The sequence below is a fragment of the Mobula hypostoma genome, chromosome 2, assembly GCF_963921235.1.
Source record: "Mobula hypostoma chromosome 2, sMobHyp1.1, whole genome shotgun sequence".
NCBI lineage: Eukaryota > Metazoa > Chordata > Chondrichthyes > Myliobatiformes > Myliobatidae > Mobula > Mobula hypostoma.
In genome coordinates, this window is record NC_086098.1 from 155244800 (window position 1) to 155311044 (window position 66245).

Here is a 66245-nt window from a genome sequence, read left to right on the forward strand (position 1 = left end):
TTCACCTTCCGTAAGTAAGCGCGAGTGTGAATGGTCGAAACTAACCTGAACAACCCAATGAACAGCAGCTACATGCCGACTGTGTGGCATTGATTGGTCAACAGGGTTTCCAGCGGCGCAATGAATAGTGAGATATTCTGGAATCTGTCACATGATTGGTCGTGTCAAAGAACCCAATGACAGGGGTACAGCGTAGGTGTCAGCGAATAGAAGCCGGCTCCCTGCATGCCCGGCTGTAGCGCTGGTTCCGGTGGGTCGTGGCGGCGTACAGGCAGTGTTTACCTGTGCAGGAGAACGGCGGAGGAATTGCTGGAAGAGATCACAGGAGAAACCAGTTAGCCACGTATTGTCTCGTCAGAGGCTGGGTAGAAGGAAGCATGGTAAGGTGGCCGGGGTGAGCAAGGTGGGGACCCGGTGTTGTATGGGGGAGGGGAAGGTTGGGGTGGTATGTGAAGAGATTGCACAGTCATTGTAGAACGTGAGAGACCCCCTTCGGCATTTAGACATTCCCCGCTGAACCTTTTTATAATCTCTGGGATTTGGGAATGTACTAAATGCGTCCGAGAACTGACAGGGACTTTGCATTAAAGAATTACAAGCCACCTCCATTGCTAGTCGAGAAAAGGGTTCGTGTTGTCAAACAACCAGGTGATTGCCTACTTTTTTTTAAAGTTATCTGATTTCTATTACAATTGATGTCATTTTGTGTCGGAGCCATTTCTAATCTTAGTGAGTGTAAAGATAACATCTGAGCTGCTAAGCCTCTCTTCACTGGCTAGTGGGTAGGTAGGGAAGTGGACTCAAATGAGTAAATCTATCTGCTGAGCAGGGCTCCAAGTGGTATTGTGAGATGGCCCTTAATATGATTGTCATGGTCATTAGGAAGAATATTTAACCCACTCCATTACTGTCTGGTGTTCTGAATCTCAGGTTTTAAACCTGTAATCAACGCCAAAGTTGAGTTTATTGTCTCGCGTACGTCCATGTATATACAGGTGTAATGAAAAATTTAGTCATAGTGATACTTTATTGATCCCGAGGGAAATTGATTTTCGTTACAGTTGCCCCAACCAAGAATAGAGTATAGATATAGCAGTAATATAAATATAGAGTATATCCCATATTTTGTGGGAACATTACAGGTGCATAGCATTGTATATATCAGTGGACAGTAATTGGAGATGATTATAATTAAAAAATGCTGCTCTTCCCTCCATGTTTGGGCAGTGGAATTTTGCTATTGACATTTCTTGAATACTGCAGTATATAAGGTTAGAAATTGCTTTACTATGTCAGTCTCTGATATTAAACATTATTGGGTGGCCTTGTGTATATAGGATTTTGTGAATAAGAATTTGTTATTTCTTTCTCCCTGTGAGAATAGATGAGCCTTCTTACTCTTTGACCTCATACTAAGATTTTACTTCCTCAGTCTGCATTGCCCTCACCAGAGGAAATGTACTAATGACTCCCTAGTTTCACCCTGAAAGTTAATTACAAATGAGTACACACAAAGAAATGATAAAGCTTGAATGTATGACTTGCTGTCAGTTTATGAGACCACCTGGTAATGTTGAGGAAGCTTAGGAAGTGGAATGGAATCTGAAGGCTCCTATTCCCTTCCTGGAGTTCATTCAATGTAACTAGAGAAAAAGACTGATATGAATGCTAATAGAGCCTTCTGATAAAATACAATTTGAAAGTATGTTATATTTTATTCCAACTTTAAGCAAACCCATAAAAGATTTTGTTTTCTCAGTCTGATGCAGTTATATTTTTCCTGAGACTTTCTTTTCGTAATTCTCATTTCTTCTCAATGTAGTTTGCCTTCAATATGTTTGACCAAGCAATTCCGCAAGCATTTCGGAATCGGTTCTCAACGCAGTACCGCTGCTACTCTGTCTCAATGTTTGCAGGCAGTGATCGATCGGATGTAGAGAAGGGAGGAAAAAGTAAGTGGTTGGAATTTTACCTACTTTCCCATTGTCTAGTTGCTTTGTTAACAGGCAGGCAAGCAAAGTCTACTTTTCAGAAAGTTTTGATTTCGGCACTCTGGAATTTTTATATTTATTGAATTTATTTTCTCTGAAGTTTTGTATTTCTGTATTGGAAAGTTCCATCTGAACTATTAATCAACTGAACTGCTGCACAGCCATCATCCAAACCAACATTTAGCATCTGTGTGAGGCTATTACAATCTGACAGCTAGAAGAACTGCTGCCTGGGTTCATTCCTAATCTCCAGTGCTGTCTTTAAGTTCTCCTGTGGCAGCCTGAATGATAAGTGGCTATGTAGGTTAATTGCTTGTTGTAAATTGCCTCTACTGTGTACATCAGTAATAGAATCTTGGTGGGGGAATTCGCTCAGAATTATAGGAAAAATTGTTGAGAAAAGGGATTGCTTTGCAAGTTGACATAGACTTGATAGGCTGAATGGCCTCCTGATCATATGGAAATCCATCTGCTTCTGCTCAAATTATTTTTGGTAGATCTTTGTAAACTCTGGATTGCTTTATGTTGCATTCCTGCTCACGAAGAAGGGGCTCAGGGTTGTCAATGGTTCTTTCACTTTGTCTTTGAATTCCCACAATCTTTGCTCCATTGGACAATATTCCAGAGCTGAAGAGGTACTGTAGAGATATCCTAGAACAAGTTCAAATGTTTGTAGATACTGGGAATGATGAGAACTTTCTAAATTTGTTAATTATTGTAAAACTCTTCTCATCAACGTGAAATATACTTTACATTGAAAGGAAAATATGCTGCTGTTGCATGCCAGGTAGAATAATTTGTTTTCTCTGCACTTGGAATAGTCTATTCTTGATGTCAGCAGACCAGCCAACAGCTGTTGGACATTAACAGAATGGGAAGTTGCCAACTTCTTGGCACAGTTGAAGGGTTTTCTGACCTATTTTGCGGATTACAGTGCTCTTGCATGCTGTGTAAGAAGCAGTCTACTTCAAAGCCTTGACATGGGAAAAGAGTATGAGTTTTTCTATTTTAGTATGAAGACACCCAATATTTTCTATTTTACTAATTTACATTGTATTTGGTGTTTCTTCTTGCACAGTAATAATGCCACCGTCTGCCCTGGATCAACTGAGTAAGTACCTGAATCTGTATGCATCCTTGTACCACTGTTAAACAATACAGTTTTCTGTCCAGCATTTAGTGCTAGTGACACGTCATCTTTCCACATGCTTAATATTGAATATTTAAAAGTATAAAGTGGTATTTTTGAAACAAAAAACCTGTTGGGAGAACTCGAGACCCTGCATCGGGACAGAAAGTGCAGACAGAAGATTGGCTTTGTGTAAAAGTGAGAAGGGGGAGTGAGACAGAGGCTGGTAGTTGATGGATGGAGCCAGATAAGGGAGGAATGCTGGGCAGATGGAATCAAGAGATGGAGGGGATAGGAAAAGTGAACAAAGGGAACAGAAACCCAGGTAGATGGCAAATGGAACAAAGTGGGGCGAGGGTCATGAGTCTGGATAGTGAGGGGTTTTGGGGTAATATGAATGACAGGAGAGAACCTAGATGGCCTGGTGGGAGTGGGAAAGAAACACAAAGGATGTAGTGTCCATGAAACTGCAAAAATTAATGTTAATTTTTATTGGGTTGTAGGCTTCCCAAGCAAAATATGAGGTGCTGTCTTTGACTTTATAATTTTCAGTTCCTGTGGTTTATTAGCAGTGCTCAATAGGTTTTATGGTCATATCCCTATTCCTGAAATATATCTTCCTCTTGTTTTTCCTTTTATGGCTGGACTGAAATAATATTTTATTTTTATTGGCAGGTCGACTGAACATCACATACCCAATGCTCTTTAAACTTACTAACAGGAAAACTGACCGAATTACGCATTGTGGTGTTTTGGAATTTGTGGCTGAGGAAGGAATCTGTTACCTGCCTCACTGGGTGAGTGCATGTTGTTGCGGAATGTGACTGCAGGGAGAATTAATCAGATTGATTTATAACGTGTACATTGAAACACGCAGTGAAATGCGTCATTTGCATTAACGTCCATCAAACATTGAGGATGTACCAAGGCAGCCTGCAAGTGCCTCCACAGGTTTTGGTGCCAATATAGCATGTTTGACAGAGCAACACAGAACACAATAAGCACAACAAAACACGCTCCTTTCCGCTCTCCCACCCGCCCTCTCACCCATGCATACGGACAGTCCAACTCTAGGGCAGGCTTCCGGGCCTTCAGTCACCAGCTTCAGCCATCGGTCTAAGACTTCTGAACCTCTGATCAACTCCTGGACCTCGATTCTTTGCGTTGACCCTGGTCTAGCTGATGGTGGAACAAGGAATTCCAGGATCAAACGCTTGAGTGTAACAACTGACCTTTATGCCTCTTACTCGTATGAATATCCACCAACCTGAGACATCCCTTTATCACCATCAAATCACGGTATCATCATAGCTTTCAAATGAGCTCTATGCAGCTCCAGAGGAGTTAATAAATCATTTGAATTAAGGCAATGTACATTGTTAAACTCTTTATATAAATTTACAAAATATTTTAAAGTTTCATTATTCTTCCCCACATTGGCCCTTTGGATAAAAGATTAAAATCCAGTAACACATTACTTTTAAATATTCTGTGTTGCTGTCAAGAAGCAGTTGCTGTTGGTATTAAGATCAACAATGTTCCCTCAGCTCGTGGTACCAGACTAGATAAATGGTTTGTTTTTCTTATTGGTGACTACTGTTGTGCAAAGTTGTCAAATGTTTCCACTGTAGCAAGGTCCATAGAATATTTTGCATAAAGTGAAGACTTTTTTAAAAGTGGGTAAGTAAAGGCATCCGTTAGTCTTGCGAGACCATGGATCTGTGCCTGGAAAGTCTTCACTCTCCAGGGCGCAGGCCTGGGCAGGGTTGTATGGAAGTTGCCCATGCTGCAAGTCTCCCCTCTCCATGACACCAATGTTGTCCAAGGGAAGGGCATTAGGACCCATACAGCTTGGCACCAGTGTCGTCGCAGAGCAATGTATGATTAAGTGCCTTGCTCAAGGACACAACACGTTCCCTTGGCTGGGTCTCGAACTCACAACCTTCAGGTTGCTAGTCCAATGTGTTAACCACTTGGCCATGTGCCCTCACAATGTTTCAGAAATTAGTTCCTGCCACTCTGGCAAATGCCTGGAAATGATAGTGTTTAAAATCAATACTCCATACCTTAGACTGATCTTCATGGTGAAGCCTGACATTTTAATTGAAGGAGTAGCCTCAGATCTGAAGTTTTCTGGCCTGGGGATGGTTTAAAAAGGGGGGCATGGTTGCGTAGTGGTTAGAGCAGTGCCAGTAATCATTGATGGGGGTTCAATTCCTGCTACTGTCTGTACTTCCTCCCCATGACTGTGTGGGTTTCCTCTGGGTGATCTGGTTTCCTCCCACATTCCAACGATGTACATTTAGGATTAGTGAATGAGTGTGGAGATATTTGCAGACTCAATCCTCTGAGTGTTGCTTGTTGACACAAATAGTGCATTTCACTGTTTCATGTACATGTGACAAAGTTAATCTTTAAAAAAGACTAAGGGAACTGTTGGATGGTGTACCAGTTATGAAGTGACACTTATTAAACCAGAGCTTATTCAACAGTGATGTTGAATTGACTTCCATTCCCTAGAGCAGCAGTTTCCAACCTGGGGTTCACGGACAGCTTGCATATTGCTACTGGGTGCATGGCATAAAAAAAGATTGCCAACCCTGAGCGAGAGAATGGGAAACTGAGAATGACTTACTTAAAATAAATTGGGAAAATACTGAGAAGCTCTTGTGGGCACCGCCAGCAAAAGCTGGATTAAATGCTGTTGAAAGGGAGCTGCAGCCTTGAATTATTGAAGTCTTTTTGGTGATCCGTCCGTTGTTGGGAAATTCCAGAATAAATGATGGAAGATGTATTTCTAAATTGAGATTGTAAGTGACTTACTGGGCATTGTGCAAATGATGGTGGCATTGAGTGCCTGTTGCCCTTGTCCTTGTGGGTGATAGATCATCAATTAGGGAAGTCCTCAAAGAAACGAGAGGAAGTGTAAGGTTAAAAAAATCAGAGCAGAATCATTCGGGATTTAAATCAGGAACGAATGTTTTGCAGACAAATTTGTGCAAACCTGTACTGAAAAGACAATGTTAAGTAAAACAAATGTTTAAAAACTGAGGTTAATTGTTTCAATTATGTGGTTAGAATGTGAATGAAGACAAGGATGTAGAGTTAGAAATGGGTAGATTGAAAAAAAGAGCCAATTCATATGGGGCTGTTATGCATATCCACTGCTATCTTAAGTTGGCCAAACTAGTGCGTAAATCTCTCAAACACTCTGGGTGCAGCAAATATTTTTGTTAACTTGAATGGTTATGCTAAGTATGTAAAGCATCTGTCTAATTGGTTGGATTGGTAGATGTTGCACCAAGAGTTCAGCTGAACAATGTCCATTTACCACTGTCTCTGGTGATTTAACCCATATTGTCCCCATCTCTAGATGATGCAGAACTTGCTTCTGGAGGAAGGGGGCCTGGTCCAGGTAGAGAGTGTGAACCTCATGGTTGCCACTTATTCCAAATTTCAACCGCAGGCTCCAGATTTCCTGGATATCACCAATCCCAAAGCTGTGTATCCTTCTGTTCAGTACTGTTTCTATTCAATGATTGCAATTTGAATACTGAAGGTGCATCTTCCAGAACTGAATTTTGCTCAAATTAATATTTTAAAGTAAAATTTTACTACTTCATGGAGATTAGGTGGTTTCTAAATGAGGAGTGTATGACCTGATGTCATAAGTTGACTTTATTGAATCAGAATCAGTTTTATTATTAAATTTTGTTGGTTTGCAGCACTGCAAAGCTTGATGACTATGTTTGAGAAGTTTGAAGAGGTACATGGATGGTAGGGGTATGGAGGGCTGTGGTCAGGGTGCAGGTTGATGGGAGCAGGCAGTTTAAATGGTTCGGCATGGACTAGAGAGGCCGAGGGGACGGGTTCTGTTCTGTACCTTTCTATGAACATTATGAAGTGTTATAAGCCAGAGTAGTGTATACTTATCTGGTCACCATTCTATAGGAAGGATGTGTTTACACTGGAGAGGATACAGAGAAGACCCAATGGGATGTTGTCTAGAAGTGGAGCATTTTAGTTGAGGTGTATGACTAGATGAGACGTGATAGTTTCTGTGGAGCAGAGGAGGCTGAAGGGTCTGAAATTTGAGAGGTATATAGAAACATAGAAACATAGAAAATAGGTGCAGGAGTAGGCCATTCGGCCCTTCGAGCCTGCACCGCCATTTATTATGATCATGGCTGATCATCCAACTCAGAACCCAGCCTTCCCTCCATACCCCCTGACCCCTGTAGCCACAAGGGCCATATCTAACTTCCTTTTAAACATAGCTAATGAACTGGCCTCAACAGTTTGCTGTGGCAGAGAATTCCACAGATTCACCACTCTCTGTGTGAAGAAGTTTTTCCTAACCTCGGTCCTAAAAGGCTTCCCCTCTATCCTCAAACTGTGACCCCTCGTTCTAGACCTCCCCAACATCGGGAACAATCTTCCTGCATCTAGCCTGTCCAATCCCTTTAGGATCTTATACGTTTCAATCAGATCCCCCCTCAATCTTCTAAATTCCAACGAGTACAAGCCCAGTTCATCCAGTCTTTCTTCATATGAAAGACCTGCCATCCCAGGAATCAATCTGGTGAACCTTCTTTGTACTCCCTCTATGGCAAAGATGTCTTTCCTCAGATTAGGGGACCAAAACTGCACACAATACTCCAGGTGTGGTCTCACCAAGGCCTTGTACAACTGCAGTAGTACCTCCCTGCTCCTGTACTCGAATCCTCTCGCTATAAATGCCAGCATACCGTTCGCCTTTTTCACCGCCTGCTGTACCTGCATGCCCACTTTCAATGACTGGTGTATAATGACACCCAGGTCTCGTTGCACCTCCCCTTTTCCTAATGGGAATCCTCTTCCCTTCCCCACCCCGCACTCCATAGAAGTAACTAAAACTAGAGGGCTTAACTTTAGGGTAAGGGATCAGTAGTTTAGAGAGGATCCGAGGAAAAAGAGTAGCTGGAACTTGGAATGCACTGCTGAGGGAGTGTTGGAGGTCGTGACTTGTATCTAGAGAAAAAGTTAGATTATCAAGGCATAAACAGCTGCTGATTAAATAAAATTAGTTTGATTGGTCAAGAATTGAGTTTTGTGTCAAAGGCATGCCTTGTAAGGCATGAAAATGCCTGACGCAGGCCTCTAATAGTCTGAGTAGATGTTCCCCTCCCTCACCCGAGTTTTGTGTCAAAGATCCTTCCATGGAGCTATCTGTGAGATTACCTTTTTTTTTTACATTATCTCAAAGCTGTCAATGAGTTCAGTGCTGGAAGCATTTGCTGATAAATGTTCAGCTGTGTGCTCCTGCAGTTGGTGTCCTCTCCTTAATGTTCAACTCAGATTAGAAAACGCCCTGAGGAACTTCGCCTGCTTGACCACTGGTGACGTCATCGCCATCAACTACAATGAGAAGGTGAGTGGTCAGTGGTCCATGGGCAGGGATTTTCATTAACACTGATACTTCTACTGTCTGATAAATACACAGCTTCAAGTTAGAGTTTCTCCTCGTTCATGGCTCTGCACTGTTGATAGAAGATGCGGAGAAAGGACCTGTAGTGATCAATTTGATCCAAAAGTTTTAAAATTGGACTGAAGATTTAGACGGCCAGAAATAGCGTTTAAAGATTTCAATTCTACTTGAACTCTAACACAGTCGTGTACACTGGGCATACTGCAGAAAACTTTAGAGTTACCTCATTAGAACGTTTCCTGCCACAGTCATATCTTGGTTTTGGTGTATATATGTCATATTGCTAACACTCGTCTAAAATAGTCAGGAAGACGACTGACTGTAGAGTGAAAGTTGATGATCCGGTTCAAACTGTCTTTTCCCCACAGGCCTGAACAACGTGTCTCAACGTGTGCAATGTATTAAGTCACTCAGATACATCCATTAAACAAACTCAATGTATTATATCAGACTGCGTGAATCTAAGATGCTGTGCTTTGGCCAGCCTGTACACAAAGAAAAAGTTTCTTTTGAAGAGTTTCTGTGTTTCAGATCTATGAGCTCCGGGTCATGGAAACTAAACCAGACAAAGCTGTTTCTATCATCGAGTGTGACATGAACGTAAGTTTCATTCTGTCTTGAAGTTTTGTGAATATATTTTAATAGCGTACAGTAGGGAGATTGTGGTTGCCTGTTCTAGCAATATGCTGTTGTCTCACCAGGTGCCCTGCAGAAGTCTTCAAGGTGACAATCATAGTGCAGTTGCATTGTTAACTTGCATTAGATGGTCAAGAATTCAAATCCCATATATGCCATAGAGCAAACAAGAGAAAATCTGCAGATGTGGGAAACCCGAGCGACACACACAAAATGCTGGAAGAACTCAGCAGTCCTGCCGAAGGGTTTCGGCCTGAAACATTGTACTTTTTTCCATCGATGCTGCCTGGCCTTCTGAGTTCCTCCAGCAGTGTGTGTGGGTGTGTATGTAATTGTTCTTTGTTTTTCCAGTGCTGCGTTACCAGATGTGTTGCCTTTCAATTGCTTAGTAAATTAAGATTCGCTCCATTTTCTCAAGTAGTCTTAAGATATCAATGGGACTATTTGAAGAAAAGCAAGGGAGTTATTTTTTTATAGCCAGCCATTATCCTTGCACCACCATGGACTTTTCACATCACTGCTAGCTTTTGTGTGCAAGTGAATTACCAGCATTTTTTGACGTAATTTTTGAAAACATTGTTGCCTTTGAAAGCCGTGGAGATGTTATAATAGACACCACCAAAATACGTTGCTTATCTCTCAACCGTTCTAACTTGCTCAGAGTGGGTGAGGAGGAGGGAGTCAAAATTCAATGGACCAAGGGCCAGCTTCACAATACAGTCAGTGGCCTCTATTAGGTACACCTGTACTCAAGATCTCATTAATGCACTTATCTAATCAGCCAGTCATGTGGCAGCAACTCAATGCATTAGAAGCTTGTGGATATGGTCAAGAGACTTTTGTTATTCAGACCAAACATCAGAATGGGGAAGAAATGTAGCTCTTACTGTGGAATGATTGTTGGTGACGGACAGGGTGTTTGAGTATTTCAGATTTCCTGGAGTTTTTGTTCACAACCGTCTCTATAGTTTACAGACAATTGTGAAAAACAATAAAAAAAAGCATTAACTGCAGTGATGTTTTGTTAATGAGAGAGATCAGATGAGAATGGCCGGACTGGTTCAAGCTGACAGAAAGATGACTAACTCAAATAACCATGCATTACAACAGAAGAGCATCTCTGAACGCCCAACGCATTGAATGACTGACAACAGCAGAAGACCATGAACTTATACTGGGTGGCCACATTATTAGGTACAGGGTGTAAGGAGAACCTTTCTGATATCTAGAACTATGACCATTCAGGAATTAGAGGCCCCAGAAGATGATCATTTTCCACTAGTTTCTTAAAGGCATTGACTTTAGATGCAAGTCTCCATTATTCCTGTATGATTCCTGGTGGTTAGTCTGAGTGACAAGCGACCAAACATGATTAAGACTAACTGCCTTCGCGTCATGACTATACATGAGATTTCTCTGGGAATTTTTTTTTGCCTCTTCAAAATCCATGGTGCAGAGGCACGTTGTGGGACATACAATGTCAATTATCTCCACGGCTGAGATGAGCAATCTCTGTACCCACTGGCGACCTACTAGTGTCTCCTGGTCTCTTTAACTGCTCCATGCTGGCAATGTGCTGTTCAATTGCCTGCAGGCCCTTCCAGCCGTGGGTGATGAGCAAATAGTGTCACAGATTCCCAGTTGTCTACTTTAAACATGAATCTGGACCATCTGCTTATCTACTATTTCTCTTTGTCCAATGTTGTCTGAGCTCATGGTTTATATTTTCTCTTTATGTAGGTAGATTTTGATGCCCCATTGGGTTACAAAGAGCCTGAAAGGCATTACCAGCCTGAAGACACCTCGGTATGGAATGCACTAACTAATTCTTAGATAGTCTGTTATGGACGATATAGAAGGGTGTATCAGTCAGATATGAAAAGGGTTTTAATGTAACTTTTACCCTTTTTTATGGCTCTCAGAAACGTGTGTTTTGCAAATGAATAATTGAGTACAAAACTTTAGGTTGATACCTCTCTGGGAGGTGTTGCTTTGTGGATAAATCATTATGTCTGGGGACCTATCAGCTTTCCTGATGCTTTTTTGAAAAAAAAGGCACTATTCCAAAAAAAGTGCAGAGAAGAGTTTCATATTGTGTAGCCCCACATAAAGTTATCTTTTCCTTTACAACCTGGTTTTCGTATTCAGACTTGCTTGTCACATGTACATCGGAGCGCATGGTGAAATGTGTTGGTTGCACGGACAACCAATGCAACCTAGGTTGTGTGCTGTGCGCAACCCACAAGCGTAGCCACACAATCTGGCACCAACAATGTTCAGCAGAACAACGTGGAACACAACAAACAACAGAACAGCAACAGCAAAACTATCCCCTTCCTTTCCTCCCTCCCTGCCATACACACATGCAGGCCTCCAGCCTCCATTTTCCAGGCTTTCATTTGTTTTTTACCTTGTTTTCATTTTGTTAAGTGATCTTTTAAAACCAGCTAACTAGAATTCAAAGCTGAAACAAAATTCCTGTAATAAAAAAGATAGATAAAGCTTATTGATCACTTAGGGTTTTTGATTACTTACTGCTATGGAAGTAATGTGATTAAAAAATAAAGACATTTAGATCTTGATTCATCTCCTGTACTGTATTACAATCATTTAATAGCAGCATAACTTTAACATGCCTGTTTTGTTTTTGACACTATTTCCATTGTTTGATATTATATGGATAATCTTGTTTCTAGGATCTTGAAGCTGATCATACTGCCTTTGTGCCAATTGACTTGGGGTTCCGGGTAAGTAGAAAATGTAACACTGTGTTCTGTAATGGAATAGCTGGGAATTCTAGTTTTGTTGTAAAGCACTCTGCTAAGCTGGGTGCTTTTCTGTTTACAGTGCCTATATGATATGTTTTGAGCATCAAACGTAGATCTTGTTCTACCCTTGCCATTACATACATATGAATTTGGAGCAGAAATGGACCATTCTGGCTGGCAAAGCAGGTAGAGCATAAGACGCTTGATCTGCAGGTCGCATAGGGTGTAACTTTCTTTGGGTGACAATGCTAGTAGAGCCACTACCTCACAATGCCAGAGAACTGGGTACTGTCTGTGAGGGTCCCAAAGACCTGCGGATTGATAGGTTAATTTCCCCTGGTGTAGATGAGCGATATAATTTTGGGCTGATGCAGAGTCGACAAGAATGTTGGGAGAACAAAACAAAGTGGGATTAATGTTGGAATAGTGATTTTTTAAAAAAAAAAATTATATAAACAAAGAGATGGTCAATGGTCAGAGGCCAAGTGTAAACTAGATGCATCTTGTATTCCATTTGGGTGGCCTGCAGCCCAATCGAATGAACACTGAATTTCCAGTTTCTCAGAACCCAGTCCCCACTTGTTGCTTTCCCATTCCCATCAGTCCAGCCAGGGTTTCTGTATATATTTACCTTTTCCATCGCCACCCCCTACCTGGATCCACCTAACATTTACTAGCTCCTGTCCTAACTGTCCCCGCAAATAAGTACCAACTCTTTTTACTCCTCCCCCCCCCGTACTGATGCAAAGTCTCAACCCAAATTGCTGAAGCATCTCTTTTGCCCCAAACTGATGCTGCTCAACTGCTGAGTTCTTCCAGTAATTATTTCATAGAAATGGATACACTTTTGACCAGTTATGTTAATATGTAGATTCTCGTCCCCACTCCTGACTCTGTACCCAATCCTGACGGTAGGGAGGCTAACAAGTTTTGGAATATCATCATTATGCGCCCATGTCGTATGATGTAGGTGATCATGGTCCTCCATCTGTCCTTAATTTGAGAAGTTCTAATAAGCTCTTCAAAACTTTTGCTTGCCATCCCTTGATCTAACTCACGAATGTAATATGCCGTTGACCACAACCTTTTCTTCCATCAAATTTTCATGTCACTGCAAGCTGTTCGAGCTTCTCCTTCCTCAGTACATGTCCCAAAACTCCCAGTAGTTGTTTCCTGATTTGATTACAACTGTATAAACTTCAATTGACTGACAAACTCACTCACTGCACTCCCATCGGCGAAGAAGCTATGTAGCATCCATACCAAGACTACCAGACCCAAAAACGGTTACCTCCCCCATGCTGTCAGGCTGAGTAATACCTCCATCCGTTAACCCCACCCACCCCCACCACTACAACCACATCAGCCACTCAGCACCCTTCATCCCCCCCCAACCCTATGCACTGCCACTTTAAGCTTACGCTCCACATTTCATGCCTACACTGACACAGTCATCATCCAACTGTTTTCATCTGCCCTGCTGCTACCTAGAATAGTTCCTCTTGCCAAGAATCATTTGTCACTATCACTACCTGTCCGTCACCTTGTAACAAATACTCCTGCATCTAGTGTCACTTTGCGAATATACGGCCACACTCAACAGTTACTTGTACATGGCCTTTGTTGGATTGCTTTTATATGTATTATGTTTTTATGCTTACTTTTTAATGCTGCATCGGATCTGGATTAGCAATCATTTTGTTCTCCTTTACACTCGTACTGAAGAATGACGAGAAACAACCTTGAATCTTAAAATAAAATTATCAAAATCCTCAATGAAAAGCAGAATGTTAATATTTTGCTGAACTGGTAAAGCGTCCCTTGTTTCTCCTGAATTTGCTGGTCGTGTCTGATGTCACTTCGATCCAATTTTAAAACCGGACAACAGATTTGATGAGAATTAACAGGCTCATACAGTTACACATTGCCTTGGTTTTGTCTTCTCAGCCATTTACTGGTGCTGGCAACCGACTAGATGGAAAAAAGAAAGGAGTTGATCCCAGTCCAGCACAAATCAACCCTGAAGATATTAAAAGGTGAACGTCTGAAAACAAACTGGGGTTGCACATGATCAACTGCTGGATGTTTGTCATGGATGGCCGTCCATGTTATTTTCATGAATGTACCAAAGTAATCATTCTCCATCTTTTGAGTCCTTCTGGTGTCAGGATCCACTCCACTGACTTGAGTTTTCATCTATTTTTTTTTGTGTCCATTCATTCTATCACTGCAAGCATGTTTTGTTAGGACTTTTAATAGTGATCAGAGATGGTGATATGATCAAGGGGTAAAGAGGGGACAAAGCATCTTACAGGGAAAGATGGCCCATATATATTCCATTCATTGTATAAGACATTGGCCTTGGCAGAAGTTTCTCCAGAAGTCAGATATAATTTTACCAGTTGATTTGTTGGGGAAAAAATGGCGTGGTGATAGTAGTACTGATGTTTATTCATGGCTTTGATCAGATGCTAAACTAGTTTATTTTCACATTGCATCACCAATTTTTTTTTTGAAAACTTCATAATTGTTAGATATTCATCATCATAAGACCATGAAAAATTGGAGGGGCTCAGATAAGAGGAGAAAGATTAAAAATATTTCCTGATTAATCAAGAAAAAGTAGGGCTCATTTCAACATGAAGGCAATTATGATGATCTTCCCTTTCTTGTTGCTTTATGTACCCAGTGTGTTTGAGATGGGTGGATAACCTATTATCAACCCATTACTGATGCAGCCATTGACTTTTGGAGAACTAGGATTGAGAAATTTGAGCTAAAGATATTCTGTCTTTCACATTTTGCTGTGCGTTGATTTTTTTCTGTGCATGGGTTGTAATTGAAATTTTGAAATACAGTACTAAAAGATAATGCAAATGTACTATATATCAGAACTTGCATTCCAAGTGATATTTTCATTCCTGCACTGAAAGCTGATGAAATTTTTGTGGAGTATTGATGCTAATACAGTGTAGGGAATGACTGCATGCTAGATAGGTTGCTGATGTTGCAAAGACAAAGGAGCTGGTTATAGACTACAGGAGGAATGAAGACAGACTCACCCCTAATGACCTCAATGGATCTGGAGTTGAGAGGGTGAACAGCTTTAAGTTCCTCGGCGTACACATCACTGAGGATCTCACATGGGGTGTACATACTGGCTGTGTGGTGAAAAGGGCACAACATCGTTTGGTATGGGCCTCCCAAATCCTAAGAACTTTCTATAGAGGCAAGACTGAGAGCATCCTGACTGCCTCATATGGGAACTATACTTCCCTCAGTCACAGGACTCAGGACAGCCCAGCGCATCTGGAGATGTGAACTTCCCGTTATTCGGGACATTTACAAAGACAGGTGTGTAAAAAGGGCCCAAAGGATCATTGGGGACCTGAGTCACCCCAACCACAAACTGTTCCAGCTGCTACCATTCGGGAAACAGTACCGAAGCATGAAAGCCAGAGCCAACAGTCTCCGGTTCAGCTTCTTCCACCAGGCCATCAGACTGCTTAATTCATGCTGATACAGCTGTATGTCTGTTATATTGACTGTCCTGTTGTACATACTATTTATTATTACAAATATTACAAATTACTATAACTTGCACATTTAGACGGGGACGTAACATAAAGATTTTTACTCCTTATGTATATGAAGGATGTAAGTAATAGTCAATTCAATTCAATTAACCATAATGCTACAAGACATAGGAGCAGAATTAGTCCATTTGCCCACTGAACTTATTTATTTGTCTTAGTGTAATGAAAATGCACAATGTTGGATATAGTCAGCTGGGAGGTGAATGAGAAATGATTAACAGTGCAGTTCAATGACCCTTTGGCAGGTGATCAGTTCTTGCAGTTTGTTGGTGTCTACAACAGTGCCTAATTATACTTTGTGTCCATGTATTTACAGTCCAAATATTTAAAAGGTGCTTAAGATTTTGTGTTCATAATTGCAGGACTGTGTCAGCTGTAACTGCAGACTAACTTTTATTTTTGCCATTGATCAAACAGAGGAATTCCAAACTATGAGTTCAAAATAGGAAAAATTACTTTCATCCGGAATTCACGGCCACAGCCAAAGCAAGTAGAAGAGGTGAGTGAATGTTGTATGTAAATAATCAATGTGTTGGTTTGTAATGGTTCTGTTTCTAAATGTTTAACAATGGAGCTGCTCTTGCTAATAGGAGGTGCACTTGATGTCAGCCTTTGTGCTTATGCTGGAAATCGGAGTGGATTTTAAAATGATATTGATCATGTATTCTATCAGAATTCTTTCTACTGAACTGAGCCACACAGTGTCATTGGGACTGGGTTTGCTGGGTCACCTTGGCTGAACAGCTTCACTTGTATGCCCTGTGAAATCTGATATCAAGAAGGGGAATGGTGCTGCTGTGAAATATGAACTCAGGCATTCATTCTGCAAATGGAGTACCTTCGTGACAGGTGTAGAATTAGGTTGTTCGTTTATGTTCTTTGGCTTCCCTGACCTTGTGTAAAGTAAATGCATTAACACGGCTGTAGTTCTGAATTCTATGTCTGAAAGTTCAGCTAGTTGTTCAATATTATGAAGTCCACGTGCTGGGTACCAGGCAAGTGGAATGGGAGGGTAAAAACCTTGAAACTCAAGATGTGGCTGAGCCAGGGTGTTGAGGTGGAGTAGTTTTTGCTAAACCTGACTTGACAGTAATTGATGTGTAATTCTGTCAAACATTATAAGAAAGAAAGATGTGGCAAAGCTATTTGTCCTCTCACAAAGGTTATGTTATTCAATAAAATCATAGATGATCTGTTGCTTTAACACCACTTTCATGTAATAATCCCCACACGCTGTGAAGAGTTGCTCTCTCAAACAGCTAATGGATGTTTTAAAGCTGAAAGATTAGTGCTGGGTTTTGAGATGTTTGCCAGGCAAGGAAACTTAAATCCGATCCAATTTAAATGCAAGGTCATTTTAATTCCCTGATCATTGGTGCAGCCAAGTAGACGGAGGGCAGGGTGGTTTTCCACACGGAGAGTTAATTGGGGGAAAAAGTTGGTTGAGTCACAGTAAGAGGTGATGTGGATTGGATCTTGTTATAGGAAGATTGATAGCAAGAGGATTGGACATATCCTATGTAGCTCATCAAACACACTGCTATATTTGTAAATTTGGTGGCCAGAATTCCTCCTTGCACAAGTAGTCCTGTGAAAGTATTTAACTTTTGGCTCTGGCCTTTCACCTCCTTCAGCTGCTGGATTTTTTTGAGATCCTAAAAACCCAGTGTAGGTGCAGATGGAGGTGGACGGCAACCTGGCCCATGGCCTGAGCAGAGCTTGTCATAAAGCTTCTCACCTACTTTTACACCAAGTGTACAAGTTGGGACAAGGTTAACCATTATAATAATGAGCTGTCGGATGTTTATTTCAACTTTCCACCCATCCTAGTGGATTCAGATTACTGCTTGTCTGCAGATTGAGGCCAACCACTTCAATTCACACACAAATATGATTGGTAGAAAAAGACTAGGTTTTCACCGAGCAGCATTAACCTCATGCAATGAAACAAGAAATTCTAAAAAGACCGGGCAGTTCTAGTGGAGAGTAACAGAGACTGGAAATTGAGCTCTGTTTACTTTTACAGTCATCACAGATACTGTCTGATCTTTTTCAATATTTAAAGCATTTGCTGTATTTTGTTTAAGATTTCCAGCATTTGCAGTAATATCAATGTGTTTGTAATCAGCACTGTTTTGCCATTTATTCATATGAAAACTCTGCAAATTGTACATGAATATATGAAATTTTTCAATTCAGACTTGAAGATTAAAACTTTAGAAAGTAAAGTTTTATTAAATTGATGTAATGGAAGAATTAACAATTGTGAGAGTTCACTGCTTTCTGTAGATCCTGTCTATAAGTTGTCTATGAGAACTTGTACAGTTTTAACTGAGTTTATTAAACAAGAACATTGCACAATATCTTCACTCATCACAGCAGTTGACCTGTTGATTGCTAATTCTTCCTGTAATTACTTGGATTGCTTTAAAGCAGTCGTGGGCCACGCTCCAATGTTGCAATCTTGTGCACTATTTCACTTTGGGAAATGCTTAGCTTTGACTGTGAAGCAAGGCTGAATTGTGCTAAATCTTCACAATCATTTGTATTTGTGCAGGACTCTGGGCCCAGCAGGTTCATTGCGTTCTCTGGAGAAGGACAGTCTTTGCGCAAGAAAGGAAGGAAGCCTTAACCTGCTGAGAACTGTAATGGCAGAAGAACGGCCTTTTCCATTTGAGGAAGTGGCAAGAGTTCACAGGAGCTGGAAAAGACTGATTCACTACGTATTTTTAACAAAATCATTCATGGTTCTCTAATGGAATCCTTTGCACTATCTCTCTTACAGACTGGCTTTCACTCTTGTGTGTCTAGCTTTAATGGACAATTGATTTTGACTGAAGTGACTGGTTTAAGAATGGAATTCTGCACAGCAGGCCATTGCTGACTATCTTTAGGTGTGTTTACAAATGTTACTTTGTATGTATATAACCTTCCTTTAGTAAACCAGTTTTCTGACATTTCAGGATTGCTAGTCTTGTGATTCCATGCAACTAGTTGTCCTATTTAGCTAGCAGTCATTTAATTTACTGTAGTCTCAGTTTATAACTCTACAGTTGAGCATTAATCAAGTTAAAATATAAGCACAAGCTCAGGGAAAAGCCAAGTATGCAAAACTAAGGCCAAAGTCTTATGCAGAAACTGAAGAGAAAAGGGCAGTAATGTTCTCCAAGTAAAGTTGTTGCTTCAAGGATGGTGAATTTCAAGTTCTGATTATTGAAAAGTTTAAAGCTTAGGAAGATCACTTTTATTAAGTTGATGTAATGGAAGAATTAATACTTGTGTTACTGAATCGAGGCTGTGCAGTTAATATTTCCCATGTTCCGTTTATCATAATGTGGGACTATCAAGAGGAAGAGGATACTTCCAAGAAATGAAATGTCCAACAAGCTATTTGCTGTGTTGTTGAATTTAAAATGTTTATTTTTTGAGTATTCATTCAATGTGCATATGAATGCAAAAATTTTGGAATTCAGTATGTTCAACCCAAAGAATCTGCTTCATTTGGGCTGTATTCTGATCATTCTTTTACATTCACCTTTTCCTCTCTGAATTTAATGTCTATTCAATTTGCACTAATTCCTTCCACTAAATATGACTTTGGTAAGAAGAGTTTGCCTGTAGCATTAGCATCAAATTTCCCATCTCTTCTCCCCACTGTTCTATTATCTAATCAGATTTCTGTTTTTATATAAAAAAAATTCACTAATATTTTCACAGGGCTTTATTGACCTTCATTCAGTTGAAGCTCTAGGGAATAAATATTTAATGGATTAAAAAAAATGAAAGGAAACCGAAGACACTGGAATTTGGAACAAAAAATATGCTGGAAGAATTTGAGGGGTGCTGTGGAGGCAAAAAGTTAGGTCAACGTATTGGGTCAGGATCCAGCATCAGGACTGAGACAAAGTTAGGTTTGCCGATCTGTACTAACGTAAAATGGGGTAGGACAGTGGTTCTTTAAAACAAGATAGTTGAGGGAGGGGATGGATGATATGCAGATTGTTGGGGGGAGGATGGTAAGGGGGATGGGAAACGTGAATCAAGGGAGAAGAAAACCAGCTGGCCTGTATGAGTTAGTGGGAGGATAAAGATTATTATCTCTTCACTAATTTCTCTGGAATTTCTGTTAAAAATGCAAAAGGACAGTGTCTGGGCATCAACTTTACATTAATTTGGCTTTCTGCAGTTCTTTGAAACCTTGCATAATCACCGGTTCCTTTTGCTACATTTGTGTGCACATTGCTTCAAAATATAGATTCTGACCTTGAGTTGTTACTCCCTTCCCTGCCCATTGTTATTGATCTGCACTGCATTCAATTCAGCACAAATAAACCCTGTGACTCAACATGATGCAATGTTGAGGATGGGACAGGGAGTGTTATCTGGCGGAAATAGCACCAAAGCACATCAGGATTTGCTCCATCTTCTGTTGCTTGTACAATCAATGTATAAGGTGATGGTGCTGTGTGTTTCATTAAGTTGAGAGTGTTTAGAAATCGTGCACAAATGTCAGCTGACACTGCAATATTTGTTCATTGCATCATAGCAAGTTCATCGTGGCCTGGGACTGGACGTGGAAAATATTTGAGGTTGGTACCAGAGACAATGGATGAAAGTATTATGGAAAGATTGGAGAAGCTGTTGTTATCAAAGTCAAAGTGAATTTATTATTGAAATGCATATAAGTCACCATATACTACCTTGAGATTCATATTCTTGCAAGGGTTTATGGGAAAATAAAGAAATGCAATAGAATTTATGAAAACTATACATTAAGACTGACCTCATTCAAATGGATTTAAAATTTCCAGCTGTAGTTTTGCCAATTGACAGGCAAACACAGATTTCCAACCACTGAAGATCGTTTTTTTTTTAATTCAGTTGTTTTGACTGTACACTAAAGGTTCTCTCCCTAAACACGTGCAACCATCAAATGTTTCTCCAGAGGGATTACTTAAATATGATTGCACACTCCAGTCGATGGTTTAATTAATCTCCCTGGACAGGCGCGCAAAATGGGGCCAGAGGGATTTGGGTGCACATGAATCATAGATTTGTACAGCAGAGAAGTGGCCCTTTCGGACTATCTTGTCCTCATGTTGCCTGTCTGAGGTCTGTATCCTTCTACTCCTTTCGTATCTAGATATTGTATCTGCCACTACCATATTCTTTGGCAGCTCATTCCAGATAACCACACCATCCACGTGGAAAAACTTGCCCTTCTGAATCCTTTCAAATTTTTCCCCCCTCTGTAAATCTCTGTTCTGGTACCATTCTTCCCTGCACTGAGGAAAAAATCCATCTATCCTACCTGTGCTGCTCATAACTCTATAGAGTAATCCATCAGTGTCCTGGGTGATGGCCTTGTATGAATAAGAATTATTTCAGAAAGGTACCATCGAGGAAACCTCGAGGAGAAAACTGTGTCAAATTGGAGACCTCAGCAAGTCAGCTTATTTGAATATCTAGTTGATAAATACTTCCCTCCATTTTCTTCCAATAATTTTGTGATGATTATGTCCTGAGCAATAGTGACTACATCTCAAACAAACAAAAACTGGAGCACCTTAGGATGAAAGGAAACTTAATAGAGGCTGGCCTGTTAGCCCACTACAACCGTGATGTCCACCAATACTAATTGCACTTGCCTGCATTAACTTTTATTGTTCTGTGCCTTATTCATTTAAATACCTAATCACCTGCCTCTGTTATTGTTCCCTCTCTTTCTTCACCACCACTACTACCTGCTCTTTCTGGAGACCGACACCCCCCCCCCACCAACTCCTTTAAACTATGTCCTCCAGTTTTAAACTTTCCTACCCTGGGAAAGCCAAAACACATGATGAATGAACCATAGGAAACTGATTTTGCCTCTCATGATGTTGAGTGCTGTATCTCCATCTTGCCTCTCATCTCCATTTGCTCCAGTGAAAACAATCACAATCTATTCAGTCTCTCTTTACAGCTCAAACCCTCTAATCCAGGCAACATCATTGGAAATCTTTTCTGTACCCTCATTAGCTTAATCACATCCTTCCTGTAGCCCAACGGACATTTTGTAAAACACTATCTACTCTATGACTTGGCCAAAGAAGGCAAGAGTGTTCTACTCTGCTCTCACAATCCTGTCTACTTTGTTGCCACCTCAATGAAACAATGCAATTGTGCCCTGAAGTCTCACTATTCAACAGCACTACCCAGGGTCCTGTCATTCGCTGTGTATGTCCTACCTTGGTTTAATTTCCTAAACTGTGTGATTCAGTCTTGTTTGAGTGAAATTCCATTGACCATTCCCTTTGCTACTTTCCCAATTGATCTATATCTTCTACAAACCTTAGACAGGGTCCACTTTACCACCAGCTTGGTATCATCTGCAGATTTATTAATCATGTCATCTACATTCACATCCCAATCATTAATGTGTATGACAAAGAACAGTAGATCCAACACCAATCCCTGCTGCACATCACAGGTCATGGGCCTCCTCGCTGGAAAACAATCCAGCACTTCCACCCTCTGATTCTTACCACCAAGTCAATTTTGTATCCATTTGGCTTGCTCACCCTGGAGTCTGTGTTTTAACCTCCTAGACCAGATTACATGTGGAACCTTGCTCAAGTCTATGCACACAACGTCAATGTTCTGCCCTGGTCAATCCTTTTGGTCACCTCTCAAAAAAAAACAACCAAATTTATAAGACTTTATTTCCCTCGCACTTAGCTTTGTTGGCTACCCCTAACCAACCACTGCCTTTCCAAATGCAAATAAATTCTAACTCTGAGAATCCTTTCCCTTGATCAAAGCTTCGCTTCTCCCTGCTCCCCTTCTTAAATGAAGGCACGACGTGAGCTATCCAACAGTTTCCCGGTACAGTATATCAGGTCAACTGCGGTTAACAGTAGAAAGTGAATTGTTTTCAGTATTTTAATTTGATGTTTACAGTAAGTATATGGTTTTGTTAAATTTTAATTCCTGCCCACGGACGTGTGTCCAGACGTAAGAAAGTCGAAATGAGTTTTGCAAATCGTTGAACCTCTGGCGTAACTTGTTGGTTAAACCAGGAAGCAGCTAGATCTATCAATGCCATTCTTCCCCCAACTCCCTCTGCCCAAACGGGACCACCAGATTCTATACCTCGAGTAGAAGAGGGCTCTTTTCATGCTTCAACGGGAGGAGAGCACTTGTCAGCATAGATCTTACAAAGCATGTCTTAGGTTGATCGAGCTGGAGCTTTTCTCTTTGGAACGATGGAGGAAGAGAGGTGACGATAAAGGTGTACAAGATGATAAAATAGAGAAATCGAGTGGATAACCAGAGGCTTTTTCCCAGGGGGGAGATGGCTCAGGTGATTGGAGGAAAATCTGGGGGGGGGGGTGATGTCAGATATCTACGGAGCGGTGGGTGCACGGAATGCACTGCTGGGTTGGTGGTGGTGGATGCAGATGTATTTGGCACATTTAAGGAACTTTTAGATAAACACATAGATGACAGAAAAGAAGAGGACTGTGTATGGTTAGATTGATCCTAGAGCAGGTTAAAAGATCGTCACAACATCGTGGGCCGAAGGACCTGTACTTGGCCATAGTGTTCTATGTCCAGCTGGACTTTCAACTGAGCCAAGGTTGCTACGTGCATTCAGAGTGGGAGGTTATCTTTTCCTATGAGCTGGAGGGGAAGCACCTTGCAAGCCGACTGATATCGAATGGGCTTCGCCATTGTCCCGTGATCGCAGTGGTTAGAGAGATCAGGTTCGGCTTGGTCCAGCTCTTGTGCTCCGTGTTGTTCAAGAGGCCAGGGCAATCGGTCCTGTGAAGATTCCCTCCCTTTCACTAAATTTAATTCCCAACGGCTTCCGACTGACATCCTTGCATCAAGCATGTATCCGCAGTAACAGGAAAACATTCGGTGATGCAACAGTCTGTGTTCAGCAAGGGTTCTAAACAGCACGTGGTCATCGACACATTTCAGTGTGCGGATGTTGACAAGGCCAAAGCAGTGGACGGAAAAGGGACCGGACCGGACCGGTCGGACTCAGATGACCTTTTAATGGCAACATCTTGTGGTCAAATAATTTCGATTGCAAACAGTGTGAGAACGTCTGAGGTCGAACCCCTGTTGCCGCCGGAGCTTGGCTGGGCATGGATTCTCCACCCGATGTAGTAGACAGTTCACAAGAGTGGATTGACGTGTTAGGTGCGCGCAATATGCGAGGCAATCATTAACAACAGGTAGAGGTTAGATCAAACTAATGTGATTAATTCACCATTGCAGGGAATGGGTTGCTAATGAAGAAGATTCTAAAATGTGGCGACGCGCAGCTCGACAGGCCGGGAATTGGCGAGGATGTGAAGATCTGGGTGAAGATAATGCAGGAAAACGGAGAGGTCATACTGGGCCGACAGAAAATGTCATTCACTATAAATAGCAGGGATGTCATTAAGGTGGGTGAGTGGAAGGCCGCTGACACACAGCAAGCCGCCACCTGACCTAAGCAACTGCAGTTACCATAGACCATAAGACAAAGAAGCAGAATTGGGCGATCTGGCCGTCGAATCTGCACCGCCGTTCGATCATGGCTGATTTGTTTTCCCTTTCAACGCCGCACCGTTGAAAATCACAGTGGCATGTGTGTTTATCTCCCTCTCTATCTCTCTACCTGCGGTGCACTTTCTCGGTAGTTGCAACACTAAATTCTGCACTATTTTCCCTTACACACTTATGTAGGACATGATCAGTCCGCATGAACCAACACCAATACCACACACAAACAGTGAGTCAGGCATCTGGGCAAAATCTCAATAGAGTACACACAAATATGCAGCTTGCAAAGTGAACATTTAAAGCTAGAATTCGAATCTGTGTAATTTCAACTTATGTGGAATTAACAAGCCAACTTTAAAACTGAGAGTTTAAATACATAGATGTCACAGCTATTATTCACCCCTGTGTGAAATTAAAATGCCTGCAAATCACAGCTGGAATGTGCAGCACAGTGCAATTTGTGCTCTCTTCAACTCATACCCATCTGTTTTCAATTCAGTGACAAATTTCATGGACATTTCTACTGTCATGGTATGGTATCCCATCAGCGCAATCTTACACAGAGCTGTAATTTATCTAAATATAAATGCATGTGTGTAATTCCCATGTCCATAAATTAAACATGCTCCTTATCAAATTTTGAAGAATTTCCATTTGTGAAAAAATTGAACTGCAAATATTTCACAATTGTGTACAACCCACAATTGTCTGCAAAATGTGTTTGGAGTTCTCTGTCAAAAATATGCACCGAATTAGACAGAATTGCATTGTGTTTTCTATATAAACAATTCACTGGTGTGAACAGTGAATAGATTGTGTATGTTTTCAATTACTCTCTTCGAATTTGTGCAGCAAATTTATGAGGATAATTTAACAATTTGATAAAGGCATAAATTAGGATCTAAATGATTACTGTTTATTATAATTAGTTTGCTGTTTGGGTATGGTTAGAGGCATGGCTGATATTGGAACTACACTACAGCTAGGATTTTACCTGTCCCATAGCCTTTGTTGCATCCAGTGCCTCAGCTTCTTTGTTATCACACGATTTCTCTTGACACAGTAACTTTCAGAATCTTCTTTGCTTTCTAAGGCCCTGGAGATCTGTGTGCCCCTGATGTGCATACATGAAACAGCTCTGATTCTCACCGACTCCACCTTCTGTTCTGGAAGAGCATCCAGGTAATGGTTCCTTTATCAATTAACCAACTGCAGCTTCTACTGAACTACCAGCAACTGGGAATCAATATGAACTTATAGGTTCAGATGGAGTCACCAAGGAAGATAAAACTTATCAATGTGGCCTGAAATCTGGAATTGAATTCGATGTAGTTATGGCCACAGTTTATTTGAATATTAGTAGATCTCCTGTAGATCATTATTTGGATCTTGAAGCTCTAACCCAAAGATTTCCTCTCCAGCCAAAGCTGCTGGAAATCTGCAATTAAACATAAAATTATGGAGATACACAACACTTTAGGCTGCATTTTCTGTTTTTTTTTGTTCTTTTTAAGGATGGTGCACATCTGTAATCCCAGAATTAGAGCTGCTGAAGTCAGAGGAGAGTTTTAACTCTTTGTAAGATACAGGTTTCAGACTGTTCTGTTTTTGATTTAGAAAACCCTGTCTTGTGAGGTTGACTGTAACAGGCACAGGATCTATTTCACGTCTTAGGCAAAGAAAATATTCGATTTGATCCTAAGCGTACATGTGCAGTTGTTTACATGTGTTTGTTCAATCCACATTTTCCCTAGTTTTAAGTGCTTTGTTCAACTTAGGCCTTCCTACTTTCTCTTATTCCTCTGAAATGTCCTCTTTTCTTGATGCAAAGGAGGGCTATCAAAATCTTAGGCTTAATGTTGTTAGGTAGAAGAATTTGCCATGATTAAATGGGGCAGTGGGCTTAGTTGGCAGGCTGTTGCTTGGGTGCATTCTCCTCCTATTTTGTATGCTGTCAGACATCCCACCTCTCTCGGAAGTTCCAGGAGTCTCCTGCATATTGATAGCGGCTCCCTGAAACCCACAAATTATATACAATATCCTGGAAATCGATTTTTTTGAGAGCGAGCGAGGGAGCGGGGTGGTGGGGGGAGGGAGAAACAGAGAGAGAGAGACACACACACACACACACGTAGCGAGAGAGTGACAGAGCGAGCATCCTGATTGGTCTCTCTTTGTGCTAAGTAGACCTTTCAGTTTTCTCTGTGGGCGGGCTTTACAGTCGACTGCTCTCTCTCTTTCATTGTCCATCAGTTCAGTTTAGTGTTCTGCAGTGCCATGGCAGAGTGTTCCAAAATGAGAAAATATAAAACGTACTGCACCCCAGATTACACTAAAGTGTACCCCTGCCTAATAGGGGTCAAAATAATGACAGTGTTGCTCACTGCACTGTTTGCAACAGTGACTTTTCTATTGCCCGTGGTGGGTTAAATGACTATAAAAGACATGTTGAGGTGAGCATAGCTAACGTTATTTAAACAAGCTCTGCCAGTTGATGAAGCTGCTTTTGGTGCTGCCAAATTCTAATTGTGATGTAGAAAGGGCATTCAGCATAGTGCGTCACATTAAGACTGAATTCAGAAGTCAGCTGTCTCACAAAACACTTGTGAATCTGATGTCTTGCAAAATTAACAAATTCATTGACACAGACTGCTATGAGGTCGAGACTTCTGGCAAAATGCTCAAATCTGCCAAGCAAGCCACATCACAGTATGATGAAAGTTTGCAAAAGAAATAGAAAAGCTATTTGCATTAGCATTGAAACTGCCAACAAAATACTCAACAAGGAAAAAATATATAAATAGTTTCAATATGTGATCAAATAAATTGTTGTGTTCTTTCATAATTAAATGTCCTGTATACATACACCCTTGGAGGTCCACCGGGGGGGGGGGGACAGGATATGGGGTTGCGGGGGGCAGGGGTGGTGGTGCTACCTCCCAAAAATGAATTTTTGCAGGGTGGGATGTCTGTGCTGTAGATAATAACAAAAGGGGAAAAGGGGAGTTGGTGATGGTGAATAATGTGATAGGATACAGGAACACAATAAATTTCACATCGTTTAAGTCAGTGTAATAAATCTGATTCTGACAATGAAAGGGGACAGGACTAATGGGAATTGCATGAACCTGATGTGCCGAATGGCCCTTTTGTATTGTTAAAAATATATGATAGATTCATAGAGTTCACTCCAGAAAATATATGTACTTTAACCGAAGTGTTGTAAATGTTTGAAAGGATAACCTCTAAACAAAAACAGAGCCTGCTGAACCGCAGGAAGGTAGAAGGCAACAGGACAGGCAACATCTGTGGAAAGAGAAGCAGAGTTAATGTTTCAGGTCAATGACCATTCATTAGTGTTTTGAAAAGTTAAAAATAAAACTAATTTTAAGATGTGGTGAATGGGGAACAGGGAGGAGGGAACAGAAATAGTGAACTATGATTGGATGGAGAGCAGCTGATGGTGTGATTAAGTGGCTAAAGGACAATGATAGTGGAAGGTGAAGAAGAATGGAGTAGGAATTAATGATTAGGAACATGTTTATAAGGTGAGTCAAAGACAAGAAGTAGAACTGTTTTCTAAAATTACCTGAAAGAAAGGACTGTGACTGTTGGAATATGAAATGCAGATGGCATAAATGCTAATTATCTGAAAGTATTGAGTACTGAAGGCAGTGAGATGCTCAATTTGTTTATGCTGATCTTTGTTGAAACCACATAAGAGGCCAAAGGCAGGGATCAGAATGAGATGAAGAATTTGTTGCAAATAGCATTTGGGTAATAGTACAAAAGTTCCCTACAGAAAAATGTAATAGGTGATAAAGAAATTACTTTGAATTTTGATTAAGTGAATTACTGGACTTATGTAACCAACCTGGACATAATATTTGTAATTCAAATACCCCTAGATTGTTGTTGGCTTCCTCTGGCTGTTTTATTCTCTTCACACCTGCTCTTACTTCCCGTTCTTTCTGACTGAGTATGGTGGATATGTAGTTATGCTAATAAATTGATAATTCAGACAGCATAAGTTCCCATTTCTTGAATTAAAGCTGACAAAATATCAAAATGAAAACTTCCCTCAATTAAAGTGAAATTATTAGAGTTATGAAAAAAGTTCACAATAATTAGTAGTGGATGAAATCTGTTGTTTTTACATGGTCTGATCTATGCATAGTTTCCCCTCCTGCCTTTATCAAACTGTTGCCAGTGAATCAAAAAGGCAGCTGACCACCATATTCTCCGTGCACTAAGGATAAGAAAAATAATGGCCTTACTAGCGATGCTCAAATTCCTAGACTTTTTTCTAAATATAAAGAACTGCCTGCATCCATTATGGAAACAGATCTGGAAGTATGTTTCAAAGGTGTACAATTTAAACAGTTTATCCATATTCCTGGTGGTGCCAATTTTTTGCTGTTAATAGTAAAAACCAATTTTGCAGTTTTTATGCTTCTCTATTGTCTTTTCAGGGATGTTTTAATTCACACCTCAAAAAGAGTAACTGTACATACTTTGTGAAAACGTTTCCCTTCCTGTTTGCAGACTCCAGCTGATAACTCAAAACAGGAGAGTATTCATAATATCCTCACTAAGTTTTATTGACCTGAGGCAGTTGTGTTTGTCTTTAAAGGTGAATTCTCTGTGTACTGATTACTTTGTATCTGTTTTGCTTTTAGAAGTCAAACACTGAAGAATTTAGAAAGGCTATTAAATTGCACTTCATGCAATTGACACCCATTGGGAAGTCTATATTCTGCTGCTTTCGAAGAATGCTTATCCATGAATTTACTGTGTGCCACAGTACATAGGATCTAGAAACATTCACCACAAAAAACTTGAGATTCTTGCCGATGCTGGAAATCCAGATCAACACACAGAAAATGCTGGAGGGATTCAACAGGTCAGGCAGCATCGATGGAGAGGAATAAACAGATGATGTTTTGGGCCAAGATCTGATGAAAGTTCTTGGCCTGAAATGTTGACTGTTTATTCCTTTCCGTAGATGTTGCTTGATCTACTGATTTCCTCCAGCATCTTATGTGTGTTATATTCAATGTTCCCTCTATTTTTTTTACATTGCACGGGACAACCATTGCTCTGAGCAGGAAATTTTAAACTGCTTGAAAACTGCGCGACACTTTAAATGTTAAAAAAATTCCAGCTGTGCAGCAATGAAGGCTATGTGCATGGGAGCATTTCAGTTATTGTGTGGCCATGCACCTGTGCAGCTTAGAGGCTATATTCACAACACAACTCTCTTGTGATCCTGACCCTTTATGAGTGCTCGATGGTGATATTGACCTATTTATGGGCATCATATCCATAGATAAAGCAAGATTTGGTTAGATGAACCAGTTAGTTATGTGTCTTTACAGGGTTAAAGGGTGGCACAGTGGCATAGCTAGCAGAGCTACTGCTGGGCAACACCAGAGATCTGGATTCAATCCTGATTTTGGAAGTTGTCGAAGTTCTCCCCGTGACAGAACAGTGAGCTTCGTGCCACATCCCAAAGATGTGCAGGTTTTTTAAGGGGGATTTGTGGGGGATTTGTATAGGATTAGTCAGAGTCAGTGGCTAATGATTGGCACTGGCTCGGCGGTCCAACGGGGCTGTATTCATGCTGACTCACTCAATGACCACAACAATTTACAATCATGTGTTTAATGGTTCAGCAGTGAAGCATCAGAAGTGAAACCAGGGAGCAGAGTCCTCCTCGAGGTCGAACTCTTGTCATTCAGTAGAACTTGTCTGGAGGTTACACCGAAAGCGGAACAGTTACAAATGATTAGGGAAAAGCGGGAGGAAGGCAACCAATACTTCCAGAGTAAGAACTATAAGATGGCAATCCTCTGCTACACCGGTGCTTTGGCAATCATAGATACAAGCACCAAAGGTATTGAATAATTTTTCTGGAATAATTATATTTTTGATTGGAAATATTCATTATCTTCAATGTTTATAAGGAAATATTTCTTTAATATTAAGTTTTCTGTTAATGTTAAGTGAACAAGTTATCCTGAGCCTGGGAAGTTACACACTCTAAACACCACCTTCATGAGAAGACACAGAAGTAGAAGCAAGAATAGACAAAGCCTCTCAAGGCAGCTCTATTATTTTGTAAAGTCATGGCCAATCCTGATCTTTGAGTCTATATTTTCTCCTTATCATGTCACATCTCGATTCCTTTATCGATCCTGATATTGAACACACCCAGTGACTGAGTCTTCACAGCTCACTTGGACAGAGAGTTACACGGAGTCACCACGCTCTAAACATCAGAACACAAGAAAACAGGAGGAGGAGATAGTCAACCCTTCAAGTTGCATGCCATTCATTATGATCACGGCTCTTCTGTCCCCACCTTATCTCCTCTTCTGTGCTAGTTCCCACAGAATTCAATTTCCTGATATTTCAAAAAATTATCTACTTCCTCTTTAAATGCTGCCAATGATGGAGCCTCCATAGCCAGGGATTCATTATTTCTGTAAGAAGTAGTTCCAATGCACCTCAGTTTTAAATGACCAGCCTGTTATATATGTCTCCTTGTTCTATATTCCACCACTAGTGTAATAATCTCAGACCTGCCCTTTCATACCCCACCTTTCCAGGACCTTGACATTTCAACCACCTCTTCCTCTTTCGAAACAAAATAATGTATGCAGATCCAATTTTTTTTGTCACTTGTAATAGGGTGACCCTCTCATCCCAAGAAATATTTCAGTCCTTAAAGGATGGCCCTTCATCCTGTGTCAATGCTCCTCAGCTCCAGGTTCTACGGCCTCTCAGTGTCATGTGATTAGGCTCAAAGGTCCTATTCTGCATTATATCGCAATAAAGAAAGAAAGAACTTTTATTTTCCATCATATAGGATTAATCTCCCCTTCTTCCAATTTTCAGGTGAATGCCTGCAAAAAATGACTCTCAACGTAGTAAGTGGTGACATGTGGTGAGAATAAAGTTACATTGACTTTGACTTTTTCAGATATCCACCTTTCAGTCTTGGTCTGATGGCAGTAATGCCAGGTGTTTTGTGGTGCGGGTCACTAAACAGAAACATGTAGACTGAAGCAGCATTACTTCACTGTCCAAGGTGCTGATTTACTGATGAAAGCAATCTGAGTGCTTTCTATATGTCAAATTTGAATATATGTTTTTCCATTTATCTCACAATAACACCTTACGGTTTGTGGGATCTCACAGTGTACAAAATAGACTGGCACGATTTCTGTACTGCAATATTGACAGCAATAAGTGGCAATAATGTGTTTATAATGAGATTGTGAATACGTTTCAACAGAAGTCACTAACTCACAGCCCTTAGATCCCTGCCTAGAGCCTTTGCCTGTACAAGTGCACAAATTTCTTGAGGTGGTTGAGGGACAAGTGGGTACTGATTAAAATGCCATGGTAGTATCACATTTAGCATAACACTATTACAGCTTGGGGTGTTGGAGTTTGGAGTTCAATTCTGGCATTATCTGTCAGAAATTTGAGATATTCTTCCTGTGTGCATATGGGTTTCCTCCCCCATGCCAAAGACATACCAATTAGTAGGTTAATTGGCTGGAAGGGCCTGTTCTGAGCTGTATTTCTAAATAAAATAAATAAATAATCCTCAGTCCCTGTACCACTGGCAATGCCATGCCTCTGTTGCTATCAGGCTAACGTTTGTCTGTGTCACCTTCTAAACCAATTGCTCCACTGAACTCCCTACTGAACTCTCGTCTTCTGCCTCAGTGAATTCTAACTTGCTCAAAGCCCAGTGAGTCTCCTTCTTTCCCACACAACTGGGCATCTGTCGTCATTCTCCCCGGTCTCCCTTGGCTATCAAATGAAACTCCAAGCTATTTGTCCCCCCTCATATCTATAGTCACCTCCATCCAAATTTCCTTGTTGTGCTCCATTCTTCAGCTTTAGAATTAAATCAGGATTATTATCACTGAAATACAGTATGTTGTTTATGCAATACATGAAATATACTACAAATTACAGTAAGATATATAAGCAGCACAAACAGAACATAAATAGGGAGGGAGTGTTCATGGGTTCATTGTCCATTCAGAAATCTGATGGAGTGGAAGAAACTGTTCCTAAAACATCAAGTGTGTGTCTTCAGACTCCTCTCTGATGACAGTAATGAGAAGAGGGCATATACTAGGTGGTGGAGGTCCCTAATGGTGAATGCCTGCTTTCGAAGATGCCCTCGATGCTGTGGAGCCGAGTGCCCACGATGGATCTGTCTGAGTTTACAACCCTCTGCAGCTTTTTCCGATCCTGTGCAGTGGCCCCTCCATACCAGAGGTGATGGGACCTGTCAGAATGCTCTCTGCAGTACTATATCTATACAAACTTGCTAGCATCTTTGGTGACATACCAAATTACCTCAAACTCCTAATGAAATATACCCGTTGGCATGTCTTCATATTTGCATCAAAATGTTGGGCCTAGGATAGATATTTAGAGAACTTTAAACTACTCACCCTTTCCACTGCTGACTCCTTAAATAAAGACTGGTGTGTGTTCCCTTGAATTCCACCTCTTGAAGTCCACAATCAATTCCTTATCTTACTGACATTAAGTGCAAGTTATGACATAAACTTCTGTTTCCTCTTTGTTACTGCTTTGAACCTTGTTGACTTGGTGCCTCCCACTCTCAACCCAATTTGGTTAACCTTCCTATTCTCCTTCTTCTCCTACTGGTATTAGTTTTCATGATGCCTGGCAGCACAGCTTCATGTTAAATATGCATCATAATTGTAAGCCATTGTTTTAATTGGTTTCCAGTCCATCAGTGGGCCTCAAATCCTCTGGAAGTGATACAGTGAGTCACAAGAAATCTTAGTGAAGTTAACTTGCTTGTTTCAATTTAAAAGAGGACTGTTGCCCCTTCTGATCTATGCTAGTGCCTATCAGAGCAATTCTGTTGACCCCATTCCCTCTCTCAATTACCCAAGGCTTATTTCCCCTTATATGCCCTTCTTTGCTTCTCACCTACATGATGGTAATGTTAACGTGCCAATGCATATTTGGGTTGTGGGAGAAAACCAGAGCACCCAGAAGAATCCACAGAGTCACACGAAAAAGAACAATATGCAAACTCTGAGGTCAACATCGAGCCCAGAACATTGACGCTGTGCAACTTGTAGCACTTGCCTGGACCTTTGTAACTATTTTTCATTACCCTTTGAAACTGGCTGACATTGAGGAGATTGGGTTAATGTCATGTGGTTGATTTCAGGGCAGTCTGATGGCTGCACACAGCTGTGCTGGATAAGTCATTTAATGCTGCCTTGATGTTCCAGATGTCCTCAACCATGAAGACAAGAAAAGTCTTCTTGATGAAAAGGTGAAATGCTACAGTAATATTGCAGCCTGCCACCTGAACACAGGACAGCTGGAGGAGGCTTTTACCTGCTGTGATATCGTCTTGCAGCACCAGCCTCAGCATTGCAAAGCCTTGTTCAGGAAGGGCAAGGTATGCAAGGACGTAATGTGAAATCGCCAGGCAGGTAGTTTTTCTTAAGCCAAGTTACAACCACTGGCAAGTGTCAAAGGAGCCTTCATGTATTTGCTTTGTTATTCCTTTGATGGAGTTGGGGGGGTGGGGATGGAGTAGGAGAGGGATTTATCTACACAGTATATGAGGGTCTTCTATAAGCAATTATAAGACCCTTGGAAAACCATTGCAAATGGATCAAGCAGCTTCTTGCACATTATGTCCAGGAAATACGTTGATGTCCCATAAATTTGAGTTACAGTGACCCAGTATGCTGTAGTCCTAGGTTGGGGACTCAGTGAAGTTCAGGGATGGGATGGTGGGAATAATTTCTCATGCGTTTCTGAGTGCTCATTTGAAAGAGTTTCAATGTACAATAACTTCTGATCCTGCCTCTATTAAGGATCACTTTCTTTGTAGATGTTGTTTTGCATCTACAGAAAGTGGTGGATACAGCCCAGTCCATTACAGGCAAAGTCCTACCGCCATTATCTGCATTTACAAGGAGGCTGCCACAAGAAAGCAGCATCCATTACCAAGGACGCCCACCACCCAGGCCACACTGTTCTTGCTTCTGCCATGGGATAGATGTATGAAGCCTTCAGTCCCACGTCACCAGGTGCTGGGACAATTATTATCCTACAACCATCAAGTTTCTGGAGCCAGTGTGGATAAATTCACTGACCTCAACTCTGAACTGATTCTGCAACCTGCACACTCAGTTTCAAGGACCCTGCAACTCACGTTTTATAAAAAGTATTCACCTTTTCCCATTGGAAGTTTTCATGTTTTACAACATTAAAGTCACAGTGGATTTAATTTGGCTTTGTTGACACTGATCAACAGAAAAAGACTCTTTCGTGTCAAAGTGAAAACAGATCTCTACAAAGTGATCTAAATAATTATAAATATAAACCACAAAATAATTGACTGCATAAGTATTCATCCCCTTCAAATCAGTATTTAGTAGATGTACCTTTAGCAGCAATTACATCCTTGAGTCTGTGTGGATAGGTCTCTATCAGCTTTGTACATCTGGACACTGCAATTTTCCCCCATTCTTCTTTACAAAATTGCTCAAGCTCTGTCAGATTGCATGGGGATTGTGAGTGAACAGCCCTTTTCAAGTCCAGCCACAAATTCTCAACTGGATTGAGGTCTGGATTCTGACTTGGCCACTCCAGGACATTAACTCTGTTGTTTTAAAGCCATTCCTGTGTAGCTTTGGCTTTATGCTTGGGGTCATTGTCTTGCTGGAAAACAAATCTTTTCCCAAGTCACAGTTCACTTGCAGACTGCATCAGGTTTTTCTCCAGAATTTCCCTGTATTTTGCTGCATTAATTTTACCCTCTACCTTCACAGGCCTTCCAGGGCCCACTGCAGTGAAGCATCTCCACAGCATGATGCAGCCACCACCATGCTTCATAGTAGGGATGGTGTATTTTTGATTATGTGCAGTGTTTGGCTTATGTCTAACATAACGTTTAGTCTGATGGCCTAAAAGCTCAATTTTGGTTTCATCGTACCATAGAATCTTCTTCCAGCTGACTTCAGAGTATCCCACATGCTTTTTGGCAAACTCTAGCCGAGATTTCATGTGATTTTTTTCAACAGTGGCTTTCTCTTTGCCATTCTCCCATAAAGCTGTGACTGGTGAAGCACCCGGGCAGCAGTTGTTGTATGTGCAGTCTGTCCCATCTCAGCCACTGCAGCTTGTAACTCCTCCAGAGTTGTAATAGGTCTCTTGGTGGCCTCCCTCACTAGTCCCCTTCTTGCACAGTCTCTCAGTTTTTGAGGGCAGCCTGCTCTAGGCAGATTACCTAATTTACATAGGTGGTGCGCAGGTGGAACAGGTCAAAAGCTTTAAGTTCCTCAGGGTCAATATCACAAATGACCTGACTTGGTCCAACCAAGCAGAGTTCACTGCCAAGAAGGCCCACCAGCACCTTCACTTCCTGAGAAAACTAAAGAAATTTGGCCTGTCCCCTAAAACCCTCACTAATTTTTATAGATGCACTGTAGATAGCATTCTTCTAGGGTGCATCACAACCCGGTATAGAAGTTGTCTTGTCCAAGACTGGAAGAAGCTGCAGAAGATCGCGAACACGGCGCAGCTCATCACACAAACCAATCTTCCGTCCTTGGACTCACTTTACACCACATGCTGTCAGAGCAGTGCTGCCAGGATAATCAAGGATATGACCCACCCAGCCAACACACTTTTCATCCCCCTTTCCTCCGGGAGAAGGTTCAGGAGCTTGAAGACTCGTACGGCCAGATTTGGGAACAGCTTCTTTCCAACTGTGATAAGACTGCTGAACGGATCCTGACCCGGATCTGGGCCGTACCCTCCAAATATCCGGACCTGCCTCTTGGTTTTCTTGCACTACCTTACTTCCCATTTTTCTATTTTCTATTTATGATTTATAATTTAAATTTTTAATATTTACTATCAATTTGTAATCCAGGGAGCGGGAAGTGCAAAATCAAATATCGCTGTGATGATTGTACATTCTAGTATCAATTGTTTGGTGACAATAAAGTATAAAGTATTTACAGCTGTGCAATATTCTTTCCATTTCTTGATGATTCACTCAACTGTACTCCAAGGGATATTCAGTGACTTGGAAATTTTCTTGTATCCATCTCCTGACTTGTGCTTTTCAATAATCTTTTCTGAGTTGCTCGGAGTGTTCTTCTGTCTGCAGGGTGTAGTTTTTGCCAGGATACTGGCTCACCAGCAGTTGGATCTTTTAGATGCAGGTGCATTTTTACTACCATAAATTGAAACATCTTGACTGCACACAGGTGATCTCTCTTTAACTAATTATGTGCTTTTGAAACTAATAAGTTGCACCAGTGATGATTTGGTTTGTCATATTAAAGTGGATGAATAGTTATGCAATCAATTATTTTGTGTTTTATTTTTGTAATTAATTTAGATCACTTTGTAGAGATCTGTTTTCACTTTGACACGAAAGAGTTTTTTTCTGTTGATCAGTGTCAAAAAAATCAAATTAAATCCACTGTGATTCAATGTTGTAAAACAATAAAACATGAACACTTCCCAGAAGAGTGAATTCATATTATTGGCACTGAATATAATATACAGACATTCAGGAGCGCATGATTTGTTTTCCTTTGCACATCTGTTGTTTGTCAGTCTTTAGTTACGTACATACAGTTCTTCATAAATGGCATTACATTTCTTTATGTTTCTGTAAATGCCTGCAAGAAAAAGACTCAAGGTAGTACACAGTAACATATACATATTTTGATAATAAATTTACTTTGACTTGATATGATTGCACAAACACATTCAACATTTCAATATCCTATTCTATTTCAGGTACTTGAGCTACAAGAGCAGTATTTTCTCTCAATCAAATTTTTCAGAAAATCTTTGCAGGTGGAGCCTGCAAACCAGGTAATTTTTACCTCAGTGATGTGTAATTTGAGTGAGTCTGCTACTGCACACTTCTCATGCGGTAGCTGATTTTGCCTGTGAGTTTGCTGCTCCTGATTAAGCTCTCTCTGGTCAACACGTTGTCTGTTGCTCTGTTCTTTGTCACTGCTGTGTGTTCTTCATTCTGCTCCTCACTATACAAATTTCTTGTAGTTCTTTTGGCCGTTGGTGAGACTGAACTTAACTACTGCAGGCAGCTTTGGTTTCCTTCTGTAAAATACATATACATTCGCTTTAGACAAACTGATTGGGGCTCTGGTTGCTCTGCTGCCTTCACTGGGGCTTCAAATATTGTACTCCCATTGCAACCCTGGTTCTTCTCCCTTTCTACGCACTGGAGCCCTGTTTCCTGCATTCCCTTAAACTTACCAGGTTCATTGAAACTGTATTGTAATACTGTAGAACATCTTAAAGAAAGTGAATTAGAAGTGCGTAGGGTTTTACTAGGTATAATTTCAAATCGTCTGGAAGATCTACCAGAGCAGCACCACTAGAGTCCCGAGCGTTTCAGACCGTGTGTTTTGATTTTGTGCCTCCAGGTTACTGTATTTGTGACCGAAGTGTATGTAACCTCTGAAGCCGCTGTTACCCTGGTTCTGCTGTAGTTTAAATCCTGACCCATTGCCATTCATTTGGCTGCAAGACATACAGTATAGTTTAAGTGTAATTCTCTTTTCCCAGAGGCACAAACAGAGCCAATATTAATGGGGACCAGTTTCCAGAAATTCAAACAATACTACTGGTAGCACCAAAGCAATCCACTTGTCAGCCAAGAGGGTCCTACAGCAGATTTATTTTGATGATATGATCAGAACAGCCAAGCGCTCAGCTATGGCTAATTTTCAAAACACGAAAACACAACCTGTCTTCAAAGTGCTTGAAAAAGGAGACAGTGTTACATACGGTTTATCCTATTAAAGTACAAGTGATCTGTGACATTCATTACACTTCCCAGTGGAGTTCACTGTAACACGTGATAGTACCAAATGGCTGAGGGAACTGCAGTGGGGTGTGGAAGTCCTCTTGCATGGAAAACTGACCATAACGTATCTGGCTCTGCCAGAAGGCAGTGGTGCTGAGATCACTGCTGCTCACTAATTCCTGGGACAAATATCTGGGGAAACTTTGAGAAATAGACCTACTGCCAGTATGATTACTGGTCCTGGGAGACAAGACGAAATTATTGTTAGTGATCTTGAATCTGTTTTAGCTTATTTTGAGATGAAAACATAACTTTCTATAACACCATTTCCAAAAGCATCACAGACTGCATAATCTTCATTATAAACACACAAAATGCTGGAGGAACTCAGCAGGCCTGGCAGCATCTATGGAGAGTCAACATTTTGGGCCAAAAAAAATCGACTGTTTATTCCTCTCCCTAGATCATGTCTAATCTGCTGAGTTCCTCCAGTAGTTTATGTGTTTTGCTCTGGATTTACAGCACCTGCAGAATGCCTTGTGTCCAATTTTTATGATGCTGAGGGATCCCTGTTCAGAGTTAGCGTGTTGTTCTATGCTATGTGACTTTCAGGATGCTTTGCTCTGTTGATCTGTTATGAGTAATCACAGTGGCTCTCATTTGGTCTTACAGCTGCTATCTCAGCATTCAGGTCTAACAGGTGCATGTCAGAACGCAGGCTCTACTTTTGAGGGACATCGCTGATTAATGACTGAATGCTGTAATGATGGGAGAGGGTGAGAGAATGAATACAGAGGGACCAAACCAGCTTGAAGAGTTGCAATAGGTGGATTCTTTGTGCAGTGGGATCACAGAAACCTTCAAGGGTTTGGCCAGGAATTCTCGACAGGAAATTATTGCTTACAAGAACTTCTCAAGGAAGTCCTTGTAAGCAGTGATGTTACAGAAGTGCAGTTTGTGCTGTTCTGGGGAGGACAGGAATGCTGGAAAGTTCTTATGCTTGCAATGCATTCTCCTGTTGGCGGAAGCAAAATTAATGAAGGAGGGGTTTTTGTGATCTTTTTAATGCAGGGAAGCAGTGAGATGTGCCTGGGTTCAGTGTCAACACCCTAGAATGATCTTGAGGCAAGGAAACAGAGACCTTCGGCAAATAAATGTGCATTAGAACCTACAGGTAGTTACAGATCTCAGTGAGGGCAAAAAAAACTGTTTGAGTGTAGTCCCTTCAAAAGGCACAGTGTTAGGGGATCATGAACACAGAAGATTCTGCAGATGCTGGAAATCCAGAGTAACACACACAAAATGCTGGAGGAGCTCAGCAGGTCAGGCAGGATCTGCGGAGAAGAATAAACAGTTGACGTTTTTAGCAAAGACCCTTCATCAGGACTGAAAAGGAAAGGGGAAGAAGCCAGAGTAAGAAGGGGAGGGGGAGAGAAGGTGTACAAGCTAGAAGATGATAGCTGAAGCCAGGTGAATGGGGGTTGGAGTGATAAGCTGGGAGGTGATAGGTGGAAAAGGCTGAAGAAGAGGGAATCTGAGAGGAAAGGAGAGTGGACCATGAGAGAAAGAGAAGGGGCACTGGAGGGAGGTGATACGCAGGTGAGGGGAAGAGAAGAGGTAAGTGGGTGCCAGAGGAGATGCCTGGTGGCCAACTCTTTAATTCGAATTCCCCACTCCCATTCCAACATGTTGGTTTATGGCCTCCTCTACTGCCATGATAAGGCCACTCTCAGGTTGGAGGAACAACACCTCATATTCCATTTGGGTGGTTTCCAATCTGATAACATTAACATCTATTTCTCTATCTTTTGGTAATTTTCTCCTCCCCCTTCTCTCTTCTTCCATTCCTCATTCTGGCTCTCTGCTTACCTCTTCCTTTCTCCTCACCTGCCTATCACTTCGCCCTGGTGCCCCACCTCCTACCCTTTCTCCCATGGTCCACCCTCCCCTATCAGATGCCTTCTTCCCTAACTCTTTACCTTTTCCACCAATCACCTCCCAACTTATCAATCACTTTATCCCCCCACTTCCATCCACCTGGCTTCAGCTACCCCTTCCCCTCGCCCCACCTGCTTACTCTAGCTTTATCCCCCTTGCTTTGCAGTCCTGATGAAGGGTCTCCGTTCAAAACGGCAACTATTTATTCCTTCCCATTGATGCTGCCTGGCCTGTTGAGTTCCTCCACCACTGTATGTGTTAATCACAGTCTAAGGGGAATAGGGTAAGTACAAGCTAGCTGTTTTTGTTTTGTCATTATTCAGGTGAGTGAGGTGAAATAAGAATTTTGGGCTTTGTGCTATAGTTAGCACCTTCTGAAAGAGCTTTATTCACTGCTCTCCATGAGGTTCATTTTCAACTGCCAATTTTTGTTTTTTTTCTCCAGAAATGTTGCAAGTAAATCTTTAGTTGAAAACCTGTAGGAGGGCTCTAAAAATCAACTAGCACACATATAGAAACATAGAAAACCTACAGCACAATACAGGCCCTTCGGCCCACAAAGCTGTGCTGAACATGTCCTTACCTTAGAACTACCTAAGTTTACCCATAGCCCTCTATTTTTCCAAGCTCCATGTATCCATCCAGGTGTCTCTTAAAAGACCCTATCATTTCCGCCTCCACAGGCAGCCCATTCCACGCACTCATCACTCTCTGCAGAAAAAAACTTACCCCGACATCTCCTCTGTACCTACTTCCAAGCACCTTAAAAATATGCCCTCTTGTGCTAGCCATTTCAGCCCTGGGAAAAAGCCTCTGACTATCCACACGATCAATGCCTCTCATTATCTTGTACACCTCTATCAGGTCATCTCTCATCCTCCATTGCTCCAAGGAGAAAAGGCCAAGTTCACTCAACCTATTCTCATGAGGCATGCTCCCCAATCCAGGTGACATCCTTGTAAATCTCCTCTGCCCCCTTTCTATGGTTTCCACGTCCTTCCTGTAGTGAGGTGACCAGAACTGAGCACAGTACTCCAAGTGGGGTCTTAAACTCAATCCCATGATTGATGAAGGCCAATGCCCCATATGCCCTCTTAACCACAGAGTCAACCTGCATAGCAGCTTTGAGAGTCCTATGGACTCGGACCCCAAGATCCCTCTGATCCCCCACACAGCCAAGTGTCTTGCCATTAATGCTATATTCTGCCATCATATTTGACCTACCAAAATGAACCACCTCACACTTATCTGGGTTGAACTCCATCTGCCACTTCTTAGCCCAGTTTTGCATCCCACCAATGTCCCGTTGTAACCTCTGACAGCCTTCACGCTATCCACAACACGCCCAATCTTTGTGTCATCAGCAAATTTACTAACCCATCCCTCCACTTCTTCATCCAGGTCATTTATAAGAGCACAAAGTGTAGGTGTCCCAGAACAGATCCCTGAGGCACACCACTGGTGACTGACCTCCATGCAGAATATGACCCGTCTACAACCACTCTTTGCCTTCTGTGGGCGAGCCAGTTCTGGATCCACAAGGCAATGTCCCCTTGGATCCCATGCCTCCTTACTTTCTCAATAAGCCTTGCATGGGATATCTTATCAAATGCCTTGCTAAAATCCATATACCTTACATCTACGACTCTACCTTCATCAATGTGTTTAGTCACATCCTCAAAATATTCAATCAGCCTTGTAAGGCACGACCTGCCTTTGACAAAGCCATGCTGACTATTCCTAATCATATTATGCCTCTCCAAATGTTCATAAATCCTGCCTCTCAGGATCTTCTCCATCAACTTACCAACCACTGAAGTAAGACTCACTGGTCTATAATTTACTGGGCTATCTCTACTCCCTTTCTTGAATAAGGGAACAACATCCGCAACCCTCCAATCCTCCGGAACCTCTCCCATCTTCATTGATATAGAAAAGGTTTAGAAACATATGGGGCAAACATGGGCAAATCAGACTAGCTTTGATGGGTATCTCCCATCCAAACTTTGAAATCCAACCATGATTCATCATCAAGAACCCCTACCATCCAGGCGATGCTCCCTTCTTGTTACTACCATTGGGAAAGAGGTGCAGGAGCCTTAGGTCCCACAGCACTAGGTTCAGGAACAACTATTACCCTACAACCATCAGACTTCTGAACCAACATGGATAACTCAACTCAACTGAAATCTGAATGGATTCCACAACCTGTGGACTCATTTTCAGGGACTCTACAACTCATGTTCTCAGTATTACCTATCTATCTATTTGCACGGTTTGTCTTTTGTTCATTGGTTATTTGTCAGTCTTTGTTTATGTATAGTTTTTCATTGATTCTGTTGCATTTTTTTGCTTTCCTGTAAATCCCTGTAGGAAAATGCATGTGAAGGTGACGTATATATACTTCCATAATAAAGTTACTTTGAGTGAGACTTTTGGATGGGCATTTGTTCAGCATGGACAATGGGACTGAAGGGCCTGTATCCATACTGTATGTGTGTATGCGATACAGAAATCCGGGTCCAGTATACACTATTCCTTCAGTAGTGTGGGGTTTTAAAGATTCATGTACTGCAGCAAAAAGCATTATTTTCTATCTTATTTGCACCGAATAAATCAATTTCAACCACTTAAAGTGGGCATTTCTTGTATTTGCAAGTTAAACAAATTAGGTTTGAACTTACTTAGAAGGTAGGGGTTTGTCTCTCAGTTCTACACAGTAAACAGTTCCAGCAGAATTCTGGGCTACTATTTGGACCATAGACCTTAAAGCATGCATATCTGCTAGAGCCAGTGTCAGCGTTCACAAGAGATGCTGGCAATAACACTCTGGTTACTGAGTAGCAAACTGCAGCGCACAGCAGAGCAGATGCCCTCAGCATAGCAGAATTAGGGTTACAACACTCCACTGGAGCCAGAATCAGTAAACTCAGTTGCTGTGGTTGGAATCACAGTCACATGCAGAGCAGAATCAGAGAGAGAGCAGGACTAACATTACCCTCGCCTTAAGCCTTCAATTAAAATGCTACTTATTTATGCACCAGTTTTGAGGTTAATATTAATAATAATAATATGGCAGTGAAGTCAAGTTTCTATAGAACATAGAATGGTACCACTCAGGAACAGGCCCTTTGGCCCACAAGTGTTATACTGAACCAGCTAAAAGACAAATCAAAAACACCCAAACACTAATCCCTCCTATCTACACCATGTCCATATTTTTCCATCTTCCTTGCATCCATGTGCCTACCAACCATCTCTTAAAAGCCTGTAATGTATTTGCTGCTACCACCACACCAGGCAGTGCATTCCAGGCATCCATAACTCTCTGAGTAAACAACATACCCCTCACATCCCCCTGAATCTACCCACTCTCATCTTCAACGCATGTCCTCTGGTAATAGACATTTCAACCCTGTGAAATAGATACTGTCTGTCCATTTTATCTATGCCTCTCATAATCTTGTACATCTCTATCAGGCTCAAGCGCTCTAGAGAAAACAACCCTAGCTTATCCAGCCTCTCGTGATAGCACATGCCTTCCGAACCAAGCACATCCTGGCAAACCTCTTCTGCACTTTCTCCAAAGCCTCAACATCCTTCCTATAGTGGGGCAACCAGAACAGTATGTTTTTTAATACAGATGTAGCCTAACTAGAGTTTTATAAAGTTGCAACAGAACCACCTGATTTTTGAACTCAATGCCACAACTAATAAAAACAAACATTCCACAAGCCTTATCGACCTGTGTAGCCACTTTCAAGGAGCTACGAACTTGGATCCCAAGATCTCTCTGCTCAGGAACACTGTTAAGGATCTTGTCCTTAACTGTGCACTCTCTCCTTGAATTTGCCCTACCAAGATTCAATGCCTTACATTTATTCTGGGTTAAACTCCATCTGCCATTTCTCAGCCCATATCTGCAACTGATCTACATCGAGCTGTATTCTTTGCCAGTCTTCTACGCTATCCACAACTCCACCAATCTTATATCATCCACAAACTTACTAACCCATCCATCTACATTTTCATCCAGGTTACTTATACACATTACAAACAGCAGAGGTCCCAGCACAGATCCCTGTGGAACACCACTAGTTGCAGATCTCCAGCTTTAATAAATTCCTTTAACCGCTATCTTCTATGTGCAAGCCAGTTCTAAATCTAAACTGCCAGTTCGCCATGGATCCCAAGCATCTTAACCTTCTGGATTAGCCTCCCTTCTATAATGATGGTTGATTCACAATTCCAGTTTTGCACCTAGGAAATAAATATAAAATCCACCTCCATATTCTTAGTTATTGGTAAGTAAATGATAATCATTGTGCTGGAATAGCCTTATCTCTGTTAAAAATTGTCCAAGCCTGCTAAATTATCCCCTCTGAATAAACAAACTCTGATAATCTTAGAAATAGACTGTAAAAGCCTAACCTTGTCTTCTTGCTCTTTGTACTTACTGAAAGTGCAGATTGTTATTAATGATTATGATATAGTTGGGATCACAGAGACATGGCTCCCGGGTGACCAAGGATGGGAGCTCAACGTTCAGGGATATTCAATATTCAGGAGGGATAGACATGAAAGAAAAGGAGGAGGGGTGGCGTTGCTGGTTAAAGATGAGATTAACGCAATAGAAAGGAAGGACATAAACCGGGAAGATGTGGAATCGATATGGGTAGAGCTGTGTAACACTAAGGGGCAGAAAACGCTGGTGGGAGTTGTGTACAGGCCACCTAACAGTAGTAGTAAGGTCGGAGATGGTATTAAACAGGAAATTAGAAATGTGTGCAATAAAGGAACAGCAGTTATAATGGGTGACTTCAATCTACATGTAGATTGGGTGAACCAAATTGGCAAAGGTGCTGAGGAAGAGGATTTCTTGGAATGTATGCAGGATGGTTTTTTGAACCAACATGTCGAGGAACCAACCAGAGAGCAGGCTATTCTGGACTGGGTTTTGAGCAATGAGGAAGGGTTAATTAGCGATCTTGTCGTGAGAGGCCCCTTGGGTAAGAGTGACCATAATATGGTGGAATTCTTCATTAAGATGGAGAGTGACATAGTTAATTCAGAAACAAAGGTTCTGAACTTAAAGAGGGGTAACTTTGAAGGTATGAGACGTGAATTAGCTAAGATAGACTGGCAAATGACACTTAAAGGATTGACGGTGGATATGCAATGGCAAGCATTTAAGGATTGCATGGATGAACTACAACAATTGTTCATCCCAGTTTGGCAAAAGAATAAATCAAGGAAGGTAGTGCACCCGTGGCTGACAAGAGAAATTAGGGATAGTATCAACTCCAAAGAAGTAGCATACAAATTAGCCAGAAAAAGTGGCTTACCTGAGGACTGGGAGAAATTCAGAGTTCAGCAGAGGAGGGCAAAGGGCTTAATTAGGAAGGGGAAAAAAGATTATGAGAGAAAACTGGCAGGGAACATAAAAACTGACTGTAAAAGCTTTTATAGATATGTAAAAAGGAAAAGACTGGTAAAGACAAATGCAGGTCCCCTACAGACAGAAACAGGTGAATTGATTATGGGGAGCAAGGACATGGCAGACCAATTGAATAATTACTTTGGTTCTGTCTTCACTAAGGAGGACATAAATAATCTTCCAGAAATAGTAGGGGACAGAGGGTCCAGTGAGATGGAGGAACTGAGCAAAATACATGTTAGTAGGGAAGTGGTGTTAGGTAAATTGAAGGGATTAAAGGCAGATAAATCCCCAGGGCCAGATGGTCTGCATCCCAGAGTGCTTAAGGAAGTAGCCCAAGAAATAGTGGATGCATTAGTGATAATTTTTCAAAACTCGTTAGATTCTGGACTAGTTCCTGAGGATTGGAGGGTGGCTAATGTAACCCCACTTTTTAAAAAAGGAGAGAGAAACCGGGGAATTATACACCGGTTAGCCTAACGTCGGTGGTGGGGAAACTGCTGGAGTCAGTTATCAAAGATGTGATAACAGCACATTTGGAAAGCGGTGAAATCATCGGACAAAGTCAGCATGGATTTGTGAAAGGAAAATCATGTCTGACGAATCTCATAGAATTTTTTGAGGATGTAACTAGTAGTGTGGATAGGGGAGAACCAGTGGATGTGGTATATTTGGATTTTCAAAAGGCTTTTGACAAGGTCCCACACAGGAGATTAGTGTGCAAACTTAAAGCACACGGTATTGCGGGTAAGGTACTGATGTGGATAGAGAATTGGTTAGCAGACAGGAAGCAAAGAGTGGGAATAAACGGGACCTTTTCAGAATGGCAGGCAGTGACTAGTGGGGTACCGCAAGGCTCAGTGCTGGGACCCCAGTTGTTTACAATATATATTAATGACTTGGATGAGGGAATTAAATGCAGCATCTCCAAGTTTGCGGATGACACGAAGCTGGGTGGCAGTGTTACCTGTGAGGAGGATGATAAGAGGATGCAGGGTGACTTGGATAGGTTGGGTGAGTGGGCAAATTCATGGCAGATGCAATTTAATGTGGATAAATGTGAAGTTACCCACTTTGGTGGCAAAAATAGGAAAACAGATTATTATCTGAATGGTGGCCGATTAGGAAAAGGGGAGGTGCAACGAGACCTGGGTGTCATTATACACCAGTCATTGAAAGTGGGCATGCAGGTACAGCAGGCGGTGAAAAAGGCGAATGGTATGCTGGCATTTATAGCGAGAGGATTCGAGTACAGGAGCAGGGAGGTACTACTGCAGTTGTACAAGGCCTTGGTGAGACCACACCTGGAGTATTGTGTGCAGTTTTTTGTCCCCTAATCTGAGGAAAGACATCCTTGCCATAGAGGGAGTACAAAGAAGGTTCACCAGATTGATTCCTGGGATGGCAGGACTTTAATATGAAGAAAGACTGGATGAACTGGGCTTGTACTCGTTGGAATTTAGAAGATTGAGGGGGGATCTGATTGAAACGTATAAAATCCTAAAGGGATTGACAGGCTAGATGCAGGAAGATTGTTCCCGATGTTGGGGAGGTCTAGAACGTGGGGTCACAGTTTGAGGATAGAGGGGAAGCCTTTTAGGACCGAGATTAGGAAAAACTTCTTCACACAGAGAGTGGTGAATTTTTGGAATTCTCTGCCACAGGAAACAGTTGAGGCCAGTTCATTGGCTATATTTAAGAGGGAGTTAGATATGGCCCTTGTGGCTACGGGGATCAGGGGGTATGGAGGGAAGGCTGGTGCAGGGTTCTGAGTTGGATGATCAGCCATGATCATAATAAATGGCGGTCCCAGCTCGAAGGGCCGAATGGCCTACTCCTGCACCTATTTTCTATGTTTCTATATTTATCCAAATAAGGTTTAACAATCACAGGTTTCATTCCTTGACCACCATTTCAGGCAATAGTTTGCAGACCCCTGTTATTCACAGTTGGAACAACTTTATCTCACTCCCAGTTACCCTGATGAAATTCTTTAAAGAGATGTCACTTCGTTTTTGACCCATCTAGGAAAGTAAAATGTGTCCTTCGTGTTCATGATATTTTGGTCCCTCATAATTTTTTTGTTTTTCACAGCTCAATTAAATCTTCCCTGAGCTTACTTTAATAGGCATCTGTTAGTATCGTGAGACCATGGATTTGCGCCTTGGAAGGTTTCCAGGGCACAGGCCTGGGCAAGATTGTATGGAAGACCGGCAGTTGTCCATGCTGCAAGTCTCCCCTCTCCACTCCAAGGGAAGGGCATTAGGGCTGATACAGCTTGGCATCGGTGTTGTCGCAGAGCAATGTGTCATTAAGTGCCTTGCTCAAGGACACAACACGCTGCCTCAGCCAAGGCTTGAACTAGCGACCTTCAGATCACTAGACAGACGGCTTAACCACTTGGTCACGTGCCAACTTAGCTTACTTTGATCCTAAGAAAACATACCCAGCATATGCAATTTTCACCCTTAGCTATAATTTTGGGAGACCTAGCATCATTCTCACCAATCCTTCCTTTGCTCACTCTGGTGCAATCAAATCTTTCCTGTAAAGTGGAGACCATTACTGTACTCAGTATCCAAACTGTAGTTTAATTAGGATAAGTGGTTCATATAGTAGCGGTGCAGGGGACCCATAGCCTGGCAGCCACGCCCACCACCATTATATATCAGAACCTCAGGAGCCCATTGAATCAATCATTGAGTTAGTTACACACATCACTATGCATGAGTCATCAGTGAACCAGTTTCCAGATGGAAAACTAGAAACTAAAAAGCATCACTAGTTGCATATTATCAAAGCAATCTAACCTTTTCAATTAATGTTTGCATCTACAGGAAATTGAGAGGGCAATGAAACTTGTATTTGACAAGTGGGCAGAAAAATCTGAAGATACCAGCAACGCTAAAATGGTGAATGAATGTTCACTGTTCTTGGTAGGTCCGAGATTTCTCACAGATGGAATTTTCTTTGCTATTTTATGAATGAAGTAAGTTATCCATATACATTCCATTTCAATTGACTTTAGATATTTTGATTAGGACCGACAGCACATACTAGCCAAACCCTGTGATAAACTTAGACAACTTAAATAAGGTTAGCTGGTACAGTGTTACATTGCAGCTCAACATAACTGGTCAGATAATGTGGCTGGGTGAACAGCTGGTCTGAAGTAGCAAAGCATCCAACTTCCTTGTATTTAATGGCAGTATTTGCAGTCATAGGACAGATTTAAGATCCAAGTAACATACATGAATGCTGGAGGAACTCAGCAGGCCAGGCAGCATCTATGGAAAAGAGTAAACAGTCAACGTTTTGGGCTGACACCCTTCATCAGGACCTGAATGAAAGGAGGCAGCAGACAGAATAAGAAGGTGATGGGAGGGGAAGAGTATAAGGCAGCAGATTATAAGTGAGACTGGGTGAGGGTAAAGGTGAGTGGGTGGGTGGGGAAGGGGAGATGAAGTAAGACGCTGAGAGGGTATTGGTAAAATAGATGAAGGACTGAAGAAAAAGGAACCTAATGGGAAAGGACAGTCGACCATGGAAGAAAGGGAAGAAGGATGGGAACCAGATCGAGGTGATGGGTAGGTGATGAGAAGCGAAAGGGTGAGAGGGTAACCAGTACGAGGAATGGAAAAAGGCGGGGGGGAGAAATTGCCAGCAGTTAGAGAAATTGATATTCATGCCATCAGGATGAGCCCACGTTGTTGTGCTGACCTTTTAACTTGAGATCAATCTAACCCTCCACTTTTCTTAAGTGCTCCTAATGTCTCTGCCTCTACCACCAACCCTGGCGGGGCATTCCACACACCCATCACTCTCTGTGTAAAGAACATCCCCCCTATCAATTCTAACCAAACTCGGTTAGAGAAGCGTTAGATTGATCTTAGAGTAGGTTAAAAGGTCAGCACAACATTGTGGGCTAAAGGGCCTGTACTGTGCTGTAATGTTCTATGTTATGTCCCATGTTATGTCCCAATCAACTCTAACCAAACGCATGTCTTATACATTTGATGTTTTCTTTGTTTAAATTCAAGGCTCTGGATGAAACTAAAAATCATCTTTGATATATATGATATTCTATTATTACTTATCATCTCTCTACACTAAAGGTCTCTTAAACCAGGGGTTCCCAACCTTTTGTGCACCGCGGACTGGTTTAATATTGACGATATTCTTGCGGACCGGCTGACGGGGGGGTTGAACTGTTTAAGTCCAACAGTGCGTGACAGGGAATAGAACATAGAACAGTACAGCACAGTACAGACCCTTCGGCCCACAGTGTTGTGCTGACCCTTAAACCCTGCCTCCCATATAATCCCCCACCTTAAATTCCTCCATATACCTGTCTAGTAGTCTCTTAAATCTCACTAGTGTATCTGCCTCCACCACTGACTCAGGCAGTGCATTCCATGCACCAACCACTCTCTGAGTAAAAAACCTGCCTCTAATATCCCCCTTGGACTTCCCACCCCTTACTTTAAAGCCATGTCCTCTTGTATTGAGCAGTAGTGCCCTGGGGAAGAGGTGCTGGCTATCCACTCTATCTATTCCTCTTAATATCCTGTATACCTCTATCATGTCTCCTCTCATCCTCCTTCTTTCCAAAGAGTAAAGTGCTAGCTCCTGTAATCTCTGATCATAATGCATACTCTCTAAACCAGGCAGCATCCTGGTAAATATCCTCTGTACCCTTTCCAATGCTTCCACATCCTTTCTATAGTGAGGTGACCAGAACTGGACACAGTACTCCAAGTGCGGCCTAACTAGAGTTTTATAGAGCTGTATCATTACCCCGTGACTCTTAAACTCTATCCCTCGACTTATGAAAGCTAACGCTCCATAAGCTTTCTTAACTACCCTACCTACCTCTGAGGCAACTTGCAGGGATCTGTGGACATGTACCCCCAGATCCCTCTGCTCCTCCACACTTCCAAGCGCCACTGCCATTTACTTTGTACTCTGCCTTGGAGTTTGTCCTTCCAAAGTGTACCACCTTACACTTCTCCGTGTTGAACACCATCTGCCACTTCTCAGCCCACTTCTGCATCCTATCAATGTCTCTCTGCAATCTTCGACAATCCTCTACACTATCTACAGCACCACCAGCCTTTGTGTCATCTACAAACTTGCCAACCCAGCCTTCTACCCCAACATCCAGGTCATTAACAAAAATCATGAAAAGTAGAAGTCCTTGTGGGACACCACTAGTCACAACCCTCCAATCCAAATATTCTCCCTCCACCATGACCACAAGCCAATTTTGAATCCACCTGGCCAAACTTCCCTGGATCCCATGCCTTCTAACTTTCTGAATAAGCGTACCGTGTGGAACCTTGTCAAATGCCTTACTAAAGTCCATGTAGATCACATCCACTGCACTACCCTCATCTATATGCCTGGCCACCTCCTCAAAGATCTCTATCAGGCTTGTTAGACATGATCTGCCCTTCACAAAGCCATGAATAAGGAAAGGTGCAGCTGACTCATATCGTTTCATATCGCCAAATCATATCGATTCCGCATGGCCCGAAAGCACGTGCTCGCAGCCTGGTGGTTGGGGACCGCTGTCCTAAACATATGATTAATTAACATTTTTTCACAAATGTAATTCAGAATTTGCTCAAATCCTGTTGGCTGTTCCATATTCTGATCTATGTAACTAAAGAAGTTTTGCAAATTAGATGCATTGATGTGCAACCCAGTTCCTTAAGGTTGTTACACTGGGATAATTTGATTGCAACCTCATGTGTATTTGCACCCACTTGAGTAACGCCTTGCTTATTTAGTATTTTTCCAACTCTTCTTTAAAATGTGCATAGTCTCTGCTTGCACGGAGTTTTGAGGAAGACAATTTGAAGATTCACTATCCTCTTTTGGACTCCATGAATTTGTAACAATTACATTGTTTAGTCAAGTCAAGTCAAGTCACTTTTATTGTCATTTCGACCATAACTGCTGGTACAGTCACAATAAAGACAAGACAACCTGTTTAGCACTGCATTGTTGTGCCCTGTGGTGGCAATGTTGACATTAAATCTCAAGAGGAATGAATATCATGTAACAAATTTAATCTTAGTAAGAGCTGGATGTCTGTATCCTCTTCCACCACTATCCCTCACCTACCCTTGGCCTCTCAGGCTTCCCTCTACTCCTCATCACCCATTCATTTTAACTAGTTCCCTTCCACCACCACCACCACCACTCTCCACATCTGCCCTACCCCCAACATCTCACCATCATAACAGGATAGGGTTCTCCTAATCTGTACCTATTACACCACGAGCCTCTGTAGCCAGCACATCATTCTTCATAATTTCCACTATCTAAAAGGGGAAACTACCACTAAAAATGACCATTTCCCCTCCCCCTACCACCCTCTTCACTTTCCATATGTATGTGACTCCCTTGTCCATTCATCCCTCCCCCAACTGATCTCCCTCCTGCCACTTATCCCCTTTATGTGTCAATGCAAGGAGCATTCGTAATAAGGTGGATGAATTGAAAGTGCAGATTGTTATTAATGATTATGATATAGTTGGGATCACAGAGACATGGCTCCAGGGTGACCAGGGATGGGAGCTCAACGTTCAGGGATATTCAATATTCAGGAGGGATAGACATGAAGGAAGGGGAGGTGGGGTGGCGTTGCTGGTTAGAGAAGAGATTAATGCAATAGAAAGGAAGGACATAAGCCGGGAAGATGTGGAATCGATATGGGTAGAGCTGCGTAACACTACGGGGCAGAAGACGCTGGTGGGAGTTGTGTACAGGCCACCTAACGGAGATGGTATTAAACAGGAAATTAGAAATGTGTGCAATAAAGGAACAGCAGTTATAATGGGTGACTTCAATCTACATGTAGACTGGGTGAACCAAATTGGTAAAGGTGCTGAGGAAGAGGATTTCTTGGAATGTATGCGGGATGGTTTTTTGAACCAACATGTCGAGGAACCAACTAGAGAGCAGGCTATTCTGGACTGGGTTTTGAGCAATGAGGAAGGGTTAATTAGCGATCTTGTCGTGAGAGGCCCCTTGGGTAAGAGTGACCATAATATGGTGGAATTCTTCATTAATATGGAGAGTGACATAGTTAATTCAGAAACAAAGGTTCTGAACTTAAAGAGGGGTAACTTTGAAGGTATGAGACGTGAATTAGCTAAGATAGACTGGCAAATGACACTTAAAGGATTGACGGTGGATATGCAATGGCAAGCATTTAAAGGTTGCATGGATGAACTACAACAATTGTTCATCCCAGTTTGGCAAAAGAATAAATCAAGGAAGGTAGTGCACCCGTGGCTGACAAGAGAAATTAGGGATAGTATCAATTCCAAAGAAGTAGCATACAAATTAGCCAGAGAAAGTGGCTCACCTGAGGACTGGGAGAAATTCAGAGTTCAGCAGAGGAGGACAAAGGGCTTAATTAGGAAGGGAAAAAAGATTATGAGAGAAAACTGGCAGAGAACATAAAAACGGACTGTAAAAGCTTTTATAGATATGTAAAAAGGAAAAGACTGGTAAAGACAAATGTAGGTCCCCAGCAGACAGAAACAGGTGAATTGATTATGGGGAGCAAGGACATGGCAGACCAATTGAATAATTACTTTGGTTCTGTCTTCACTAAGGAGGACATAAATAATCTTCCAGAAATAGTAAGGGACAGAGGGTCCAGTGAGATGGAGGAACTGAGTGAAATACATGTTAGTAGGGAAGTGGTGTTAGGTAAATTGAAGGGATTGAAGGCAGATAAATCCCCAGGGCCAGATGGTCTGCATCCCAGAGTGCTTAAGGAAGTAGCCCAAGAAATAGTAGATGCATTAGTGATAATTTTTCAAAACTCGTTAGATTCTGGACTAGTTCCTGAGGATTGGAGGGTGGCTAATGTAACCCCACTTTTTAAAAAAGGAGGGAGAGAGAAACCGGGGAATTATACACCGGTTAGCCTAACGTCGGTGGTGGGGAAACTGCTGGAGTCAGTTATCAAGGATGTGATAACAGCACATTTGGAAAGCGGTGAAATGATCGGACAAAGTCAGCATGGATTTGTGAAAAGAAAATCATGTCTGACGAATCTCATAGAATTTTTTGAGGATGTAACTAGTAGAGTGGATAGGGGAGAACCAGTGGATGTGGTATATTTGGATTTTCAAAAGGCTTTTGACAAGGTCCCACACAGGAGATTAGTGTGCAAACTTAAAGCACACGGTATTGGGGGTAAGGTATTGGTGTGGGTGGAGAATTGGTTAGCAGACAGGAAGCAAAGAGTGGGAATAAACGGGACCTTTTCAGAATGGCAGGCGGTGACTAGTGGGGTACCGCAAGGCTCAGTGCTGGGACCCCAGTTGTTTACAATATATATTAATGACTTGGATGAGGGAATTAAATGCAGCATCTCCAAGTTTGCGGATGACACGAAGCTGGGTGGCAGTGTTAGCAGTGAGGAGGATGCTAAGAGGATGCAGGGTGACTTGGATAGGTTGGGTGAGTGGGCAAACTCATGGCAGATGCAATTTAATGTGGATAAATGTGAAGTTATCCACTTTGGTGGCAAAAATAGGAAAACAGGTTATTATCTGAATGGTGGCCGATTAGGAAAAGGGGAGGTGCAACGAGACCTGGGTGTCATTATACACCAGTCATTGAAAGTGGGCATGCAGGTACAGCAGGCGGTGAAAAAGGCGAATGGTATGCTGGCATTTATAGCGAGAGGATTCGAGTACAGGAGCAGGGAGGTACTACTGCAGTTGTACAAGGCCTTGGTGAGACCACACCTGGAGTATTGTGTGCAGTTTTGGTCCCCTAATCTGAGGAAAGACATCTTTGCCATAGAGGGAGTACAAAGAAGGTTCACCAGATTGATTCCTGGGATGGCAGGACTTTCATATGAAGAAAGGCTGGATGAACTGGGCTTGTACTCGTTGGAATTTAGAAGATTGAGGGGGGATCTGATTGAAACGTATAAGATCCTAAAGGGATTGGACAGGCTAGATGCAGGAAGATTGTTCCCGATGTTGGGGAAGTCCAGAACGAGGGGTCACAGTTTGAGGATAGAGGGGAAGCCTTTTAGGACCGAGATTAGGAAAAACTTCTTCACACAGAGAGTGGTGAATCTGTGGAATTCTCTGCCACAGCAAACTGTTGACGCCAGTTCATTGGCTATGTTTAAGAGGGAGTTAGATATGGCCCTTGTGGCTACGGGGGTCAGGGGGTATGGAGGGAAGGCTGGGGCGGGGTTCTGAGTTGGATGATCAGCCATGATCATAATAAATGGCGGTGCAGGCTCGAAGGGCCGAGTGGCCTACTCCTGCACCTATTTTCTATGTTTCTATGTTTCTATAAGCATGACAAGTAGTACATCTACCCCTACACCTCCTCCCTCACCACTATTCAGGGCCCCAACAGATTCTTCCAGGTGAGGAGATACTTAATTTGCAAGTCTGTAAGGGTTGTCTCTTGCATCCAGTGTTCCCAGTGCAGCCTGCTCTACATTGGTGAGATCCATGGACCTTTGACAAACACCTTCACTCTGCCTGCCGCAAAAGATAGGATCTCTTAGCTATCCATTTTATTTTGACGTCCCATTCCCATTCTGAAATGTCAGTCTATGGCCTTCTCTACTGTCATGATGAAGCCAAACTCAAGTTGGAAGAGCAACATTTTATATTCTCTCTGGTTACCCTCCAACCTGATGGCATCAACATCAATCTATCTAACTTCTGGTAATTTCTCCCTCCTTCTCTCTTTTTCCATTGCTCATACAGGTTACTCTTTCACCCTTTCTCTTCTCCTCGTCTGTCCATCACCGCTTTCTGGTTCCCTTCTTTCTTCCCTTTCTTCCATGGTCAACTGCCCTTTCCTATTAGATTTCTTCTTCTTCAGCTCTTTTTCTATTTTACTTATACCCTCCCAGTGTCTTACTTCATCCCCTCATTCCCCACCTACCTTCTCCCTCATCTAGCCTCACCAATAACCTGCTGGCTTCTACTCTTTTCCCTCCTGCCACCTTCTTGTTCTGGCTGCTGCCTCTTTCCATTCAGGTCCTGATGAAGAGTGTCAGCCCAAAACGTTGACTGTTTACTCTTTTGCATAGATGCTGTCTGTCCTCTGGCATTTTGCGTGTGATTTCCAGTATCTACAGATTTTCTTGTCTTTGACAGATTTAAGATAGTGGTTGGAGTGATGAGAGGGTGGAAGAGATTTGTTAAAATGTAGTTCACCATCCCCATCTGGAAAGCCCAGCCGGATAGAACGATTAAAGGATATTCAACAGTAACTAAATGAGGTTGGAGAATGGAAGTATTTTAGGGTTAAGGACAAGGAACAGGACAAAATGAAAACATTTTTTTCCAATGTCTTCCTTCTCAATCATTCCCTAATTGACACGGTTCTTTTCCCAGAAAGGAACACTTACTCAACATTTTTTTCTGCGTTAAAAAGTTCTAAAGAAATGCATGGCTGTTTTCTCTTCTCGTTGGTGGAAATAAAATTACTATATTATTGCAGTTAACACAACGTATTTCCAGTTTTCGATTCAGTACATTTCTTCTGTGCTCTTCCCTGGTGTCATTCATCGAAGGTGGATGTGTTCTGTTATTGTTGGCTCATGAAATGATAGGATCAGTGTTTAAGGCTGTTCTCTACATATGCACCTTTTGAAAAGCAAAGGCCAACACACACTGGACAAAGGATACAACTGCTCCATGTTGTTTGTTTCTTGTTGCTCCTTTACCTCTCACTGCAGAGCAATTAGTGACATATAACAATTCCCACCGCTTTCTGCACAAAGTTTGTACACTCTCCCCATGACCTTGTGGGATTCCTCCCGGCTTCTCGCATATTCTCAAGTCGTATGGTTAGGGTTTGTAAGTTGCGGGCATGCTACACTGGCACTGGAAGTGTGACAACATTTGTGGACAGCCCAGCAGATTTGATTTATCACAAACAACACATTTCACTCTGTGTTTTGAAGTACGTGTGACAATTAAAACTATTCTTTAAGATGCTCCTTAAGGCTTACCCCTTTGATGGTGATTTTGGTCAAGTGTCCTGATGCAAGTTTTAACTATGGTTATTGCTACAGGCTGATGAAAGCAAGGTTAAACAAGCAGAGAATCATTCAGAAATGCCAGAAGAATGCCAAAGGATTTAAGAGACGCTGACCTCTGAGGCTGAGTTAGGTATGTTTATTATACTGCTATCTCAACTGTTGGTGTGATCATCAGAGATTATCTAACACTCCACGATAAGGAGTTGGTGCTGGAACTGGATGAACTCTGGAGCATTCGGGAGGCTGAGGGGGTGATAGACAGGACGTATAGAGAGGTAGTTACACCCAAGACCCAAGGTGCAGGACGCAGGAGACTGTGTGACAGTCGGGAAAGGGAAATGGTTAAACAGCCAGTGCAGAGTCCCCCTTTGGTCACCCCCTCAACAACAGGCACACCACTTTGGACATGGGCGTGGGAGATGCCCTAGCAGAGGAAAATCCCAGCGGTCAGGTCTCGGGCACTGTGATTCAGAAGGTTGGGGGGGCAGAGAAGAGGTGAGGTGTGGTAATAGGGAATTTGTTAGAAAGGAGGTTCTGCGGACGCAAACGAGATTCCGGGATGGCATGTTGTCTCCTGGGTGCCAGGATGAGGGAATCTCAGATCGTCTCCACAACATTCTTAAGTGGGAGGGGGAGCAGCCCGAGGTCGTGGTCCATTTAGGTACCAATCACGTAGGTAAGAAGAAGGACGAGGTTCTACAAAGTGAGTTCAGGGAGTGTGGTGCAACACACACAAAATGCTGGAGGGTCGCAGCAGGCCAGGCAGCATCTATGTAAAAGAATAAACAGTTCACGTTTCAGACCAAGACCCTTCTTCAGGACAATCCTGAAGAAGGGTCTCATCCCGAAACGCTGACTGTTTAAAGTTCAAAAAGTTCAAAGTAAAATTTATTATTAGAGTACTATAATGTCTCCACGTATAACCCTGAGATTCTTTTTCCTGCAGGCATACTCAGCAAACTATAGAACACTAATTGTAAACAGGATCAATGAACAACAAGCTGTGCAAATGTAAATATAAATAAATAATGAGAGCATGAAATAACAAAATAAAGAGGATCATGAGAGTGTGGAATGAGCTGTCCGTGCATATGGTGCATGCGAGCTTAATTTCAGTGTTTTAAGACGGGTCCCCAACCTTTTTTTGCCCCACGGACCGGTTTAATATTGACAATATTCTTGCGGACCAGCCAGCTGTGGAGGGGGGGGGTGTTCAAGTAGGATTAAACTCACCTCAACATGTCTTTTACAGTTAGGGTTGCCAACTTTTTCACTCCCAAATAAGGGACAAAGGTAGCAATCAAATCCCGGGAGGCTTTACCCCTGGAAAGACTACCATGACCATGATGCCTTGCGCATGCACCTGTATGCGCATGCGTGACATGTGCATGTGATTTGCGCATGCGCGTACATGCCATTTTTTTTCTGCCCCCCACAAATTGGTTTGGCCTTCATCTTCCCTACTATACTGTACGTACATTATTTCTATTTTATATAGGCTGTGTATTTATATCATTCCTGCTTTTACTATATGTTAGTGTTATTTATTTTCGGTTTTATGTGTTATTTGGTATGATTTGGTAGGTTATTTTTTGGGTATGGGAACGCTCAAAAATTTTTCCCACATAAATTAATGGTAATTGCTTCTTTGCTTCATGCCATTTCGGCACGAAAGGTTTCATAGGAATGCTGTACTTTAGCGGGGGAAATGCAGAACAAGAGCAATACCGTATGGGACAAACCAATTTAGCCCAATATACGGGGTGTCCTGGCAAATACAGGACAGGGGTATGGAGGGCCGTGATCTGTGTGCAGGTCGGTAGGACTAGGCATTTTAAATGGTCCTACATGGACTAAATGAGCTGCAGGGCCTATTTCTGTGCTGTACTTTTCTATGACTCAATGTCACAAAGAAGAAGTGACAACAAAACAATAGAATAAGTTTCGCAGGAATGGTTAACATATATTCTTCACCCTGGTTCTCTATTGAGACATTGTTTGACCAAACACTGAATCCAACATACCAATAACCAATGAGGGAAATATATAACTCTCCTTGGCATGTCCAGAGTTTCATATGGTGCCATATTCGGCTGATTGGAGAGATTCTATTTTAATCTAACCTGATATTGTATGTTCTGTGTTGTTCTGCTGACTGTGGTAGGCATGCTACGTTGGCATTGGAATGTGTGGCAACACTTGCAGGTTGCCCACAGCGCATCCTTGGGTGCGTTGGTTGTTAACGCAGTGTAAATGTTAATGGTTGTTAATGTCGCTCCATGTTTCGATGTACATGTAATAAATAAATTTGAATCTGAATGATATTAATTGAAAAGGCATTCTGCCTGCATAAAATGAAGCATTGGAAGAAAATCACCGTGGCAAAAGCTGATTGGCAAACTAAGTTGCTTTCCGAGGGTAATTTCATCGACCACCTCCCCCCACTAGAGTGGGCAGAGATGGGGTTACAACACCACAGCACCATTCTCTAAGCTGCCCTCATATTAGGCATTGCTCCCCACAGCAAGTCATCCTTTTCGGAACTACAGTCTTCTTCCTAACTTTATATATGTTGGCACCATGATTAAAAGTATAACTAACAATTTCAACAGTATTGCCATTTAACACTGACAAAACTTGCAGCCGAAACTTATCGCAGCTTAACACAATGAATATGTAATCTTTGCAGATTTAATGTAGCACAACTGATATCAAACATCAATTCATTTAAAAAAAATTGACAGTGTCTTCTCTTCGGGGACAGAGGGGTTCAAGATGAATTTGTTCCAGTGCAGATGAATTTCCTCTTCCTCCAATGTGGCTTGATTTGCCTGTCACAGTCAGAAGTAGTTCCTGGTGTTTTGGAACGTATTGAGCATACAATAAATGTTCTTTCTTTTTCACCTAGGTTCAACCACTGAAGAATACCTCCATCATGTCCATCATCCGTTGTTCATCAGAATTCTAATTCTTATTCATATTATCGGTTCCAATTAGTATCTTTTGCTTCTAGGATTCAAAAGAGGAAAATGATGTTCAAACTCTTAACATAATTTGTTGGATACACTCCAACTTCCTTGCAGTTTTTGCAGTTCATGTTCAACTGCAGGATATATTTCATTGAATATGATTAAAAGAATCATAGAAGAGTGATTAATGGTTACAATACTTTGAATCTAACGACATTTTAAATTTCACCTTACCTGGATTAAAGGAATAAAGTTTTCAATGAAAAGCATGATTGGTGTGTTTTTTGTAATAGGAAAGGGGAAGTAATGGAGTGTGTTTGATTAGTTATAAGTTAAAGCTAATCTTAAAGCTGCTTTACTTGGTCACTAGAGTGTGAGGCAGCAGCTCTATGAGCTGCACCACTGTGACACTCCTCTTCCTGCACCACTGTGACACTCCTCTTCTTCCGGGACTCTTTTCATACTCACTGTGCCTTGGATTGCTTTAAGGCAGAGCTCCCCAAAGGTATCCAATATGCCATACCATGACGGGATGGTGGAGCAGATTCGATGGGCCGAATGGCTGAATTCTGCTCCTGTGGTCTCTTATTCTTGAGGAAACTCCCAAAGCTATGACTCACTTCTTCCATTATTGTTCTGCCACTTTCAACCTATAGGTGCCACTTTGTTTAGTAAATCTCTCTTGATCATTCAGTAGCCCAGTGTTAAAACTATTAATAGAAAACAGACCACTTTATTGGGCAATGGCCTTTTCCTGCCAGAGGTAATACTCACAGTTTTGGCCCACTGACAGGAGTTTTCTTTTTCTGTACCTTCATAATTCTCTGCCTGTTAAAGTTGAGCAACAAATTTTTGACAGGTGTGACAGATCGGGAAGACTACTGTGTAGCTTGTTGGGTCAGTCATAATTTGCTGCTATACTTCATCCCAACACATGTTGTCATTATTAAACTTGTTTTATATCTGTCCCAGGATGTTGCTGGAAGCCTAAAATAAAAACACAACATGCTGGATCTACTCAGTAGGTCAGGCAACGTGTGCGGCAGAAGTGCCTTGAGTTGGCTTTTCTTAAAGACCTTTCATCAGATTTTACTGAGATTGAAGGGAGACATAAGGGACAGCAGATGCTGGAACCTAGAGCTAAAAACAAACTGCTGGAGGAACTCAGTGTGTCAAGAAGCGCTTGTGGAGGACAGGGATACGGTTTAGGGTGAAAGGGATAATTAGATGTATTTTCTTGTACTGAAAAATGATCATGAAAGCAATCTGATGACCCAAAACATTAAATGTGCTTCTCATTCCACAGATACTCTGTGACTTGCTGAGTATTTCCAACATGCCCTGTAGAGACTGAATATAAATATACATTAGATCCATCTGGTTCTGTTTAATGGCCTATGTGATTGTAGTGGAACTTTGGTCTACACGTCTAAACCACATGAGATTTGCAACAAAATGAATAGAATAATTCCAAGTATACTCTGACTAATGTTATTCTTTAAAATAAGTTCTGTTGCTGATACAGAACTTGCATTATTATAAAATCCTAATGCAGGAAATAATCAGGAACACATTGTCCATCAAGCCCCAGCAGTAAAATTGATGTTGTTGCAAATACATCCATATTGGAGCAGTTATCAACAAGTACAATAAAGTAGAGGGATACAAATAAAGAGAAGATTTTTACTAAGTCATCTAACAATGAATATTCAAGATTGAAGATTGTTTACTGTTATTTCCTGTACACAAGTGTAAAGGAGAACAAAATAATTGTTGTTCCACATTCAATGCAGCACAAAAAATAAAATTAAGATAAATAACACAAAAATAAAAACAAAATAAGGTTTCTTATATAAATAGATTAATTTTGTCCATAAGTGACTCTAGGCACAGGAGTGTCTGTACATAAGGTGGCTGACAGGAAATTATATTAAAGTAGTGGTGGAGGGATGGGTTAATGGGTGGAGGTATTGATCAGCCTTGCTGCTTGGGGAATATCACTGCTTTTGAGTCTGGTCATCCTGGTTGGATGCTACATGACCTCCTCCCTGATGGGAGTAGTACAAACAGTATGTATTTCTTTTTTTTTTAATTTTATTTTTATTTGGATAAGGAATTCACAATTATCATGTACTTTTTTCACACATATAACCTTTTCCATTTTTTATATGTATAAAACTACAATTATTTATACATTCTTAAGTACACATTGAGATGATATAAAAGGAAAATAAACATTTAAATAGATAATTATGTACTGTGGTAAATCTAACCTATTAGGCTAAGTAATGAAATTAGTTGTTAAGAAAAATGGTAATAATAGTTTCCATACAACCCTTCTGGACCATTTCCACTGGTTCAAAATGTTGCATACAAGCCTATATACCAACCATTGTAGGTGTTTATATCCCAATTTGTTCGTGCGTGTTCCTGCCCACAGACATAATTATCCAATCCCTATGTACTTATTTACTTAATTTTTTCATTTTTTTAAATCCCTTTCCCAAATCTTTCCCTTTACTTGTGTTAATTCTCTATTTTCCAAAAAAAAACAACAAACATTTAGACTAGGGGTGCTTACGTTAGCAATATTACTGTGTTGATGAGAAGAGCAATATAAATCATTAGGAGAGTCATCTAAAGTCTGCTCGCATTGGGGTTATATATTCAATCCATTTATTCCGGATTTGATAAAATTTTTCTTTTTGAGTTCTCAGGGAGTAAGTCAACTTTTCCATTTTAAATATTTCCAAGATAATTTCGTGCCAATCTTCTAATGTAGGTGGTATTGGATTTAGCCATTTTCTAGTGATTGATTTCTTACTTGCCGCTAAGAGGGCCTGCAGCAACTTTATATCTTCCTTCTGTTCAAGGAACAATACATGCTCCAAATAGAGCGTCTCAAAGTTCAGAGGTATCTGGGACCTAAGTACCTTAACTAATGTTCTATGAATACCTTCCCAAAATAGACTTAATTTAGGGCAATCCCAGAAAATATGAAAATGATTTGCCTCCTTGGAGCCGCACCTTCTCCAACACATCACATTTGTATCTTTATATTTTTCCTGATATGGGGTCTTGAAGTATCTTATAATGTTTTTCCAACAATGTTCTCTCCAAGTCAAAGAATTAGTCGAGGACCATTGAAAGCTGCAGATTTTCCCCCAAGCCTCCTCTGAAAGTACCAACCCCGCTTCTTTCTCCCACTTCTCTTTAATATACAGTGTATTTACATTTTTAGCATGGGAGAGTGCATTATATAGGCGAGAAACTGATTTACTAGGTATTGAACTGCAAGCCGAATTCAGAATCTTGAAAAATTCTAATTCTACTGTTGATAGGTCTGTATATCTACAACTCTGGTTAACATAGTTTCGTATTTGAAGGTACCTAAAAAAGTCATTATGTTCTAGGCCATGTTTGTCCTGCAGGATTTGGAAACTTCGTAATACTCTCTTATCTATAAATGAGAGGTAGGTTGTAAGACCTTTCTTTATCCATAGCTCAAATCTTTTATCTCCTCTGTTGGGAAGGAATTCGGTATCATATGCACACCATCTAAAGAGTTTTAGCATGTTATTAATTCCACATGAATTAACCACCTTCTGCCATACTTTTAATGTAAGATTTATCCAAGCACTATTAAATTTTTCCAACTGGGCCATCAATCCTTTGTCAGCTATTGAGGCCTGAAGAGGAAAACTGTCAACTAATTCAAATTCTATTTCCTTCCATCTAGCCTTATATTCCCTATTACACCAATATAACAGAGGGGTTATCTGTGAGGCATAAAAATAATTTCTCAGGCAAGGAAGAACCATACCTCCTCTTTCCTTCCCTAACTGTAAGGTGTTATATCGAATTCTAGGTTTCCTTCCTTGCCAAATGAAGCGGGAAATCCATTTGTCCCATTCCCTGAATTGATTATCATCCACCTCCACTGGTAAAGTACGGAAAAGATATAATAACAGAGGAAGAATATTCATTTTTATAGTATTTATCCTTGAATTTAAACTTAAAAAGGGGATAAGATTCCATCTATGCATATCTGCTTTTATCTCAGAGATTAGTGGCCCATAATTTACCTGTGACAGTGTTGAAAGATCCTTCGGCAGGGTTATTCCTAAATATTTTAATGATTTAGCTTCCCACTTAAGATCGTATGTATCCTGCAATTTTTTGGATGGTGTATAATTTAGGGACATAACCTGCATTTTCTTTACATTTATTTTATAACCTGATATTTTCCCAAAGTCATCCAACAGTGTAAACAATCCTATAAATGATTTTTCTGGTTCACTCAGATAGACCAAAACATCATCTGCGAATAACGCCACTTTCTGTTCAATCCCTGCCACCTTGATACCTTCTACGATTTCGCTCTGTCTTATTAGTTGGGCAAGTGGTTCAATATATAGCGCAAAAAGGAGAGGAGAAATTGGGCATCCCTGTCTAGTGCCTCTCTCTAAAATGAAGGAGACAAACAGTATGTATTTCAGAGTGAGATAAGGAGAGTGAAATGTAATGCAAGAAAGCCATTTCTGAGGCTACAGAATTGACAAAGCAGAAGAACAGATACAAGGTAAGCAATAAAGAAAGCAAACAGTTTTCATTTGAAGAATAGCAATTTTGGAGCAGATTCAGATTTATTTATCACATCTACATTGAAACACACAGTGAAATGTGTCATTTGTGTTGGGCGCAGTCCACAAGCGTTGCCACACATTCCAGCACAAGCATAGCATGCCCACAGTGCCTGACAGAAGAACTAAACAGAACATACAAAGCAACAACAGTGAAACAAGCCCCATTCCTACCAAGGCACATACAGTCTTCTAACCCTAGTACAGGCCATCTTCAGCCTCCAGCAGACACACTGGGATCTGATTACCCCAGCAGACTCGCAAAGATTCACAGACTCAGGCTCTGGCATCTGAATCTCAACTTCTGGACTTCCCAAAGATATGCAAGGGAAAGGGAGACTCCAGGTAATTTTCAGTAACCATTTTCAATAATCAGGTGGTAAAAGCCGACTGACAAGACTAGATTGTTACTAAGTCATATGTTGAGAGCCCTGCCTGCAGACATGAAGAGCCTTGTGCAGATGTTCAGCCTTGAGCAATATGACCAGTCTAAGTTGTCAAAATGCAATGAGAAAGCTACTATCAAGAAATATTGTTCAAGCATTAAATGAGCAAATAATGAGAGTTTCTTCAATCCCATCAGTGCCACTGAAATAAGAGAATCTCTAGACTGTCTCAAAGAGGATACTACTCCCAGTCCTATACTGGAAGAATGAAAGATCATGTGTCGTTTATAAACTCAATGATTTTATGGAAGTCTCAGTAATATTGCTATTCTTGTCCTAAGGTCTAAGAAAACTAACAATTTAAATATATTGATAACCAGAGGTGAATTACTATAGCATCAATCATATTCAGGTTATTTACAAGTGTAGTTAATTTTTGCCACAAATGACAGAACACTCAGAGGAATATAATCAGTATCTCAAATACTGTTCTAAAATCAATAATATCTCATTTCATATGTGGTAGTAATTATGGGATATTCAGACAGATCAGAAATGGTGGACACAAATGAGCCACTTTGGAAATTTATGTTTTCACAGAAAGTCATGGAAATGTGTCTGTGTTACCTCCAAGTACTGGTGTTGACCTGCTGAAAATGCTTTAGAATGCCAATCGCACATTTTGTATGCTTCTTTTGAGTTAATGACAATCAATAAAGATTATTTATTTTTGACGTGAGAAGCTCATGTACTGTAGCATCGTGCTTGCCCATGTGTGTCCAACAGTTGTGTGACACACAAGATTAATTTCCAGTCGAATTTTCAGCCGCATTTGTCTAAGTTACAAGTGGTTCTCTTGAAATGAAGACCAAGTTTTTGATAATGTCGAATGTAAAAACTCTGATTAGGCAATACTTGGATTACCATGAGGAATTATAGTTGCCCCATTACAGGAAGGATGTGAAGGTTTTGGAAAGAGTACAGTAGACGTTTACAGAACACTGACTGGATTAGAAGGTATGAATACAAGGACAGGTTGGATGTACTTGGGTTGTTTTCTCTGGAGTTCCAGAGGCTGAGGTGAGACCAAATAGAAGTTTATAAGATTGAGAAGCATAGGTAGGATAGACAGGATCATTTTCTCCGGTTAGTAGAGGGCTTGCATTCAAGGTGTGAAGGGGAAAGTTTAAAAGAGTTGTGCAGGGCACGTTTCCCCCTCCCCCTACCACCACCACCTAGAAAGGTGCCTGGAAAGGGCTGCTGGTGGGAGTGGTGGTAGAATACAGATACAGTAGAGGCCGTCAGACCAACATGTGCATGAGGAGAATGGAGGGATAGGGGTCATGTATAGGTAGAAGTGAATTACTTTAATTCTGCCTCATGTCTGGGGCAGAGGTTATTGGATTAAGGGGCTGTTCCTGTTTGTATTGTTCTATATTCTGTAACATTTTAACTTCAAGAGCCTGATCCATCTGTCTGCAGTCACCACACAATTCTCTTCCAGACTGCCCTCAACTACAACGACCAAGCCTGGAATCCCAGTTGTATTTAGTATTTCAGTAATATTTGTAAATATATTGTTTCAGTGTTCTTTGTTGCTTACATAATTAATTACAGGTTATATGTAAAAGTATGTGAATGACACATATCATCTCAATAAAGTAAAACAAAGTAGACATTTTATCCCTGGGCTCCTGTGTTTTCCTTTCAATTAATTTCTGGGGCAATAAAACATAACCATGGCAACAAGGTAGTTTTAAAATGAACCTGAGAAAATTACCTACCTGTTGAAGTGCAGACCGT

The 66245-nt window shown here is 41.4% G+C and overlaps 2 protein-coding genes across 2 annotated transcripts; both read left to right on the forward strand.

Annotated features, from left to right (window-relative positions):
- Window positions 1-204: 204 nt before the first annotated feature.
- On the forward strand, window positions 205-20301 carry ufd1l (ubiquitin recognition factor in ER associated degradation 1). The gene is made up of 12 exons (XM_063073435.1): window positions 205-380; window positions 1823-1952; window positions 3070-3102; window positions 3796-3917; window positions 6494-6624; window positions 8458-8530; window positions 9119-9187; window positions 10964-11029; window positions 11920-11970; window positions 13939-14027; window positions 16005-16086; window positions 18145-20301. The coding sequence occupies exons 1-12, from the start codon at window positions 378-380 to the stop codon at window positions 18217-18219; spliced, it is 924 nt and encodes a 307-aa protein (XP_062929505.1). The 5' UTR covers window positions 205-377; the 3' UTR covers window positions 18220-20301.
- Window positions 20302-23718: 3417 nt separating this feature from the next.
- On the forward strand, window positions 23719-56546 carry LOC134357566 (peptidyl-prolyl cis-trans isomerase FKBP8-like). The gene is made up of 8 exons (XM_063069192.1): window positions 23719-23780; window positions 23859-24028; window positions 25222-25310; window positions 29804-30024; window positions 33434-33606; window positions 36978-37055; window positions 48229-48327; window positions 56478-56546. Exons 1-8 carry the CDS (start codon window positions 23726-23728, stop codon window positions 56544-56546), a joined length of 954 nt encoding a protein of 317 aa, XP_062925262.1. The 5' UTR covers window positions 23719-23725.
- The last annotated feature ends 9699 nt before the right edge of the window (window positions 56547-66245 follow it).

Bases quoted from the DNA above. Each gene is read 5' to 3' on its own strand.
- ufd1l (XM_063073435.1), top strand. The intron at 11,971-13,938 runs GTAAGTAGAAAA...TTGTCTTCTCAG, and splicing joins CAATTGACTTGGGGTTCCGG to CCATTTACTGGTGCTGGCAA. The intron at 16,087-18,144 runs GTGAGTGAATGT...GTATTTGTGCAG, and splicing joins AGCCAAAGCAAGTAGAAGAG to GACTCTGGGCCCAGCAGGTT.
- LOC134357566 (XM_063069192.1), top strand. From the start codon at position 23,726: ATGGATTCTCCACCCGATGTAGTAGACAGTTCACAAGAGTGGATTGAC. The intron at 24,029-25,221 runs GTGGGTGAGTGG...TTGCTTTCTAAG, and splicing joins ATAGCAGGGATGTCATTAAG to GCCCTGGAGATCTGTGTGCC. The intron at 33,607-36,977 runs GTATGCAAGGAC...ATTCTATTTCAG, and splicing joins CCTTGTTCAGGAAGGGCAAG to GTACTTGAGCTACAAGAGCA.